Source organism: Vigna unguiculata, chromosome 9 (genome assembly GCF_004118075.2).
Source record: "Vigna unguiculata cultivar IT97K-499-35 chromosome 9, ASM411807v1, whole genome shotgun sequence".
NCBI lineage: Eukaryota > Viridiplantae > Streptophyta > Magnoliopsida > Fabales > Fabaceae > Vigna > Vigna unguiculata.
In genome coordinates, this window is record NC_040287.1 from 39,040,484 (window position 1) to 39,097,830 (window position 57,347).

Below are 57,347 nucleotides of genomic sequence, written 5' to 3' on the forward strand. Positions count from 1 at the left end.
TTTGGATTTGCGGAATTTAAAATTCGTTCTATTCACGCAAAAGTGAGTTGATTTGAGTGTATTTGGGTTTTTTTGTATTTAGGGATTCCTTAGAAGTGAAATTTGTAAATATGCGTTCGTTGATATTTTTTTGTCAAAAAGGGTCAAGTCGTCATGGGAGACAACGGTTTTAGTTTTAAGAAAAAAGTGAAGTCGACTTCACTTTTCAGATTTTTTTTATTTTTTATTTTTTTTCCAAAAAAAGTTCAATTTTAATTATTTTTTTTGTTTTTTCAAAATTTTCAGTTTTAATTATTTTTCTTCTTTTTCAAAATTTTCAGTTTTAATTAATTTTCTTCTTTTTCAAAATTTCAGTTTTAATTATTTTTTCTTTTTTTTTCAAAATTTTTAGTTTTCATTAATTACGAAAAAGAAAATAAAAAAAATATGAAAAGTGAAGTCGTCATGTGCAGGGACGACTTCACTTTTTTCTTAAAACTAAAACCGTTGTCTTCCATGACGACTTTGTTTTTTCTTAAAAAAAAAAAGAGAAACCGGTCAGGTGGAGGACGACTTCACCTATAATGTCGTCCTCCACCACAACGACTTGACCCTGTTTGACAAAAAAAAAATCAACGAATCCATATTTACAAATTTCACTTCTAACAGACCCATAAATACAAAAAAGTCGTGTATTTGGATAACTTTACGAAATTAACCTTTATTTTAAACATGCACGTGAACCAGTAAACCAGTTTATCAATGTATGTGTGAATTGAAGCACTGGTGTGGTGGTGTTCTATAATTGCATTTTGCATGAATGAATACACTAGTATTTGTATGTGGTGTGGGTTTATGAGTACAGGAAAACACATGGGCTCTGGTGGGAGAGGAAGATGGTAGACACCACCTCGTCTGAAATTTGACAAAGTCGGTCTCTAAATTTTGATCAAGTCGATTCTTATTAAAATTTGGTTGAATTCAACTAACCCGGTCCCCAACCAAAGTTTGGATGAAACTAATCAAGAGTTGAATCCATCTAAATTCGACAAAATTTGATCAAATCTCAGAATTTTACGAAATTCGATAAAGTCAATCCCAATCAAAATTTAACTGAAAATTGGTAAATAATATTATATTTATTATATGAAATGAATCAATATTGAAATAAGATTATATTATTGTTGCTCCAGGATTTCTAATATAAACTGATATTTATATTTAAAATTTAAGAGTTTAATAATATTTTCAAATTTTAATATTTCAAAATTGAATTATTAAATACTATTTAATTATTTTAAGTTAAATTATATGTTTTTAAATTTAGTTTTATATAATAAAATAAATAGTTGAAATTAAATTTTATTTTACAAAACAAAATTAACTGTTTTAACAAAACAAAAAATTAAAATGTAAAAAATTTCGATTACTCCATTAAACAAATTATTTAAAAATTTAAAATAATTTAATTATAAAAAATTTAAATACTCCGCTTAATCAGAAGATAATTGAGTAACGGCGTGAATGCATTCCTCCTGGTTCCAGAATCATGGCTCATTAATGAGTTTTATTTACCGTTGTTATCCGTTACAAGGGCCCACATAGTAACAGAAGACTCAGTACAGTGGCCCCCACATGCTGTGCTCAACGGCTACTTTCTCTTCTCTTCATCGCTATAAATACAACACTCCTAATTCCCACTACTGCATACCACCACTTCCTACTTCTGAGAGTAAGAAAGGTAAAATCTTTCATAAACCCTCTTAAGTTCTCAAAAAAAGACCATGGCTGATTCTTCAAGAGCCGTCTCTGCTTCCCTTTTCTTCTTTTTCCTTCTCCTTGGATTCTCAGCAGCTAAGGAACTTTTAGTCGGAGGCAAGATTGATGCTTGGAAGATTCCATCTTCAGAAGCAGATTCTCTCAATCAATGGGCTGAAAAGTCTCGTTTCAGAGTTGGCGATTATCTGGGTAACTTCCCATAAACACAACCATTTGCTAAGTTAAAATTGATCTTTATTTGAAATTAGTGTCCTTAAGTTGAACAAAGATGTATCAATTGGCTGAAAAGTTTTTACCTTTTCTTGTCACTACTATCATTTTGCCTTCCATTGATGAGTAACTTTTGTATGCAGTGTGGAAATTTCAAAGTGGGAAGGACTCAGTGTTGGAAGTAACAAGGGAGGAATATGGTAATTGCAGCACCTCCAATCCCATCAAAGTGTACAGTGATGGGAATACTAAGGTGAAACTAGAGCGTCCTGGGCCATTCTATTTCATCAGTGGAGCAAAGGGGCACTGTGAGAAGGGGCAAAAGTTGATTGTGGTTGTGATGTCTCCAAAGCACACATTACGAGCGATTTCTCCGGCACCTTCTCCGGTGGAATTTGAGGCTCCGGCGGTTGCTCCAACTAGCAGTGCTGCAACGTTGGAAGTTGCTCTTGTAACCGTAACTCTCGGAGTGTTGGCTATGTATGTGTGAATGAATCACCCCATCACATTAGATTTTGGTGGTGACGTTCTTTTCCTTTCTGGCTTAATTCTTTTGTAGCCAATATATCATTCTTTTATGACATTCATATTTTTTTTTCTCTTCTATCTTCGCTGTCTCATCTCATGGGAGTCTATTAATCATTCTCATAGAAATTGTCTCAAGTGATATACTAATCCAAAATTATTAATGTTAATCTTAACTCACTTCTGATACTTTCAGAGCTACATAAAAAAAATATATCTATCTATCACATGAATTTATGAACCCATAAATAAGCAAGTGGAAATGCTCATAGAGTAATAAGTACTACTATTCTTACTATGAAATAAGTCCATCCAAAATTGAGACATGTACATTGTTTTAGATATCTGCAAATCCGCAATAGACAAATGCTGCATTTGTCAATACTGTTAACCAAAACTGGACATTAGAAACATTCAACATGTGGTGGGGATAGTGAACAATATCGAGATTCTGTCGCCAAGAAGACCGAAAACGCTATGGTGATATTCCTCTTACGGACACACAGCTCCTCCACCTTGTCCAAGCACACTGGACATAAAATTCCAAAAGAATAAAATCTCAGACAGAATATAAGGAATAAATAACAAGTAAATACGTTTTCAAAACAAGTAAACGTTTAGACTTGAAAGTTGCAGGCTTTCTTTCACTCAGATTCTCTCCAGTTCGAGAAAATCTATGAGAAAAGCGTATAAACTTCACACGACACAACCAACGCAATCAAGGAATTCAGCAGTGAGTAGCTTTGTTCCATGCATTTAAATTGACATCATCAATATTATACTAGAAGCACAAACCAACTTGTTCAAGCTTTTTCCCAAAGGCCATTCCACTTTCAGTACCATGATACAACGAAGACAGTAATTTTACAGTATTTCTAGGAAACCTATGACAAGTAGCATGTATGTTGTTCTCTAATTTCATTTTTGCCAATGAAACGTTTTTTGTTACTTATCAAAAGTAAAACAGCTGATCAAAAAAATTCTTGTATAGCAGATTCAGATTTTTTTTGCATTGGAGACCACACATATCATTGAATGGAGATTTAAATTACATATCGATCACAAATTATATTCAAACTTTGAGTCTAAATCCTAAACCAACTAGTCTAAAATTTTCATTAACTCACAAGACACTCTATTGTCTTCTGCACAATGAGCTCCAACAGGAGGGCTCAAGACAGAATACACGGGTGAGTTGCTTGAATGAAAAGCACTCAACACACCACATATTTATATTGATTCGAGTGACAATTACATTTAAGAGTAATAAAGAGAATTTAATATAATTACATCTGAAGAAACACTTATACTAGAGTTTAAGTGCCAATTATAGGACCCATTTCCAACGCTCGTCAAGCCAGATAAGCATATAGGTTGAATGCTACAAGCAGGGAACAAATATATTGAGTTTGTCAATATGTCCATGCACTGCCACCATCAACAGGAGGTTTGTCTCTGAAATTTTAGTATTTTGTCTCAGTGGTGTGAACAAGACCAGCGGATGGCGATGATGTCCCCAGGCCCTGATGATGTCCCCAGGCTATTAAATACTGACTCCGATGTGGACTCCAAAACATGGCTAATGTTTATATATAGGATACGGAGACCCTATTCATTTATAGTCAACATGACAAAAATCCCAATTGAGAAATAAGATTTACACAATTTATATTGTAGGAACAAATTTGCCAAGTCTTAACAGTTTCATATAATAATGATCCCACAATAGAGTACTAAGAAACGTATCTATTAATAGTTAAACACTAGTTAAGTCCCAGGATGCAAGCCTAACAAAAACAATTTCAAGCCTTGCAATATTTATAAACCAAATTGATATATATATATATATATATATATATATATATATATATTTTTTTTTTTTACTTTTTTATGATAGCATTGTCTAGGACATGCTTAGCCAATAACAGGTGTCAGCTTACCCTCTTTGCTCATACTCAAGGGGTGTCGAACACCTGTTGAAGGCATATCCAATAAGTGATGCTTAAAAAGTGTTGAAAATGTTGACACGTTGTTCGACAAACATGTTGGTACTTCCTAGATCAACCCGGATCAATCTAATGCAAAATTGAAAATGGTGATCTCTCATGGTGACAGATGAAGTCGGAGATGTGCCCAAAAGATATTTAATCCCATGTTTTGAGATGTTCAGTCCTTCTAAAAGAAAATGTGTAGAAATTTAAAATTTCACAAGGCTTTAAAACCACTCTAATAATGATGCTTAAAACTACCCTAATGATAGAATATAAAGTGTACTCTAGTAATACACAATTCTGAAACATCATAATGGTGTCAACAAAAGTGTCATAAGGACACAAACAAAACACCCTATTGGTGTTAACAAAGCCCTAGTGGCTGAAGTAAACTTTACTTTGAAAGTCCTGATTCAGAGTGAACCAGTATCAGAGGAGGGTGAAAAACACCTTCAACACAAAGAAGAAGACATTTTTTATATCTCCAAAAAAGAGATTGTTGATAGTCATCAACATTTCCAATAAAAAGAAAACAGCCATCATAGTTAACGACATTCTGAGTTGCCACCCTACCAATCAAGACACTACTCCTAGCAGGTGATAGTGTCAAATGTTGGATGACAAGAACGAACATAGTCCAATGAGTGTACCAAACAGGCTTCTATGCAAGAAACCACAGCCCACACTGATTCAACTTGGCGGCAGGCAACTTTGCTATTATCATTCACATTGTGAATTATGTTTCCCCCTAAGTTGATAAAAATATATAACTTGAACTATGTAAGAAAATCAGGTAACCTGGAGAAGAAAAATACGGATAGAGTATCATGTTTTATTGAAGAAGTTGAATTTCGAGCTCCTACTCAAGGTGGTGTGAAGGACTCTGAATGAATATCATAATTGATGACCTTAAATAAGAGTTGACATCCCTATGCAATTGTGCTACGATAACAAGTCAGCTATGATCATTGCTCATAATCCAGTTCAACTTGATTACATAAAAAATAATCTTGACAGAGACCTAGTGGTAAAAACTCATGTCCCTACAGGATTTTAGATAGTAGACATTTTCACTAAAGGACTTCCTCATGGTAGATTCCAGGATCTATTGTAGGCAAGCCCGGAATAATGGATAGTCATTTACAAACCTGAGCAGGAGTGCTTTGAATAGCAGATTATCAAGATAAAAAATATTCTCAATATATCCACAATAATTAGGAAAAAATATCTTCACAATTTCTCATTCATTTCAGCATATTTTTATTTTCTTTTTTTAAAGGTTCTTGTTATTACAAATAGAGATGATGAGAATGGAATTGGTGTGATTGATATTAATAAAATAATTCTTTATTTTCTTATATAATTCAAGTTATAGATATATTCACTACCCTCCTTGTAGTAAAAGACGTTGTAAAATATTTGTGGAAATATCACTACTCTTTGACATATAGTAAGTTTTATTACATTAACATGCAGTGTGATCTACAAGTTGTCATGCTCTTCCAATGTCGTTGTTGTCCACAAGTCCTAAGCTCCTACGGTATTATCTGAGTTGGTATGCTGCAATGAATTCCATTTCTAATAATAATGTTTGAACCGTAGAGGATATGTAAAATGAAATTACACATCTTTCACGTGCAATACTGTATAGCTACAGTTAAAACTCAATCACACAACACAATTAACAAGTTATCAAACAACTCTCTTAACTGCAATGATTTCAATATTGATACTACCAATTCTTTTTTTAAATAGGAAAGGCTAACAGATGACAATTTAAGAGTTACACTAAATTGATAATCAGTAGGTGTCGAAATAAGGTGACTATGAAAGACAAATATTCAATGAAAACTATTAAATAAAAGTAAACTATACAAGTAGTAAAAAGAATGTACTTAGTTTTTCCAATCATCAAAGTGCTACAATTTCCTAAAATCTGTATTGTTTGTTCAGAGTTCATTCCTATCTTGATAAGAGAAAATTCCGAAATTAATGGATCAAATTCTAACCTTTTACTATAACAAAAGACATATATCATGTCAGTTGGGACATTAACTTCACATTCAAAAAACAAAGTAAACAAGAACATTATGAGGAACTCTACCAAATTTCTGGAAAATCAGGATAAGGGCTGGTTGTTGTCATCATCCTCTGACATGTCAACTTGTAGCGGTCCCTTAATACCGCCACTGGTATCACCAAGAATCTCCCTGGCTGCTTTCTCCAAAAAATCCTTGGCAGCTGCTTTAACAGATTGTTTTTCAGAAGACTGATATTTCCTCTTTTGACCTGCCCGACCCGGAAGGTTTGTCTTTGTTCTCTCCCCTCTACTTATGTTCCTCATATTTTGCCTCTGCTCTGCACAAAATAAACCACTTCTCTTTACATACACGAAATTAATTTGGAAGAGACACAATAGACAACCCTTGAAAGGAATAAAATAAAACAAAACTTGGAACCAATTCTTAGGTGCGTTCCGCATTATTTTCAGCTCAGACTTGGAATTTCACATCGAATCTACTATGAACATTAATGCAAATCCTTTTTTCGAAAGGCAAGATGAAACTCTAATTTTGGTCACAAATCAACATCAAAAGCACATCAAGAACAGCACCTTAAGTTTTTGTCCATAAAACAATTTATCACTCACCAGAAGTTAGGTCAGGTAGAGAGTGTTCTATGAAGCGTGTAGCCGCCTGGTAATTCAAGGTAGTGGAAGGTCGCAGTGGAGCTTCACAAACAAAACCAAAAGTCACTCCAACGCAAACAATTCACGCTTGAAATTCCAAATACCCATCATGTTTAATTTTCAACAAGGCCATTCAACAGATGCATAAAACTAAACACATTTTTGAGAAAAGAAACAAAAATGTACCTTTACTCAAATCAATCATACGTTCCAGTTTGTCCTCGTACAAGCTCATCCTGTCCTGGGAAGACGAGAAACAAACACTCGTTAGCAATTGTCAAGGTTAAAGAAAGACAGAATTGTCAGAAACTCACGAGCTCTGATTTGATGGGATGATCATCTGGGTGGACACCACTACACCTCAAATTCACTGGAGAGAATGAAAACAGAAGAAAGATAAAATCAAACTCGAAATAGCAACATTCATGATGTAAAAAGATGTGTTTTTTGGATTACATTCGAGAAGGGTAGAGGTGATTTTAGCGAGGATGAAGAGGGCGTGAGCGCGTTGAAGAGGGGGCATTTGAGAAAGGATTTGAGGGTCGGAGAGCGACAAAAAGTCGTTAAAATGCGTTCGGAGTAGTTGAAGGTTGGAGAGAGTGGTGTTGGCGGCATCCATAACCGGCTCAGGAACTGCACCGCTCTCACTTGCTTTCACCATTTTGAAATTCAGAGGTTGGAGCACAGAGAGAAGATGGTAGCTACCACCACTATCACACAAGCACACACAGAACACGGGTACGAGGTAGGGTTTGGTTCTTGTTTTATGCCACAAAATAGAACAAAACAGAGAGTCAATGTTGTTGGGTTGGCTGCACCTGGCAGCTGCTACTTAGTCTATGTTTGGTTTTAAAATATGAAAATTAAATATAAAATAAGATAAAATAAATGTGGTTTCAAATAAAATATGGAAAATAAGAGTCATAATCTTCAAATTGTATATTATGATATGATGATATGATATATGATATATTTATTTATAATATAAAAATAATTTATACTCAACTTACAAGGTTTTATTGTCAATATATAATGTAAGTATTTTTTATTTTTAAAATTTATTAATTTAATATAAGAAAAATAAAAGACGCTGAGATTCCTAGAATATTATATATATATATATATATATATTAACTTCATGTCTGTTAAATACACTTTTAACACCGAATAAAGATTTAAAAGTTAAAAAAAAAATTGTTGAAAAATTAAAGAAGAAATATTTTCCCTTACACATGAAAACTAATTTTTAAAAAATAAAACAAATGCATATAAAGTATGAGTTGACAAAAAACACTCGATCATATAAAATATGTATGACAGAAATAAACCATCACTCTCAATCATAAAACTCAAAAAATGAATAATTTTTATCCTAAAAAACAAAAAATACTTTCTGTGTGTAAAACCTATAATATTTTTTTATGTAACAATACTTTATTAAAGTTAGATAAGCTTAATTAAATATGATTTTTTTTTTCACCAAGACGATCTAAACTTTAAAGTCAATACTGTGAAATAAAACACTTTTATTGATTAAAAGTAAATAAATTGCTATATCAACTATAAGTTCAAAAGTGCCAAAAAAAATCAATAACATTTTTAGAAGAATGTTTTAATATATATATATATATATATATATATATATATATATATATATATATATATAATGATGAAAACTAATACGTGTGTAACGTATTCACTTTTTATGATGAAAATAGTAATAACGTTATTATTATTATAATATAAATAATTTTACAATTAATATAAATAATTATTTTAAATAAAAACTGTTTAAATTTATAAATAAAGGAAATAAAAAATAAATTTCAGAAAAGTTTCTTAAAAAATAAAATTAATAAAACAATTATTTTAACTTAAAAATAATTATTTAAATAATAAAATTAAAAAACTAATGTGAATACCAAAATAAACAATTTCCTTTTGTATAATAGTATATATACATATACATATGATATACATAAAACAAAATGTATAAATTAAACGCACAAGTTAAATATATTTAAATAAACTGTTTTCACTTTTAAATGAATAGGTGCTGATTAGAATTTATCTTTTTTGTTGGTAGCAGTTGTCTATTAAAGATGTAGATATTTCATCACTGATAAGGTTGAATTTGTATCCTCAGCCATCACCTCGCAATCATAAGGGTAAGCCTTACCCAGTTAACCGCAATGTTACAATTTCATTACACATGCTGATATTTTGGTGGCAAAAAATATCTAAAACCCAAACTTGATGTTTAGCCAAGTTTCTGTCTCTCATCAAACAATACTCTCCTCCATTGTGCTCAGTTTGCATACCCAAATTACGGTGACAGGTTCATACACTTTCTATTTGCCGTCATCTACTCTTCAGAGTGCTTGTTCTGAATTTTAGTTTCTCCTTTCGCTTGTCACTGTTGGACTTTTGTGTTTCTATGGCTGTTATAGTGCCCCGTTCTTCTACTTCTTGTTGTGCTTTGGGTGACACCAATGTTTATGCTTTGAGCAATAATGGATTCTTTGGAGGAACCCCATTTGTCAAAATGAAATCTTTACCAAATGGGTCTTTGGTAAATTGGAAGAAACATGGAAAAAGACAATTGGGTATTCGTGTCTTAGAGATAAGATGTGCCCCTGAAGTGGTGGTTGCAGTAAATGGCAAGAGCAAAAGTAGAGTGTCTTCTGAAGAAGTTATTGGCGTTTTGAAGTCAATTCTGGATCCCAATTCTGCTCTTTCGTATTTTAAGATGGTTTCTCAGTTGCCTAATCTTGTGCATACACCTGAAACATGTAATTACATGCTTGAGTTCCTGAGGGTTCACGGGAGAGTTGAAGATATGGTTTTTGTTTTTGATTTTATGCAAGAGCAAGTGATTAACAGGAATCCGAATACATATCTGACTATCTTTAAGGCTCTTTCGATTAAAGGTGGGATTCGACAAGCACCATTTGCACTTGGAAAGATGAGGCAAGCTGGGTTTGTCTTGAATGCTTATTCATATAATGGACTGATTCATTTCCTGCTCCAACCTGGTGGCTTTTGTAAAGAGGCTTTGATGGTTTACAAAAGAATGATCTCGGAAGGTATGAAACCTAGTATGAAGACTTACTCGGCGTTAATGGTAGCATTGGGGAAGAGGAGGGAGACCGGAACCATTATGGATTTATTGGAAGAGATGAAAACATTAGGTTTGAGGCCAAATATCTACACATATACCATATGTATTAGAGTGCTTGGGAGGGCAGGGAGAATCGATGATGCGTATGGGATTTTAAAGACAATGGAGGATGAAGGATGCGGACCTGATGTTGTCACTTATACGGTTCTAATTGATGCGCTTTGTGCTGCAGGGAAACTTGATAAGGCCATGGAATTATACTCAAAGATGAGAGCTAGCGGTCACAAACCGGATCAGGTGACTTACATTACTTTGATGGGCAAGTTCAGCAATTATGGCAACTTGGAAATGGTGAAAAGATTCTGGAATGAGATGGAGGCTGATGGTTATGCTCCTGATGTGGTTTCCTACACTATAATTGTTGAGGCTTTATGTAAATCAGGAAAAGTTGATCAGGCATTTGATATATTAGATGTGATGAAAGAGAAAGGAATTTTTCCAAATCTTCATACTTACAACACGTTGATCTCTGGACTTTTGGCCCTGAAAAGATTAGATGAGGCATTAGAGCTTTTCAGCAATCTGGAATCTTGGGGTGTTGAACCAACTGCTTATTCGTACGTTCTTTTTATTGACTACTATGGAAAGTTGGGCGATCCTGAAAAAGCTCTTGACACCTTTCAAGAAATGAAAAAGAGAGGTATTTTGCCTAGTATAGCCGCATGTAATGCATCCTTATATAGTCTTGCTGAAACAGGTAGGATCAGAGAAGCAAAATATATATTCAATGATCTTCACAATTGTGGGCTTTTACCTGATTCAGTAACCTATAACATGATGATGAAGTGCTACAGCAAAGCAGGGCAAATAGACAAATCCACAAAACTTTTGACTGAGATGTTAAGCGAAGGTTGTGAACCAGATATAATTGTAGTTAATTCTTTAATTGACACACTTTACAAGGCTGACCGAGTTGATGAGGCATGGAAAATGTTTGGGAGACTGAAGGATTTTAAGCTAGCTCCTACAGTTGTGACATACAACATTTTACTTACTGGTTTAGGGAAAGAGGGAAAAATCCGGAAAGCCCTTGATTTGTTTGGGAGTATGAATGAGTCTGGATGTCCTCCAAACACAGTGACTTTTAACGCACTCCTTGATTGTCTCTGCAAGAATGATTCAGTTGATTTGGCTTTGAAAATGTTCTGTAGAATGACAATCATGAACTGTAGTCCTGATGTTCTGACTTATAACACTATTATCTATGGCTTGCTCAAAGAAGGCAGGGCTGATTATGCATTCTGGTTTTACCATCAAATGAAGAAATTTCTCTCCCCTGATCGTGTAACTTTGTACACCCTCCTTCCTGGTGTTGTAAAGTATGGAAGTATTGAGGATGCAATCAAGATTGTCATGGAATTTGTACATCAACCAGGTTCACAGACAAGTAGTCAATTCTGGGGAGAATTAATGGAATGTATTTTAATTGAAGCAGAAATAGAAGTGGCCATTTCATTTGCTGAAGGATTGGTGTGCCATTCTATCTGCCTAGATGATAATTTGATAATACCTTTGATCAGAGTCTTGTGCAAGCAGAACAAGGCTCTCCATGCTCAAAATTTGTTTGACAAATTCACCAAAACTTTTGGAGTTCACCCTTCCTCGGAATCATATAACTGCTTGATAGATGGGCTTCTTGGAAGTAACATCACCGAACTAGCTTTCAAACTTTTTATTGAGATGAAGAATGCAGGTTGTTGCCCGAATATTTTCACCTACAACTTGCTGCTTGATGCTCATGGTAAATCAAAGAGGATCGATGAACTTTTTGAACTGTACAATGATATGCTCTGTAGGGGATGCAAGCCCAATACTATAACACATAATATCGTCATCTCAGCCCTTGTGAAATGTAAAAACTTAAATAAGGCATTAGATTTATACTATGATCTCGTAAGTGGTGATTTCTCTCCCACTCCTTGTACATATGGCCCTCTTATAGACGGCCTTTTAAAGGCTGGAAGATTAGACGAAGCAATGAATGTTTTTGAGGAGATGACAGATTATCATTGCAAGCCTAACTGTGCTATTTATAATATTCTCATCAACGGATTTGGGAAAGCAGGTAACGTTGACATTGCTTGTGATTTGTTCAAAAGGATGGTTAAGGAAGGGATACGGCCAGATTTGAAGTCTTATACAATTCTTGTAGAATGTCTGTGCATGAATGGCAGAGTTGATGATGCTGTGCACTACTTTGAGGAACTAAAGTTGACTGGCCTTGATCCTGATACTGTTTCTTACAATCTTATGATCAATGGCCTTGGAAAATCACAGAGGTTTGAGGAAGCTCTTTCTCTTTTCAGTGAAATGAAGAATAGGGGAGTCACTCCTGATCTTTATACTTACAATTCATTGATTCTCCATTTTGGAAATGCTGGAATGGTGGACAGAGCCGGGAAGATGTTTGAGGAACTGCAGCTTATGGGTCTTGAACCTAATGTCTTCACTTACAATGCTCTCATTCGTGGGCATACTATGTCAGGGAACAAAGATCGAGCCTTTTCTGTCCTCAAGAAGATGATGGTTGTGGGGTGTAGCCCCAATGCAGGAACATTTGCTCAATTGCCTAATAAATCTTGATATTATGAGTTATCTCATGGGAACTTTTCGTATGTTCCTGAGTCAAAAGGGTGGCATGAAGGTATTAATGTTTTACTAAGAATTATTTCATGGAAACAATATGATTGATTTTACCTGATAGTTTATGTGGAGTTTGATTGCCACGCAATATTACTGTAAATGTTTACAAATTAACTGATCAGAAATCATCAATGATATGACTTTTAAGATGGTTATTCTAAAAGTATATATTACATTGTATAGCGGTTGGGATTTAATAACAATCTTTATATTTTTCAGTGCATATATTATCTTGTTTTATTTGAGTTTTAATGAGTATGCATTGTCAATGTAAAGTTTTTTTTGCTGTGTCATATCGTCGATCAATTAGAAATCATTCTAGATATAACTTTTTATGGTTTACAATGTTATAAATAAACTTATTACGTTGTCTGTGTATGTATTATTCATTCATTTTATTAACTTTTTATCATGGTTTTTGTAGGAACACTTTGTCTTGGAAATTGCCCTGGATATTAGGATTGCATGCTTCAATTTTTCAGTTAATGATTGGTATGCAAAAAAAGTGTATCATGCTGGAAATTTCTGCAGATTAACGCTGAGAAATACTTATGTAAAAAAAGTCTCCTGGTACTTGCAATAACTTTTGAGGATCAATTCCAAACATTAGACAGTGAGTATCTTTCTACCCACAAATATATTTCAAATTCCTTACATACAATATGGTTGAGATTACTTAAAGCTCTACAATTTCTTTTCGTGATTGCAGGCATGTATATTACAGATGAGGCTTTGGGTGCTGATGATAGAGGGGTGGGAATGGAGTAAGGGTGAGGATGTATGTAGTAAGGGAATTATGATGTGATCGGATCACAAGATGTAAACCGATGATGAAATGTATAAAAACATAAGGATACCTTGCACCAAGATTTGTATAAAAAAAATGCGAGAGCCTACTGAGCCCGATATTGCCAAATAAAGGGTCCTTAAGTTTACAACTTCACGCTATTACTTAATAAACAATCATACATAAGTATTTGTCTATGTTTATTGACTTTTATAATAATAATTACTGGTCAAAAATTAAAAGTTGGACGGTAAAAAAAATGTAAAAATAAAAATAACCAATCTAATCTAAATCACAAAAGTGAGATTGTTTAAATAATAAAAGTACTATTTTCCTCCCTCCAGATGCTGATAAGTTCTGTCAATATTCAAATAATAAAATTACTTCACAGGGAGATTGGATATGGCAAATATTACATTCACTATTTGTAAGGTGCAGTGGTCTGTAACCTACCTTACTCCCAATAGCATTTTTCAATATTCTATGTATTCAATGGATCCACCATAAAAGGCACCACCTCTTACAGATCTGTTCCTAAACAAAATGCCAAAAATAAACCGTATTGCATAATCACCAATAGTATCAAAAGGTCTGTTTTACGATATTTCCAAGTCAAAAACCTCACTCATTCTAGATTATGCTTTCTTTAGCATAAAGGCTTTTTACCGAGCTAGCAGCTTTCTTGCAAGTAGTCGATTACATTACAACTACAACTACTGACATTAGGGAGACGCAAATTGAAGGTGCAAAACCAACTTTTCAGAGTTTAAAGTAGACACGAGAGAGAAGAAACAGAAGTAAAACTGATACTCTTGGGCTAATCAGAATATATGTTGTGTATAACGTGAGATGAAGGGAAAATGACCATTCGGATGCATTCTAATCATTTGGTGCACACTACATATATTTAATATATGTATATATCGTATATATGTATGTATATATGATACAATATTTGAACTGTTGCTGAGGAATTTTACTAACTTTCACTTCTCTCTAGTTGTGTTTCAGGTTCAGCTTGTCCGGTTGAAGAGGATTGCTCTTCTGTTGATGCACTGGACTGAGCAGGTCGTTTGAACTGCACCAAGATCATGGTCATATTGTCACATCCCTCGCCAACGGCAGTTGATGGTGCCAAACACCGGTCAAGTACTGTTTCACACACGGCAGAAAGTTTGGTTTGCTGCCACATAAAATAATCACTTATATAAGCATTATCCAGACCATAAAATTCAGGAAAAAAACATTTACAGAATTGATCAGAAATGGCGCCGTGCTAGAGGTCTAGTAAAAGAAAATGGCTATGGTTAAAAAATGCATTGATATTATATATGCTTTAAAAAATGCATTAAAAAATGCGACAAAGAACAGTGTGACTCTGTCCACCACAAAAAATATTATATATTACTAAGAGGCCTCCATTAATAATTCTCTTCAACAATTACAAGCACAAATGGAGAAGTTCTTATCCGTCAAAGCACTCAGTACTGCATTAAAATCAATATACAGTCGCTCTTAATTGAGTTAATACTTTACCATCAAATTAAAAAAGAAGAACTCACCGTGCACAATTGGGCATGAATAAAATCTACAAGTTGTTGACTTGACATGCAATCCCTGGAAATAAGGAGAAACAAAATATTTTCAAAATGACAGCTGAAGGGGACTCTGTAAGCAAATTACTGGTTTCAGAATCACACTCGGTGCCAACAATGCTTTTGTAGATGGCATTGGCATGCTAAGACATCAATTTACATCTATCTGAAAAGGGGTAAATGAAGGAATTTGTTGGATAAGGAAACGGATAATTTGCCAGTTCTGTGATTTCTGAAACTAGAGGTGTTTACATCAGTGTGTAATTTTGAAATGAGATTGATATAATTTACTCGTTTATAGGTATGAATCAAGAAACTCATTCCACCCACACAAGACACAAATAAGAGTCACTCCTGTGCCTAGAATGAAAATTCATTGGTGCTTATCACATTTTAATAATGTAAATGACAACTAAACACATCATAACATTCCAAATCAAATGGAGATGTGGAAGCCACGAGAATACCATATTCCATCACAAGCTAACACCACAAATTCATCTTCGTCACAAAGCTCAACCTATAAAAATTTTCAAATTAACAATGTTAGTAATAACAGCATACATAAAGATTAATACTTTAGACTACTAATAAGCCCTGCCCATGCATTTTATCATGGATCCTTCCGTTATATAGAAAAATAGAAACGGTGGCACATTATCACGGAGGCAAGCTAGCTGAAATGTATTACAGTAATAAACTTACAGTGTTTATGTCTGGATTGGCAGTTAAAATTTGTTTCTCAGCAGGAAGAAATTTATTCTGTTTAAATTCCATGTCACCTGCAGTTAATTGAAACTTATTAAAGGATGAAAACTTTATAACCCATTTCCATTCCACCCCTCAAAATCCCAAAAGGAATCTGTATCTTCACGAAGAAATTATCATCATGAGTACACATACAAATTTGAAATCTCCAGTTATATGATTTTTGACCAATTTCCTTTTCGTGTAAAGAACCAACATAAAACATACAAAACACAACAAGTAGAAAGTTGTTAGGGTGTTTTATTCATCAAGTACACAATTCGTGGATCTTCATGAGCTAAAGATGCAGGAGGGCAGCCAGGCTATCCACTCAAGTTATAAATGAAAAAAAGAGGAAATGGAAAAGAAGCATAATTATTCATTTTAAAAAGTTCACTGGCGCATAGATACATTACCAATAGCTCTTGCAAGATTTAAACTTCCATTAACTCGTCCAGCGTGAATAAAACCACCAGCTTTTAAGATTCTGTCCCTCTCAATCTCAAGATCAGGTTTGTGGTCTCTAGACAAATTGTATGCCTGTAGAAAAAAAAAAAGGCCATAGTACAATATCATAAGTAATTTATCTACAAGATCTGTGTATAGTTTACAAAAAACAAAAGGACAAACCATATTATATGCCATCAAAAAAGTCCCCCTAATAACTTTGAGCAGCCAAATTAAGACGCAAACATTCCCAAATGTAGTGTTTATACAAATGAAACAAAATTTTATGTTTATATGTATCCCTAGCATGTATCTGTCTGTGGATAATATGCATAATTAGTGTTCCATGAATTTCTGCTGGGTAAGTTACCTGACCCTTCCGAGATATCACACATCGCGAATCACCAGCATTTGCAACAACAAGCTGGTTGTTTCTAATAACTGCAACACAGGCAGTGCTTCCCGAAGTTGGTCCAGCAAAATCAGAATGAGGCCCCTGATTGCAATTAGTAAATTCAAATTTGAGAGATACATAAGAGATCTTATTTCCACCATAAGCCACACCATGCCCCAAATTACCAAGTGTGCCCAATGAAGAAGTGATACTGACGAGTATTACTTAGCATATCCATCTTCAAATGTCACACATACTTACCTCCTCAAAAGCCCAATCATCAACTCGGCAATTACCATCACTGCTTCTTGGAGACCAAATCAAACCTTCTATCATCCCACTAAACTTGTTTATCTTATCCCCCAATATTGATAATTCCCTCCATCCCCTTTGACCACGCATCATCTCATCCATTCTGCATAATATTGAAAACACCAATTCATAACATTTTACTTTTGTACTTTCCTCTTAGGACACAGGGAGAGATGTATATGTAATCAATAGTTATTACACTTTATTTCTTTTCAATTAGACAAGGAGAGAGAAGCAATGCAATATCGTACTCCATGTCTGCTCAATAATATCTAAGCTTAACAGGACACAGTAACGAAATGAATATGCAAACCATAATCATCGACTAATAAGTGAGCTACAATTTGTCATTTAAAAAGGTTAAATATAATTTCTTCACACTATTCCAATCATTCAAGTGCATAAAATAAAACAAACTTACGTAACTTTGAGAGGGACCATTGTGAATGAAATTTCTTAGTGTATCAAAGAAAGGGAAAAAAAAGATAGAAAATAAGAACTACAAAATTGAGATTTTAGCTGATGAACCAAATTGAAAATCTTTAGTAGAACATAAATTCAACTTCTTGCAAAAATGAAACATTGAAACCAGTTTTGTCATTTAATTGATGAATTCAGGCACTGCCCTGTAGAAGTGGACATCTTTTTAATCTAACCTTAAAAAGGATTTCTGAAGGGAGGTTCCAATATCTCCAGTTAAGTATGCTTTACTTTTGAGCACCTCTTGGTGGAGAAACTTCGCACAAAACTTTGCAACCACCTTACCTGAAATTTTGGATTCATGAGCACCCATAACACAATTGATTTCAAACTAGAAATAATTTATGAAGTATTTTCCTCTAGATTCGTTGGGGATTATTAAAATTTAGTACAAGTCAAATATATGGCACACAATAGTAAAAACCCAATTTGTAGAGGAAGATAAGCACAAATGGACCTTGATCTTTTCTACCATAAAAAACAATTTGAAAGGGGCAATCAGAATCTGTTGGAAAATCAATTCATTAAATAGAGCATAAGCATAAACACAATTTAGAATCACAGCAGAAAATACAGTTGACCAAGAGATGGAAACCGTGTGAGGTTCAATCTTGAGAAGCTAGAATCAAGGAACACAAGTTACAATGGTGTAAATGCACTAGGGTCTTCATGCATGCCGCAAACTATAATCCATGCCTATGTCACAAAAGATGAGAATTTTTTTTAAATTTAATTCATGCCTCAAAAGTTGAAATCAACTACAACTAGAAGCAACTTTATGACTTCTTTAGATTATATAAATAAACTTTTAAAGAATATTCAGAGAATATTTTCTATTAGAGTACATAGGGCTTCCAAATTCCATTTTTTCTTTTCCTCTTTACTTTCTTTTATCTTTTAGAAGATATTACACGTTTCTCTTCCTTGCCTTCCTAGACACTTAAAGGAGGTAGGATTAGGAATGTGAGATGCTCTCTAAAAGAGAGATGGAACGGAAAAGGTAAAATACCACCCCAACGTGGTAAGAAAACATCTGTAAATTACTCATAAAGTAGTAAAAGCGACATTCTGCCATAAAAGTAACAATTTTTCAAACCTCACCTCCATGACCATCGTAGACACCAAAAAATGAAGTTGAACCATCCAGATTAGTATATGCAGCATGCTAACAAATGAAAAGAGAACAAAAAATCAACAACATATTAACAAACAATGTGAGTGAAAAATAATAAAATGAATTAAAAGATAAAATTTCAAATGCAGAATCGATGTCATCACATTTACTTCCTGAAATCACATTTCACTGGACAAAAATCATTGCTGCTCTATAAACTACAACGCACGCATTACATGAGATCAACGGGTTATTTTACAAATGTACTATTTTGCCACACACTATTGAAAAAAATGCTAGAAGAATGAGCTCAAAGAAATTTTGGGACGTCCACAGCCGTACTTGGAATTTGCTACCAAATATTTATCTGTTTCCACCATAATTAAAGAGAGGAGAAACTCTAAAAAGAATAATTAACATTATCCACCTGTGAACTGCATGCTTCAAATTATAAAACAAAAAGATAAACCTATTAACCACAAAGAATGAAATCTTGGGGGTGAAAGTCCATCCTTCTCCAACAAAACATTTGCCCAAAGCTCAAGTGTAACTTGTTAATCCATAAATATTCTTTCTCCAAGCAACTCATTATTTTATTTTCTTTTTATTTAGACCTCATTAATAATTTTTGTTAAGATGATATTTTTTTATTTGTGAGTTGTTTGTACAAGCAACTCAAAAATTTTAAACTTTCAATGTCATGTTAACACCCCCAGTGGTAAAGTTTGCTTGAGGCAACTCTAAATATTTTAAAGCATCTCCCATTGAAGAAAGATGCTCCAACGAAAGTACATTGCTAGCACTCTTTTTAATGAAAATATGTCATTCCACATGTCACACTAGTTTTTAACAAATCGAGGCATTAATGGAAAATGGGGGAAATGGTACTGCAGCAAACATTACTGTCTAAAGCAACTACACAGTAAACAGGATCAAACTAAGGAGTAGTAAAACAAAGTTCAAATACTGACAGATATCAAGTAGCATAATACCCAGTAAACTCAGGATACTTCTTACTAGACATTGTCATTTACCACATCGGTGGTTTATAGTTATTACTTTGTAATTCTGGATTTATATGCAGAAGTCATTTGATTTATTAAACTAGCAACTTTTAAAATGATTACTCACAGCATCTTCCATTGTTGCGCGCCACCCTTGCATGGATGATAAACCATATCTAAGATGCTCGTTTTCACCATCTTCGGAAAACTTTTCAATTTTGGGAGTGCTGAGATATATTCCCATTGTGAACTGAATTAGAAAAAAAAAAAAAAAACACACATTAACTTTAATTTCTTAAAGAAGGGAAATAGAATAAGACTTAAAGAAAAATAAATAATAGATTGGAAAAATAAGAGTGTAATTGATAATATTATTATGACTGCAAATACTGCATATAAATAAATAGTAATACAAGAAGCAAACAAATAAATTAACCTATTTTTAAGAAACAAAGCAAACATAATGCACAGACTTCATACCAGATGGATATTCCATGTAATAACCACATAAAAAATAACAGCAACTGCTTTGCAAGAGTACAAAAATAGAAATATCACTGTTTTGGAGAAGACATTAGTTCACTTGCATCCAATATTTTGAAACCCAGACCGGTTAGAAGTTTGGGTTCCAATAAATGTAGTCAATGGCACTAAAAGACACCCTGAGGCACTAAAAGAGATCAGCCCCACTAGGGATGTGTCTGTGGATAACATTAAATAATATATGAAGGATCAGCCATCTAATTACCCAACCGTGATGCAAAACAGGGTAATAATACTAAAGAATCAAGAAGCTAAATAAGTAGTCGCTAGACTTTGGGACTCCTGGCAGTTTGCGCAATAGGGCACTATAACTCCTCAAGGGTGCTTTCTGCCTTTAACTACCTCAGTATACAGAAATAGGTATTGTATTGTAAGGGATAACAAACCAGAGACCAAGCTTGTTCACGGTCTCGTTGGCTAAACTTTAACAAGCTTCTGGATGGTATGTTCTACTTTTTAATATATTGCTTTCGCCACAGTGCCACAGGTAATACAAAAAAGTAACATATTTGTAGAAATTAAGAAAAAATGATTAAGATAAATGCAAGGAGGAACTTCGGCAATGCTGCATTCCAAGAATGGTTTAGACAGAAGATAAGAAAATGTTTTTCAAGTCTGAAATAAGAAAGGAGACTACAGCCACCAAAGAGCCATTCAAGCTAATACTTTTGTCTTCATATCAGTATTTGAAATTGCTCCAATTCCTAGGGAATGAATGTCTAGAAGTAGTCAGATTCAAGATTAATGGCTTATCGTTGTTCCAAGAAGTTACATTTCTGATCACTGCTCTTAAATTTAATTGAATGTGAAGATGCTGCTGAGTGCTTCTCCATTCAAGCATTTTCAAGAAAAATACATTATTCAACTGTATGAAAGAACTAACTGTTTGCAATAAAAAAAGAAAAAACAAATATAAAAAATGACAATTGTCAAGAAAATTCGATAAATAGAAGCATGAATTCAAAGAAATTGGACGACGAACAGAAGTCCTAGTTTAGTGGAGGATGAGTAATAACTTTAAAGAAGATAACTACCGTATTTAAATCTGGATTCAGCAAAGGAACTCCTGAACCGATCCACGAGTTTCAAGAATCTGGAAAAGAATCATAAAAAGAAGAAGAAGAAGTTAAGATGGAAAACAAGAAAAATACGAGTGCAGATGGAGTTGCGGTTGGAAATGATAAGTTAACAGTTTGGGGCAAAAGAGAAAAGAGCAGAATGAATAATCAATGGAAAGAATCGCAGCAAATCAGAATCTTCGCTTTCAACAGAGAAACAAAAAGAAGAGATCAAGAAGAACAGGTACCTGAATGTGAAGTGAATTGAGAGGAAATGATCGATGAGAAAATAGGAATTGTGAAGAGAGTGTGAAGAATTTAAAGTGACTGTTCAAAGACCAACGCCGTTTTCATTCTTTCTCTCTCTTGGATTCTCTTTGTTCTTATCCCTTCTTTTCTCTTCCTGTTTCAACTATCATACACAAAATGCAAAATAATTAATTAAATAAATAAATTTTGAAACAATAATAAAAAAGAAATTGATATGCTTAAATCTTTTGGTGATTACAAATCAGAGCGTTGAAGCAAATCCATGGCCCGGATTTGACTCCAGCCTTTTGATTCGATCTGATTCGTTGGTCGAATATGACGTCATTCTTTATCTCATAATGACTTTGTAAGAACAAATATACATGTACCTTTACTTAACCTTATCTCATTTTTTTTTCTTATATGATAATTGTATGACGAATAAATAATGTTTTAATATGACTAATCTTTTAGTGTGGGTTATATAATATGACTTATTCATCATGGAAAATAACTATTATCATTTTACAGATCTTGAAAAGCACATAAAGTGGGTATTTTTTCTGCTTATTATTTTTATATTTTATAAGAAAAATATATTTAATTTATGCAATTGTTATTCGTTGCTAAATATAAAAAATATTCTAATTTTTGTAGAGATAGAAACAAAAGAAAGTAAATTCTAAGGAAATAAAGACAATAGTTTTACTAGGGGACAAATTAATTAAATGTAGTAATGTGTGAAATTTGAGGCTGTTTAATAAAATTATTAAAAAATGTATTCCAAATTTAATAAAGTAATAAATATTCGAATATTTTAAAATTCTGTATCCATTTCTTACTTGTGACGTGAGAAAACTCTGAATAGTTGTATGATATTGGAATGTATTTATTTTATTGTGAAATATTAAGAAAACTAATGAAAGAAATATTATATGAGATACTGTAAGAAGACAGTTTCTTTATAAGTTAAGTGTTATAAGGAATTTAATTTTTAAATATTAAGTTTAATAATTGTCGTTTTATGCTAAAAATGTTTTATATTAATTGGTATCATAAAAAATCGTTATATTTATAACATATTAACATTATATATATATATATATATATATATATATATATATATATATATATATATATATATATATATATATATATATATATTATAAGATACAATATCGGATCGATTAATGAGTTATTGACCTTTTTTATTTTACGGTTTTGTCAAAATAGTTATTGAAAATAACTTTTTAATAAAAAATTGAAATTTTCGTGTGTGTGTGTGTGGGTCATGTTATTTTAAAGAGAAAGTGTATCTTTAAAACATTATTTTATTATATGTTAATATGGAAAAATGAATTAAAGCAAACAGAATAAAAATATTAATGATTTATTGACCTTTGATAAAAATTATTTAACTTAAAACTGTTAGAAAAATATATTTAAAGAAATTAATAAATCTTAAAATAAAATCAAATTTTTAAACATTTATTTAAGAATAATAAAGTTGGAGATTAATTAAAATTAATTTAAAATTCATGTGTCTGTCTATGTTAAGATAAAATTTGAGATCAAATAGGACAAGATTAAAATTCGAGATAATTATTTATAAAAATTATAAAATTTAAGGAGTTAAATTAATTTAATTGACCAATTACTTTTTCAGTTACTTTATTTAAAACTTACTTAGTTTCAAATATAATGTAATAATGTTATGCATTCCTAAAATCTAAAAGAGTAGTTTATTAAAGGAAAAACATTACTATCCGGTCGTGTGAGCTTTTTCGTTTTTATTTTATATCTTTGCAATTTTGAATTCATTTAACCCAATTTTAACATTATTTTACTTTAACTTTTGCTTTGGTTCTTCATATTTGAGCTTAGTATAATTTTCAGTCAAACTTAAATCTTGCTGTTTTTTTACATAAAAGAAAACAACAAAACTTTCTGACCTTTTTAATTTTGTTTCAAAAATATCTTTTTATTCTTCTATGTTAAATACAGAATTTATATTCTTACCTTTCTTTCATATATTTAGAGGAGTTTCTTCTTCGAGATTCTAAATATAGAATTTAAATAAAAACACGATAAAATAAACCAAATATATATATATATATATATATATATATATATTATTTTTTAAAGTTTAGAAATCAAAATAGTATGAAAACATTAATTTTGTTTCAGCAAAAATAATATTAGTGTAAGGACATCGAAGATCATTAAAAGTAAATGCAATATTTTGATAAATGTTTGAATATTTTAATATTATTAAAATGTCAAGATAATATTATTTAGATTGTTTAGATTTTTCTATGATCAGTGATGGTTGAATAATTGAGTGATTTGTTTACATGAGACTCCAGATAATATTGTGTATTATAAGTAGTAATTTGAGTATGCAATTTAGTTGAACTTGATTGATTTGTACAAAACAAAATATACTTATTCTAGTATAAGAAGGAGATAAAAATATTATAGGAAGTCGGTATGAAGAGGATGATATATTTTCTAAATTTGTTGAGTGAGATCTCGTGTTTTTAGAGCTCAAATAGTTAAGATCATTTTACCTGGTGGTCGAGTCTTTTTAATAAGATTCAAATTGTTTGAGTTGTTGTGTGAGTAAATCATTTATTGAGCAAAATGCATTTTTATCAAAAAACTTGATAACTCATTGTGGTTTGGTCATTGGAGGGTCAAATATTGTTGAGTGGATCAATTTGGTGAGGGCTCTAGTACCTGATTGTTGGGTGAGACAATCTTTTTGTTAAGCAAAATTAATTTTATCAAAACCAAATAACTCACAAGAGATTGATTGTTAAGTAGTCAGGTTTCCTTGAACAAACTTTAGTTATAAAAGCCTACAAGGTTGTCATGTTTAGTGAGCTTATGAGCTCACGAAATGATAATAAATATTCTGAGTGAGCATAATTAATGTCTTGAATTTCTAAAATACTTAAAGTTGTGGTAAATGATAAAAGTGTATGTATGAATATACTTGATGATATATGATGAAATTTCATTTAGATGAGAAGCACTTGTATAATGTTATGTGATGTTTTAAATCCATATGAAAATGTATCGTTTGTTGAGATGTGATTTGAACATGGTTGTTTTTAATAAAAAAATACTATATTGAGAGAATGTGTAATGTATTGAATTTGAGATTTCTAAAAATATTGGACTCAAATAAGAAATATTGGGTGACGAGAGTCGATAAAGGTTTTTATCACATAGTTTGCGATATGAAAAAAAATTGTATACGATAGATCATCGTAAATTTATCCTATTACACTGAGAATAAACAGTAAAATGTGATTTTATATGTTTAATGTTACGTGCATATGTATAGTTTTAGATTTCCCGAAAAACGAAATAATTATACTGTTACGAATACGATGTGATAAATTAGTATATATATATATATATATATATATATATATATATATATATATATATATATATATATATATATATATATATATATATATAACACTATAATGAATGATTAGCAATATAAATATTAGATAAAATGTTACAATGGGAGCGAAAAAACATGTTTTTCTTACATCAAAGTCCTATAACATCTATAAAAGAAGATTAACTTTTTTGAGTATTTTTGGTGACGAGCCTAATTTATTAATTTTCAAAATCTAGAAAATAAAAAAATGTGATTAAACTAACTAAAAATGAAATGTGATTAAATACAAATAACTGAGTACATTAATCCACTCCAATTTATAATTATATAATTTTAACTGGTTTTGAACATACAGTTGTTATTTTTTCTTTACGGTTTGAATTAATCTAACGATATATATTATCCATATATCCTTATGAATTGGATCAAAATTTTAGTATTCACTGAATAAATAACAAACTTTCTTAATTTTAAAATGTAAGATTAAAAATATTAAAAATACAATTAAGTAACAAAGTTTAATAACTATAAATTAATCCGTACCATGACTTTATCGGGAATCTTCATCTTTTCCATTAACATTTTTGATTGTATGGGCAAGTTGAGGCAAATGAAAGACAATAATAAATAAATAAACAATTTACCTTAACAAACGTGCAGAAGCCCTTTTTTTCTGGCTCAAAAGGAAACAAAACACAGTTGAATTAATAATAAATAAATTATTTAAAAGTGATGAATCATTGATTTACTTCTATAAATAGTAATGCGAGGATTTTGAAGATAAAGAATTGTGTGAAAAGGTATAAGATCTACCTGGTAATTTGAAGCAGGATATTCTTTTCTTATAGTAATAATATAATAATAAAAAAGGTTAAAAATATTCACAACTTGCAACTCACATTTGTGTGTGACACGTGTCAGTGAGACTGGTCCGAAAAATCAAACAATTATTTATACATTGAATCAAATATGAGGTACGGAAGAAATAAATTTAATTAATTGGGAGAATCTTATGAAAATCTCTGAGTTAATGCTCAAATCTGGGTGTGTTGGTTGCTCAACATGTTCTCCTTTCTCTTAAGTCCACGTCATCGTATAAAATACGTATCACATAATATTTGGCGTATCGTATAGTATGATTTTTTTTTATCTGACATACATACAACTACGTGTACAACATTTTATTCTATAAATATTTTATTTTTTTTGTCAATTTTCTCAGACTGTGTTGCAGCATTCTTTGATTTCTCTCGTGGTTTCATTAATTATCTTTTTTCAATAATACAGAGAAGTGAAAGAGTGGAATGTGCCACTTCTTGATGCTACTCGAGATTTTCTTTGGCATATCTGGTTCGAGATATAACCAAAGAGGAAGCATACATTATACTGGAAAATACATGATTTTTTTTTTTTTTACTTGCAGAGTTTTATAACACAGTGAGATGTTTAAAATAGAATTATAATGTATATGAAAACCAGTTTTTATTATAAATATGAAAATAACACGAAAAAAATATAAACATTTATAGTTTTATTTTTTTAAACTATTTAACGTATCTAGCTATTATTTTTTTTCTTTTTTATATTTACATATTTTAATCTTTTAGTCATATATCAATATGAAGAAGGAAGGGTGCAGGTTGTAAAATTCCTACTATCTTGAGATTAAATGCTTATTATAGATGAGATCTTAACTAATGTTAAAAGAGAAATAGTTATGCGTAAGAACCATAAAACTAAAGAAAAGAACCAAATGTAAGGTATGTACAGTTGAGTAATGTGGTTTTTACTGTCGAAGCTTTCTAAGCAACCACTTCTTTCTCAAGGAGATATCCAAAGCTAAAAAGATCTTTGCTTTCGTCTCATCTTCCAACAAATCAGAAGCATCCATTACTAACTCTTCATCTATGTCTGGCATAGCCTGAAGAACACTCAAAGCATCTTCAAATGGTGAATTGGTGTTCTCTCTCTTATTCATCAGTGCCTTCACAGCACTAGCCATCTCAGACAAAGCTTCTTTCATTCGCAGCTTCGTTTTGGGAAGTGTTGAGTCTCTAGACATCATCGTACCAGGTCTTTTCCTCACATGGTGTGTCATTGGTTTTTCTCTGTCTTGGTTCGATATTTCGTTGTTACTAGTCACATCTAAATTTCCATTTGTTTCAACGGCAACAATGTCAATTTCATTGCTGCCACTCACCACCAAATTCCCATATGATTCCTCAGCATCATTTTCCCTTCCCCTGCCCAGATCTTGCTCTGATATGTCAACATTGATGATATTAACCAAATTTTCAGATGTTTCATCCATACGCATGTCAATGGTAAAATCATCTTCTTCCATCAAGTGAAGCTGCCCCAGATCACTCACTTTGACATCTGATATTTCCATTACTTTGTTTCCGAAAATCTTGCATAAATCATGGAAATTATACAAACACTTGTTTTTATATGAGATGGCATCTGGGTGATCCTGCAAACATCATTCAGCAACAAGTTATGGTCATGGTTATTTTGAATACCTTTATGGTTTATGCACACTATGTACATATATATACTCAAAAATTAATGACATTCATAATGAACAAGAAAAAGTCATCGGTGTGTTCAATCAAACATTCAAGTAAATATCCACAAAAATCAAATATAAGTTCACCAAACAGGAATCACCAATTATCAATCATGATCTTCTAAATTGAAGACTTCTTTATAAATTTTCCACCAAAGATAGATTTCATTTTTTAAAATTGAAAACTTAAAAGTAGTCCCCAAAAAGACCCAATGTTTTTGTTCACGGGGTTATTTTGGAACTAACACATAGAGCTGCTATTTAAAACGCTAGATGATACCAAACAAAGAATGCTGTCAAAGGGGAGGACCAAACCTTAATATATGCATCCCATACATCATCCTTAGCAATTATTGTTTGTAGGGTTTCATTCCATGCAAACTCACTGTGACTGAGAATGTTGCAGATGTCATCATGTTTCTTCATCAAGCATAAATATTGTTCCATTAGAACCTTCTTATCAGATTGTAGTCCCCATCTAGTGTTGAATGTTTGGGCCACATGCATCCAAGCTTCCTCATTGAATAGATTTTCAATCCGATTTCCATTATTTACTTGCTCAACCATAAAGTCAACAAAACAGCGTTCCATTGATTCTGTCCACTCTATTGTAGAACCAGCATCATAAACATTTGAAAAAAGGCCATTCTTCTGTTCACCTTTAAATGAGAAATATCGATAAGAATATGAAACACCATTTAAATTTATATGGAAAACACTTGATTCCCAAAAAAAGGCAATGCATTTTACCCTATTGAACATTTCACAAGTATAGTGATGACAATGTGATATATGAGAGATATTTAATGTCAACCATTGCCCAACTTCCTATCAAAGAGTAATAGAGTGTTTTGTGGTAGATGTGTTACAATAGGATACAACAAGACATGGGATTCTCTTTTATATTTGGAGCATCTGAAGAAAAGAAAATAAAAGAACATGATTTTCCTTTCCATCTTCACAGGAAAAAACAAATACAACTACCTAAGTTTAACTGGTTAAATCAATTTGGTGTAGACTTTTGAACATCCCATTGGCCAGGAACAAAAGAAAAGAGCGAAGGAAGGAATGCATGGTTGCCACTTGCCCTTGAGCTATGTGATATTGAATTCGTGCAAAATTTTGGTCGGATATAAGAGGTTTGCTTTAGAATTTGCTTCAAACTAAAAAAAATATTCAGTAGAAAAAGAAAATTTTAAACCACTGGAAGCACAAACTAACAGGTAGTGGGGATGTAAAGGGTAATAATAAATACATTCATGCCACACTCAACAATCTACCAGCCCGTGTTGTCCAAGATAATGCCTTACTGTAGCAAGTAATGTGAAAAAAAAACCTGCTATCAATGTCGGTAATTCTCTAGTGAGATGTGCATTATGTGCTAAATGGAGATATCTTGTATCAGATCCTTTCGCTCCAAATATTATACACAATTTCCCATAGTCGAGCAAGGTTTTAACTCTAAGTGATCGAGCTTCAGGGTGTGCCTGCATAAGTTTTATGTTAACTTGTTAGTAGAAAAATAAGTCGCAAGACACCTGATCAGAGTGGAAAAATAGGTCAGTCACCTTAGTATAAGAATCCCAAACATGATCCTCTGCATCAATCATTTCTCTTGTATCATCCCATGAAAACCCATCATGCTGAAGAAGATGGTCTACATCATTGAACTGTTTCCTCAAATGTTTGTAACGATTCTTCAGAACATCTTTGTCATATTGAGAATTGAATTGTTCATTGAAAGATGTAATCATGTCATTCCAAGCCTGGGAAATGAATGTCTGCCCAACTCTATTTCCATGTTTGACTTGGTCCAATAACAAGTTAATGAGACATCGGTCCATTGGGGGTGTCCAATATGTTCTAGTTCGGTCGGTGCCACTTGGGTTGCGACTTCCTTTTGCTTCACCTTCAGGGACACGATCACAGAGGTAACTACTAAGCTCCCCAGAGATCTTAAGCCCTACAATATGAATTATAGCACATTCAATAAAAGACAAAAGAAGCAAAAGGATCCCTAATACAATCTACCCATGCTAGATGTGTAGCTTGATCAAACATTCTCGCATCTCAATTAGATTCATAAATATAAGTTTCTGAGAAGATAAAAATATAAAACATCTATAGACCAAACATGTCTTTGGTATTTCCATGTAGTTAATACATCTAAAGTGACAAATTGACAATGCTACAATTGCAACAGGGGGCCTGAAATTCCCTTTCGGAGTTGAAATTTAAAAACCCACAAGTTCCAAACAAATTCATTTCTTCAATATTTTTATGTTCAGTTGCACCTCCGTACTTGAATAATGTATTGGACAATTCTTCATTAGTTTTTGCATGACCGATATGGAGCACATTGTTAATTTTGTTTTAGAAAATGCAAGACAATAACGTAATAAATTGAACAGGATGATGAAAGCTTTTCATTGATACACACCGGCCTTTGTTTCTTCTGATATGACATCTTCGTGATTTTTCTCCGGTTGCAAATTATTGATCTCATTTTCAGACACGTTTCTGAATATTAATTCTAAATCACGATAGTTTGGCAAAGTTTTCGATCTATATATTCGTGCATGAGGATGTGCCTACAAGAGTTTTAAGTAAATCAGTGCCAAGAATCACGTATATCATATACTCACTCTTCTTGACCACATACCTTGACATAAGCATCCCAGAAATGATCATCAGCCAAAAGCATTTGTTGTTGTTCATTCCACAAAAAGCCTTGTTTTATAAAATCGGTTATATCACGGTAGTACTTCAATAGTTTCTTGAACCGGTTCTTTAAAACCCTTCTACCATGTTGACATCCAAACTTAGCATTGAAAATGGCTAGCATATCTGTCCAAGCTTTTTTATTGAATCCATTGTCCACTTGATTGCCCCTACCCAACTGATCAACCATAAGCTCTATAAAAAACTGGTCCATAGAAGCAGTCCAATCCGTCCTGGTACGCTCAGAACTTGGTACAGTAACGGTTCCTGTTCCATCAACTACAAGCACAGAATACATAATTGTCATCAGCTCCCATTACTACAGAACAATTAACTGATTTCCTTGCACATGTTGCACTTATCACCGGAAAAAAAAATGTAGTTAACAAAAGAAAATAGTACAAGTAGTGAGAGCTTAAGGGTTTTTTATGGTATCAACCAACAAAAAAAATTCTTTTGTTTGTTTAAGTTTCGTTACTTTTGCAATAACTACTTTAAAAATTATACATAACATGATTTTTTATCTGTTGACATTACGTTGACTTTACTCAATCTCTGTTCTATGCATAGGGTGGAAGCAATACTCACCCAAATGCAGTTCTTGCAATTTATCATCCGGGCATACATCATGGCTAGATAAACTATATCTTCCATCAGCAAGAGCGTTCCCATATATAACACACAAATCATCGAAGTTCAACACTGGTTTTGTTCTGTAGCATCGAGTATCAGGGTGAGATTTCAAATAAACATCCCAAACAGAATCATCAGCAGCCACGACCATTTGCCGGGCAGCATCCCATGAAAAACCGAATTGAGAAAGAAGACTCTTGACATCATTGAACTGCTTCCACAAATTGGTATACCGAGCTTTCAAGACATCTTTGTCGAACTGTGAACCAAAGTTGGCATTGAACGAGGTGAGCATGTCTGTCCAAGCTTGTTTGTTGAACGTGTGGCCAACCCTGTTCCCTCTCTGCAAATGCTCCAACATGAGATCAATGAAGTAGCGTTCCATCAATGGAGTCCAATGCATCCTTGATCGTTCGGTTCCATTGCTTACACAACTTTGGCTTTGGCCACTCATTGTTTGTTGCTTACCAAACACCAAAGTTGTGTGTATTTTTCGGCAACAACAGTGCCCTCGTACATAACATGCATTTGGAAGCAACAAAATCACGACTTTCGAGTTTGAACACAAAAGGGGTGGAAAAAGTTTGGGGCTTGTACGCTGAGTCAAGTGAGAGGGGGTGGAGTCCAAGTTTGTGCAATATTGAAATCTTAACCCTAATCCAGAATAAGGGATGCAACCCCGCGCAGCATTCGCCGAATGTTTGGCTATAGCTGCATTTATAGATATGGGCTTGAGCTTGGGCCTGGACATCGAACTGAATTCACCACAAGCCCTTTTCTTCCTGTACTCCCGTAACTTTTAATTTTAGTTCCATCATTTTAAAATAACCATTCCACCGTCCTAAAAATAATATTTGTATCATCTAATATGAAAATAGTTTAGAATAAACTTTGCAGAATATGATTTATGAAATAGAATTTTGAAAACAAAATTTTTAAACTAAAATTAAAAATGATTTGTGAAATATCATTTTCAAAACAAATGAATTATACTTTTGGAAAGAGTATAAAATTTTTAGGGTAAGTTTTCTAGAACGTATATGAAAAAAAAAATTAAAATTAAAATTCTAGAAGTATTTTTCTAAAAATATATATAATAACATTCAAAATAAATTTTGTAGAACAAACTTTTTCTTTTACGATATTTTTTATTTTCTTATTTTTCTTATTGTCAAATAATGTAATGAAGAATGAAATATAACAATTATAGTTCAATAATAACAATGACAACAAAACTAGTAAAGATGATACTTTAATTTTCTTTTTCTGTTAATACAGGATAAGTTAATAATAACTGGATGTTCAAAATTTATTAAAGTATATATTCCGAACTAATACATATTTATTTTTTTATTAAAAATACTCATTCATATATATAAAAATTGTACTTAAAATTCCATCATCCATGAAGTCAATAATACGTCATAGTACTTTTCATATATAAAAGAAGTATTATCTGTTATATAAATAGTTAATAATCCTAAATTTTACATTCCATTTGTAGAGTTAACAAGAGTTAGACTCTACAAATGGAAGAACGTAGACCAAGAAAAAAGAATAATGAATAGTAGTCGAATCTCTAATTATTTGTTTATTTATTTTATATCTTCCTTAGTTATTTTATATCACTGATCTTTATAGTTACTTATATTTTTCTTTTTTTTCTGATTCAGTTTTTGCATTATCTATATTAATATAAATTAAATACTGGATTTGATAACTGATGTATATAATTTTTGTATAATTTTATCTTGACTTATATAATTTTGCTCACTATTCACTTTTATAAAATATACTTTTAATTATAATTTTGATTTACATTTAAATTTAAAAACCGTAAATATATTTAACTCTTATATTTATTTAGAATGAAAAGATTTCAACACATTGATTAAGTATTTTTTTCATGTTTGATATAAAGAAATAAAGAAAAAAGTGAATTGATTATGGTAGTTGGAAAGGGTGAAAGAGGAAAAAAAATGCTCCAACGAAAAGGAGAGACTCACCAACAAAAATTTTCACGTGGGAAATAGCATAAATAAACAATTTAAGAACGCTAAATTTGATACTTTCTGGTAGATTAAATCGGTTAAAAAAATTGCTTTATTTTTTTGGTTTTGTGACATTTTACATACCAAAATCGGCTTTTTATTACAATTTAGAAAAACTGGCTTCTAATAGGTTTTTTACTGGCTTCTTAAATGATTACATTTATATGTATCATATGACAAATTTTTAAAAACATCACATTTTCATCATATACATTATTAAATAACACTCATTATTTATTGTTATTATAAAAAAAATTAAATCTAAAAAACCCGGGTTGGAAAATTAGTTTTATTACAATTTAGAAAAACTGGCTGTTTATTTATTTTTTTCATTTCCTAGAGCAGTTAAAAATCACGAAAAATAGATTTTTAAAATAATTTAGAATTAAAAAAACGTTTGAAAAATACAAATTAAAGTTAATCTTTTTAAGTTAAAATAAAAATTATTATAAAAATTTAATAAACATAAAAAAATATTCCAAAGTAAAGTCATATTAAAATAAATAATCAAATTTAAACTAATTAATTTAATTTATTATTTTAATCACTTTTTTATAATATAAATAAAATAGTGATATTTTAATTTATTTTTTAATTGACCTTTTATCTATCACTTCAATCAATTTTTAATAATTTATTTTAATTTTTTTAAAAATATAATAATCTAAAAATAATTAAAATTAAATATAAAAAGATAGATCAAAATATCGTCTAAACTATAAAATATAAAATATATATCAAGGAAACATTTAGGAAAAATTTGTAATAATGGAAGTCATTATAAAAACTCGTGTCAAAGTAATTTTTTTCTTTCTAAATCTTTTGCATGAAAGAAAAAACTATGGGGAAATATTCCTGTCTTGTTAACTGTGTGTTACAATTTTCAATACATTGAAATATTCAACTTCCTCTTATCTTTACTTTCTCGATATCAGTAAATATGCCGATGAAAACAAACCATACTCCTAGTAGGTTCACATTTCTCCATTTTATTCTTATTCTTATGTGCTTCACGATTATGTCAGCCATGAACACTTACACTGCAGAAATTCTTACACATTATAGCAACTCATGTTCATCACTGACCCTGGTGATATGAACAGTATGAGTTAATTTCTCATATAGCAGAGCAAATTCCTTAATTTCTTTCTCTCTTATTCTGACCAAATTGAAGAGCATGCGCTCCACCCAAATTCCAAAATGGGAGCACAAAATAGTCTTTCGTGGATTTTGTTTTTCCTCTGTCAAAACCATATCTTTCTAATTGTTCTGAAACAATTAGGAGATTCTCGCAAGCGGGTTATTTGCTTTTTTTTTTTCAAATCAATCAAAAGTTGTAAGAAAAATACTCAAATCTCGCAAATATAATACTAAACCCTAAAAATCAAACCACCTTCACAGTAACTACGATAAATCTAATGAAACAATTGATAGTTGAATACAAAAAAGAAAACAGCAGACAATGAAAAATTCGATTTATTTCTCTCTGTTTTATTTCGTCTCTTTCACCCCTTTGTACATACATGACACTGGTGATAGATATGAGATTTCAAGAAGATGTGTAGTACTGGAGGAAACACAAGGCAAACCCATATTCGGAAAGCAACAGAAGGAGAAACTGAATCCCTAATCCAGAGCATGGACAGAGAAATTTTATTGCTATTACTAATATTATTACTACTACCAGGGTGATGGATAGGGTTGAACTAGAGAAACAGAGAAACAAAGAGATGGTGATGGAAAGGGAAGAAGAAGAAGAAGAAGAGGAGAAAATCAATTGATAACGCGACCAACGACGGGGTACTTAGCTTGAAACTTGTTCTCCCAATCGTTGAGAACTCCGATCTCCTTTTCGGAGAGGCCGTCGAGGGAGGGGGAGATGTCTTCGTCGTTCTTGCTCATCTTGGCGAGGGCTCTGCTGGCGTCCTTGCCGGCGAACATGGCGTAGGCACCGCCGGGACCGTAGAAGGATTTTCCGGTGGTGACATCGTAGACGCGGCCCTTCACGGCGACGTAAATGGGCTTGGAGGGGTCGGTGCCGTTGTAGTGGCTGAGCTGGTTGGGTGTGAGGTCCATTGGGCTTGGCAGCGTTGATGTTGATGAGATGAGATGCGATTGAAATGAGAGGGTTCAGAATATGAAGAAATCAGTGCTTCACCTTTCATTCTTCCCAACAACTTGTCCTTATTCCACATACCCCACCTATCACCTACTACTCTCCTTCTCTCCATTATTCTTATCATTATAGTTTTTTATTTTCATACATTATAAATATATTAAAATTAAAAAAATATATATTTTAAATTTATTAAAATTAATTTCTTTTTTTTTTCAATTAAAAAACACATAGAAATTATATCAGAGTTCTTTATTGAAGGTTAAAATATTGAACATGGGGTTTGCCTTATGAGAAGATGTGAGCTGTGCCATGCATATATGCCATAAATATTTAATGAAATTGAATGCTGTCATTATTATTATTTTTAATTTTTTTTAAGATGAAGCTATATATTGATTCAGGGATTAATTATATGATGGTTTGTAATCAATCTTTATTTTTGTTTACTTCCAATTAATGTTGAATTTACGTCAATTATCCATAAAATATAAAATGTTGAATTATACCTATATTAATTGTTTTATAGATTTATTGAAAGTTAAAATATTGAACAATTGGGCCGAAGATTCAATAACGTGTGGTCCTTTGGGCTACCCTTCAATTTGGGCTAAAGAAGAGTTCGTCAAGAGTTTTCTTATGGCGGGCGTATGAGACATTTCCAGTGTCCTTTTCCCATGTTTATTATGGACTGTGTTTTCTTTGTTATAACAATAACAACAACAATCTTTCGTTCATCTTCTTCCATTCTTTTTCCTCCTTATTATTGCAGACAAGAGTTTTTAACATGAGTAGGTGCGTCTATTGTAGCACCGCTTCTGCAGTGATTCACAAGAGTTTGTCGAAATCGCCAATTCAAATTCCAATTCCTAAGAATGCTGTAACGGTCAACAGAACTTCTCGCATGCGCATCCACGTTTCTATGGTGGACTCCTCCTCTTCTGATTTCGCCAAGCGCATCGAACGAGCCTGGTTAATTTCCAAGGTTCAATCTCTTTCTCTTTGTCCCCTCGTTTTAATTTCGTTTTAGGTTTTTTCGTTTTCATAAACTGCCTTCTCTTTTCAAAATTTTTAATTTAACTTTATTTAACGTGTTCGAATTCTTTTAATTGCATAGTAGAATTCAAAGGCTGTGTTTATATATTACGTAGTTGGATAATCAAGTCTTATGACTATGCTTGATCAAATACCCTTCCAAGGTTCACTTCTTAATGTGTTTTTGGGGACTTTTGACTAACCATGGTTATTATCTGGGTTGTAAGCGAGATTAATTTTGATGCGCGCAGCGTATAAATATTTGCCCTATCTTAATTTAAGTTTAGTTTACATATGCTTGTTCCAATTAAATTCAATGCTAAATGAAACATTTTTGTCAAAGGGCACCATGAATCTGTGATTAAGTTTTAACGCTTGGATTATTAAGCTGTTCCTGCATAGTCAATGCAATCAGTATCACTGGGCGAGATATTTTGTAGGAAAAGATTATTTTTTTCATATCACACCAAGTTTAAAATTTATAAAATTTGTTTTGATGTTTGATGTTTCTGAGCTGGTCCTTGATATGTATATTTGTGATGCTTACAGCAACCGAGGCCAATCGTGTGTTCATCTTGCGACTCAAAAGGGCATATCGAATGTAAATGGTGTGCGGGTACTGGATTTTTTATTCTTGGTGATAACATGCTTTGCGAAGTCCCATCTAGAAACACTAGCTGTGTCATATGCACTGGAAAGGTACCTGTATCATACTCACTTCAACTGTAAAATCTTAGCCTAACGGTTTACTCGGGATTTAAATTTGTCCTTAATTTGTTATTGTTCAGGGATCAATGTGCTGTTCTGATTGTCAAGGAACAGGCTTTCGTGCAAAGTGGTTGGGAGAACCTCCTACTTCCTAGTACCAAAACTTCCACTCGAATGGTGGTGGAGCATGGCTTCTAAGTCCTGAAAATTGTAGTTATATTATACCTCGTCTTACTTGAGTCTGACAGATGCAGCATTGCTGAAAGGCATTGTCTGGTTATTCATTTTTTAAGATTGAATTGTTACTAAAAACAATCAATTTGTACCATCTTTGTATGTTTATTAACTTGTATAAATGTTGTTGTTTTACCAAATGAAATGAACGCTTATGCTCCCTGAGAGAACGCATTATATGAAGTCATGGTCGGTCTGAATTTGAGAAAATATTCATAATGTCTCCACCGATAATATAACGAGGCTTTTCTGCCAGAGAATGATCAGATCTCTGCCTTAAATTATTAACAGGTAGAACTTTTTTCTCCTTTTCCCTTTCTGGTTTGAACCACAGAGATAAACTTCTATTGATTTTGAAAGTTTATAAGATCTTGTACAAAAACAGTTTTGTATTAAAATCTTAGAAATATAAAATTACTTTAGCTCAAATCTAATTTTGTAAAATAGAAAATACTGAAAACTATACAAATGTTGTGCCAAACCCAATCAATCTGTAACTCATTTAGTCATTAGAGAAACTACATGTATTCATTTGAACAACGATTTTTCCAACTTTTCACTCACAATCTCCTATGTGTCCTAACAAAGTTTGTGGTGTTCATCGCAATGGCTCTTGAGCAAGCATAGACTCCAATAGAGCACAGGGAAGCAGATGCCAAGAGAATGGCCTTCCACTGTTTCCCAGATACAAGAATTGCCAAAGCGATTAATGTAACTGCCACAGCTGAAAGGGCATTTTTCCAAGCTTGGAAAGCTTTCACTGCGGTTCTACATTCTTTGCAATGTATGACATGCCTAAAATATCTGTTGGCTAAATTTGGAGCATGAATTGATCCAATGCCCCCTTTGGCAGGTGAGGAAGCTGATTGTCCTGCAACGAGTCCAGCAGGTGCATGTTCAACCACAGCAGGTTGTTTGGGCAAAGAGATAGTGCTGTGACCAAAATGATATGGCATCCCATGCCCCACTTTGTCCATCCACTTCCTGTATTCAGCAACCCATGTGTCTGATGACTTCAGATTCAGATAAAGGTGCTTTGTTGGAACCTTCTCTTTCAAGAGAATTTCATTCTGAGATGATAAGAATCCCATGTCTTGGTCAAAAACCGTGGATGCATTTTGATGGAAGTACCATTTAGGAAACAGTTTTACTAGCAGAGATGATGATCTTGTTGATCCAAACCTCACTATAAGCATGGATTTCCCTTGCCCAGTTGGTCTACAGAGGAACAGGCCAGTGAAGTAGTTTGTTACACCACTCTTATCAGCAAATTCCCTGTTATTTTGTAGAACACACGGAGCCTCAAACCTCAAGAAGTTAGGCTTGGACCCATCTTTCTCAGCACCCCACCAACCTGCAAACCCTCTATCAGTTCGTTCAGTCACCTCAAAACTCAGTGGCCGAGCATTCTCCCTTTTTGCGGTCCAATCCGTTCTGTCATGTGAGATAGGGACATGAGCAGGATCCATCAGGTTCTCCAGGAGAATAGAGTGATCGTAAGGGAGTTCATGAATTGTTGAAATGTCTGTGAATCCCGGCCTTGCAAAGTTCTCAAACCAAGGTAGTTTACTATCATTTGGAGGTGTTTTGAGGGACAACCACACCCAAATTACACCTTGAGAGTCCCTCACTTCATATGTTTTAACACAAGCTGTCCTAGGGATTTTGGCATCAGCTGGAAGCTATTGAAAACAGACAAAAAAGAATGATCACTTATCAGCATAATGGGACTTTGATTTAGCCGAGGATAATAGCAGGTGCATTACCAACCTGTGGTATCTTCACACATTTGCCCTCCCCTTCAAATTGCCATCCATGGTATAGACACTCAAGCCTTCCATCAACCAACTGTCCCTCTGACAGTTTGGCTAACCTGAATTGTACGAAGACACAAGGTCCATCATTTGACAAACACAAACATCAGCAATCAGTGAAACTACAGAATTTTCAGTAATTGGGAGCACGATTAAAGTCAAAGTAATCGCAAATTCCAGGTGAGATCAAAGAAAGCAGATAGGATGAAAACCACCAAATTCAACCCTCAACTACAATCATAATAAGCAGTGAGTAACCTGTGGGGGCAGCGATCTTCGTAACAGTGTAACTGGCCATTGCCATCCTTGAACAACACGAGTTGTTTATCAAACACTGTGAGCCCCAAGGGTGCATCTTCGGGAACATTCTTAGTGAGATACAAAGGGTACCATTCCTCCGTCCAGTTATACTCCACCTTTACCTCCTCCTCGCTGGTTGGAACCTCAAGAACTGCGCCATCTGCTTCGCTGTCAGCTAAAGGTGCAGCTTTGATGTCCGCAGTGGCGCCACACGTGACGTGCTTGGATCTTAGCGATGGTTTGAAGGAAGGGGAGTAGAGAGTCCAACGTAGTCCCTTGTTTGGCGGCGCGGAAACGCGCAAAGGGAGGAAAGTTCGAGTGGGAGACACGAAGGGATTCACCAACGCCATTTTAGGTAGCAGAAGTGAAGAGTGAAGAAGAAGAAGAAGTAGCAAAAACAAAAAGGAGGAAGAAAAAGAGAGACTTGCACGTTTCGTGTGTTGTTCCTGGCCACATAATACAACACCAAAGACTCATACCCTCTGCCTTATTATGCCCGTCATGTAACAGTTAAGATATAAAAGTAAAAAAAAAAAAAAAAAAAAAAAACATGTGGGTTTTCACTACTTGAATTGAATGATTGTTTTCCTCTTAACTATTTATACATGTAAATATGTTTATTTATTTTACTCATGTGGAAAAACCTTAAATATATAAAAAATACTCATACTGTGAACAATTTCTCAGAAGTTTGCCATGAAATTATAACATTTGTAGCAAGTTTTTACAAGAAAAAAGTTACTTAAGTGAGCAATATCAGTTGAATTTCTTTTTCTGAAAAAAAAAAAAAACAAAAACGCGGAGTATGTTCTTTCTTAGTTAATTTAATATGGTTACTTCTGGAATGACAGTTGTGTGTTATCGTCGTATTTCAATTTTCAAAAAATTGACCGATAATGGAAAATGGAAGGAGACTATTTAAATTTATCCGCTAAGAAATAACGGAAACGAGAAATTAGGGTTTTTGTCAGGGTTTTCGATCAGATCAGTGAAGCGAGCAAGGATGAAGATTGCGGTGGAAGGGTGCATGCATGGCGACCTGGACAACGTTTACAGAACCCTTCAGCACTTGGAGAAATCCCAGAACACGAAAATCGACCTTCTCCTTTGCTGCGGTGATTTCCAAGCGGTTAGGAACGAGCAGGACTTGAAGAGCTTGAACGTCCCGCCCAAGTATCGCTCCATGAATTCCTTCTGGAAGTACTATTCCGGCGCCGAGGTTGCCCCTTACCCCACCATCTTCATCGGGGGGAACCACGAAGCGTCCAATTATCTCTGGGAACTGTTAGTTCACCTCAGCTTCAAACTCTAATAACTGTTCTGTTGCAATGCGATTTAGGGTTTCGACAGTTGTGACTTAAAAACATTGATTTTCCTGCCAAAATTACGGTCACGGACTGTTCTTCTAAAATCTTGACTGTTGCTGTGTGATTTAGGGTTTTGATAAGCTTTTGGTATGTGTTTGTTTTAGGTACTATGGAGGATGGGTTGCTCCTAATATCTACTTCTTGGGTGCTGCTGGGGTGGTGAGGTTTGGGAATGTCCGAATTGGTGGTCTCTCTGGGATTTATAATGGTCGACACTATAAATTAGGTTGTTTATCTGTTTGTGAATTGTGGGTTTTTAAAGGGTTGAATCTGAATTGGGTTTGTTTGCCGATTACTGAATGATGTTAGGTGTTTGTTTGAGCAGGACGATTTGAGAGGCCTCCCTATGATCAGAGTACCATTAGGTCTGTGTATCATGTTCGTGAGTATGATGTTCGTAAACTAATGGAACTTAAGGAGCCCATTGATATTTTTCTTTCGCATGATTGGCCACTGAGAATCACTGATTATGGGGATTGGGAGGAGCTTGTTCGGCGCAAGCACTATTTTAGGCAAGAGGTGGGGCTTGTTGAAAATTTTTAACTTAATGAAACTGCCAGAGTTTAGTAATAATTATTCTTTGTGTTGCGAATGCTGGATTTTGATTTGCTTGTATTTTTTTGTCAAGGATTCCGCAACATTGAGAAAGCTAAGAACTAAGCTAGGATGATAGTCTCATCTCTGTTTTATAAAAAAATGAGAAACATAAAGTTATTTTAGAGGGAATGTGAAACCATCATATTGCATTATCATTGGCCTTTATGCCCTGTTCGGATGAAACTTCTTAACAAGTAACTGTAGGAGAGAAAAAAATGGCTTTTAAGTTAAAATTAGCTTATGCAAGAAGTTCAAATAACCTTTATGTTAAATTAGAGAGCAGTTCTAAATTAGCTTATACACAACCCGCCAGCTAATTTTGAACTTTTTCCATATTTCATTTTTTCATCTTATTTGCTTTTTTTTTCCCTAAACGTATTTATTGAGAATCTGCTCCAGATTGGACTATGGTCTTTGATTACTTGTATAGTGTTTCATTAAATTTCTATAACAAGGCAGTATCTTATTTGTGTACCTAATAAGGCTTATATTTGTCAGATAGAGGAAAAAAGATTAGGGAGTAAAGCAGCTGCTGAACTTCTAGAAAAACTGAAACCAAATTATTGGTTTTCGGCTCACTTACACTGCAAGTTTGCTGCTCTGGTTCAACATGGTGAAGGAGGTCCACTGACAAAATTCCTTGCACTGGACAAATGTATTGCGGGGCGTGATTTCTTACAGGTATAGGCATGCAATGATAATTTTCAGGGTTAATCTTCTGTGATAGCCATTTAAGTTAGGCATTACAATCATGGCATGTTCTGTGTCTTTAGATTGTGGAAATTGAATCGGATGCAGGACCCTATGAGATTCAGTATGATGAAGAATGGTTAGCGATAACACGGAAGTTCAACCCTATCTTCCCTTTAACCACCAAAGGTGCAGACTTCAGGTGTGCTTGTGCATGTGAAAACACCATAATTGACAATTAGGATTTTAGTTCTACAATTGTTTTGCTTTTTTTCTCTCCCCCTTCAAATAATAATAATAACAATGCCATATGTACTTGCTGACAGAGGTTTAAATCTCGAGATGGAAGATTGTCTTGAATGGGTTAGAAGCAGGCTGCGTGAGAAGGGGTGCAAACCATTTGAATTTGTTAGAACAGCTCCTTCCTATGACCCTTCACGGTCCAATTTTGATGGTGCTTTGACTGGTATTTCTTTTGTTTTCAATTACTAAGCTCATCTTGTTTTCTGGATAAAGATATTCTAATCATGATCAGTTAAGTGATTGGGCTAACTTGTAGCTGTATAATCTTATTCATGCATACTTCGGGAGTTCCCATGCATGAACATCTTATATGCATGTTATGATTAGGCAGTGTCGACTATTGTGTCTTCCCATTCTTGTGCTTATGTTAGTATAAAGTTTGATTTTTTCATTTTGTGGTGCGGTAATACAGTAAAATAGGCTCTAAGTCAAACTAAAAATATTCCTTTAAATTGAATGTGAAATTGTGAATCTCTATTCTGAATTAGTCACAATTAAGAGTTACTTGTGAGTTACTCTTCTCTCTTGACCTCTCATGTATTTTCTTCTCTTTTTTTTTTCAGCGAATCTCCGAAACCCTCAGACAGAATCTTTTTTGCAGCTTCTGGAACTTCCATATCTTCTTGATAAAAATCCTGACGCAAAGGACTTTTCACCTTATCCTCCTCTTTCAGTTAAAAGTGGTAAAGTTTAGCCTTTTTAATGGTCATAGATTAGAATCGGTCCATTTTTTTTTTCAAAAAATGATAGAAGCGAAATCTGGAGAATATCTTGGAGACATACAATATTTCGTTTTGAACTAACAACTTACAACATTTCGTATGCATTTCTAGGCATTAGTGATGATAATGAAGACATTCCCATTGATGATGTGGATGATGATGATGTAGAACTCCCAAAAGTTGATAATGTTGAAAGTTGAGATCGAGACTTCACATTTGTGAATCGTCGTTTGAAATTAACATACTGAATTGGTAATTATCTGCAACTAGCATTTTCTGCCTAGTACTTACAGACGATATTGACTCTTTGATGGGGACACTCACTAGATTGTGGATTTTCTTTCCCACTAATGAGTAGTTAAGTTTCATGTATATCATTAACTCACCATTTTTTGTTATAACAATAAAAGCTCTCAAGCTCTCTCCATTTTTCTTACAATTACTGTTTACTGCATTTTCTGAATCAGCTGCTATAGTGCGAATTGGTTCTGTCAAGGGATTTGCTGCTATTAATTGCATTAGTTCTGTACTGCGCTTCCCTTTTCTTCATCTTCAAAGATCAGAAGCCATGCTTGTGTTTTGGCTTTAAAAGGTCATATACAGTGAAGGATAGAAAGACATTCAATGATATTGTTGATATTGTGAGAATATTCTGAGTTGAGTGGGTGGAGTCCCGTATGGAATGTATGTAGATAAAAGCTGTACTTTTAAAGTTAAGTAAAATTTCAAATAAAAATATACTAGAGAGAAAAAATAGTCTATCTCCCCGAAAAAGTAATAATATTTTTATTATTATCAATGATTTTGTTTTTATAATCAATAATAATATTAAAGATTAAATATATTGTAAAATTGAAATTTGTCATTCTTTCATATGTTGATATAGTTTTATTCTTAAATTTTAAAAATAAATAGATATAATCATTTTTTATGGGATTATAGTATTAATTCTCTTATCTTATTTCTCTCCTCATTGACTTTATTATTCTAAATAAATCACATGATATTAGAGATGGCAAATAAACCCGTGTCCGTGGGTATCACCCGAACCCGTCTCCGTTTTGACGGGGAATCCCCGCTTTGACTGGGTATGGGTATGGGTATGGGTAATACCCGAAATTTTCAACTGGGGATGGGGATATATATATACCCGCCCAAATACCCGTCCCCGCTTAAATTACTAAACTATTTATAATTTATTAAATAATCTAAAAAATATATATAAATAAATAATATATTTACACATAAAATATAATATAATATAATATAATATAATATAGTATATATACATATAAATAAAATATACTTTTATATATATATATATATATATATATATATATATATATATATATTTACACATATACATGTAATATAATATAATATAATATACATATAATATATATACATAATAATATAATATAATATATATAATATATACGTATAAAACAAATTAATCATTTAACTAGTGAGATCTTTTATAAACAAATTTATAACATTACAAATTTATAAAAATTTAAAAGAAATATATATATATATATATATATATATATATATATATAAAAGCATAAAATATCTACGCATATACATATAATATATATACATAATAATATAATATATATAAATAATTATATATATATATATATATATATAAACATAAGATATCCACACATATAATATATATATACATAGTAATATAATATATAATATAATATAATATAATATATATATATATATATATATAACATATTTCTCATTCTCTTTATTTTTTGTTATATAACATATTGGCAATTGCTTCAGTTTTAGATCCAAGGTACAAGATGGACATGTTAGAATATTATTTTTATAAATTGTATGGTAATGATTTTGATCTGAAACTTAGTAGGATTCGTCAAATGTGCTATGATTTGGTTTTGGAATATCAATCAAAAAAGAATGAAACTTCTTCTTATAGAGCTACATCATTGGAGTTGGGAAAGGATGTTGATAATGATGCGAATGAATTTTTAGAGTTTATGGCAAAAAAGAAAAAATATAGAACTACAGTTATGAAAACAGAGTTGGATTATTACTTGGAAGAAGATAATTTGCCGGTTACACAAGAATTTGATATCCTATCATGGTGGAAAACAAATGGGTTAAAGTTTCCAACCCTTCAAGCAATTGCAAGGGATGTTTTAGCTATTCCAATAACAACTGTAGCTTCTGAATCTGCTTTTAGTACTGGTGGTCAGATATTAACTTCTCACCGTAGTCGACTTCATCATATTACTATAGAGGCTTTGATGTGTACAAGAAGTTGGATATGGAACTCAAACCATCTAGGTAAGTTACTCAAATTTATTAATATTTTTTGTTAGTATTTTTTGTGAATTCTCATCTGATATTCTACATTTGGTGTTTGTAGGTGTTAAAAAATTAAAAGGAAAAGATGTTCTCATGAGTGAAAATGAATCTGATGAAGAAGGTACATTGTATTCTAGTAATTAAAATTTTCAATTTCAATTATTATATCATATATAATTTTTCATTTTTTTTCTATGTGTAAGTGGATCGAATGCAAATGAAACCACTGATCATTTGTAAAATTAATAAATATTTTGGTTATTATAAAATTTTAGTAATGTGTAATTTTTTAGCTTTTATATAATTATTTGAATTTTATTTAGTTGTTATTTGATACTTTAATTTGAGATTTATACTATTATAATATTTTTCTTAATATTTGACATCATGAAAATCAAAAAGAGTATGTTATTTTAATATTGAATATTTTGATAGTATCATGATTCCGTTGGTGTGATTTTTAATTTTTTTTTATAAAAAATATTTAATTGATATATGGAACAATAAAAAAATGGGTATGGGTATGGGTATAAGAAAATACCCGTTACCCGGTGGGGATGGGGATGAGTCAAAAATTGTATACCCGTTGGGTTTGGGGATGGGGATGGGGATGAATTTTTATTATGGGGATGGGGATGGGATCATGATACTCGTACCCGCCCCGCCCCGTTGCCATCCCTACATGATATTAACACAACAAACATATTCACTTATACCCTAAACTTAAATTATGACAAAGTTAACTTCTCTCATCTTAGTTTTTTTTTTTTTAATTTTAGAAAAAATGTGGGCAGTCTCAATTGATTCAACTAGCTATAAAACATTTTTCATAAATTCATATCTACAAAAATTCCCTTTTCCTCAAAAACTGCACACATGCATGTGTTTCTATTGATATTATTTGTTATTAATATTAATTTTCCATTGTTTTTTCTAATTTTTATAAAACTGCAATTTTAAATATAATTGGTAAGGTAAATTCTAGAATATAAGCGTTATCAATTTGTCATATTCAACACTTTTAATTGTAAGTAATTTTACATTACCTCAATCCATAAATAAGTTAACTAATCGTTAAAAAATGTGAAAGTAGTCTATAATATTTAGTTTTATGATGTTAAAAAAAATCTTTTTAAAATAAATTGTTGAACCTGTACGAATAGTGTTTTCGTATTTCAATTACTAAAACTAAGAATTTGTATTCCCCACCAAATTCACACAAAAGACACACAGTATATAGAGTTTATTTTATATGGATAATTTTAATCTATGGTGCAAACAATTGTAATATATCTTTCCCAGTTAATCAAATTTAACTATACATTCTTTTCAGAATATAAATTTTAAAAATTAACAAATAATATTTTAATTTCTAACAATGCGTAAGCAGTTTTACAATTAAACCTATATAAATAATGTTTTCAATATATAAATTATTTAAAAAAGATAAGACATCGCCACACTAGTTTACATGCAGATAATACACATCTTAAGAAAAACTTTTACTGTAACTGCGTTAACCTAAAGTTTATATAATCCGTTACATTAACTTGAAGATTATCATGCACTTAGAAAAAAAAGACGTACTTACACTAATTACATTGATAAAATGATTTTCTTCAACTAAAAACATCAGTGTTCAATCACATACACAAGGCCTTCAAAGTTTATATCAGGTAATGGAAAAAAATACAAAATTAGTGCAATTTTGACTTCGAAATTACCAAACTAGTGTAATTTTGAAGTTGTATTATTTTGATACTATTTCATTTAGTATGACTTCAGTGTAGTGTGATATAAATTAAAATTGTGTCAGTTTGATAGAAACATGTATTATAATGTAAACTAAAATTGTAAAAAGAAATTTATTGTAGTACCTGCTTCACATGATTTCAAAATTACACCAAAATAGTTCTTTCTTGAGCATTTTCACTGGTTGTACTAAAACAATGCTTGATGAGAGAAATCATACAGTAATCAGAAACAGGAAAATGCATAACCAAATCCTCTATCTACCTACTGACTTCAACCAACCACATAAATGTAGTTTTAAATATGCACAATTTCCTAGTTATGTTACCTCTGCTATTGTACCATTATCAAGTGGAAGACTCTGCAAATTCAATGCATTGCCCCAGAAGTACTAAAAATTGGTTCTATGGAGACAAGAACAAGAACTCTTTCCGTAACAATCTCTTCTCTTTTTATGTTTTCTTTCGTTTGCTTTGTTAAGGGTAGCCTCTCTTTCAACTTCTATGCAGCTTCATGCCCTTCAGCTGAGTTAATCATAAGAGACACAGTTAGCTCATTTTCTTCTACTGATCCTTCGATTCCTGGAAAGCTCCTTCGCATGGTTTTCCATGATTGCTTTGTGGAGGTCAGTGTTCAAATGCTTCATGAAAAGTGCTTTTCTTTTGATTCTAAGCTCAGATGTTGCATGCATTCACAGTTGTAGCTTACAGTGAGTTTTCTTGATGTGATAATGGTCACTTTATACGCAGGGTTGTGATGCCTCTTTGATGCTGCAAGGGAACAACACAGAACAAAGTGATCCAGGAAATAGATCTGTTGGAGGATTTTCAGTGATAGATTCAGCAAAAACGGTCCTAGAGAAATTCTGCCCTGGAACTGTTTCTTGTGCGGACATAATAGCTATAGCTGCTAGAGATGCTGTTGCAATAGTAAGTTCTTCCACATTACATCAATGATATTCTTCAATGGTAGATTTTTTTACGTATCTGGAACAAATTTGCCCAAATATTACAAAAATATTATTTATTATAAAGTAAGTCGTCAAGATGTACAAGAGTTATAGCATAACCATTTCAACTTCAGATGTATAGAAGTCGTTGGAACTTATGACGATTTTAGTTTGTACAGAAGAAGCCATTAATATTTTGTACTCAAGAAGTGAACAGATAACTTCTGTACAAACTGAAGTCGCCAACGATCGTGACGACTTCTGTATATTTGAAATGAAATTGTCATGATTTTGGTGAAAAAGCCTCAATGGTATATTGACATGACATGACATGTGTTTTAAACAGGCTGGTGGACCTAGAATTATGATTCCTACAGGTAGGAGAGATGGGATGGTTTCACTTGCTTCAAATGTCAGACCCAACATTGTGGACACCAGTTTTTCAATGGATGAGATGCTTCAACTCTTTGCCACTAAAGGATTATCTTTACTTGATCTTGTAGTCCTTTCAGGTGCATCTTCTATGTCCAAAAATGATTTCACTCACACTGTTTGCTTTCAAATCATGCTCTACATACTTATGCAGTGATATTTAAGCTTTTCAGGAGCTCATACCATAGGCACAGCACATTGCAGCTCATTCAGGGATCGTTTTGAAGAAGATTCAATGGGAAAGCTGAGGCTCAGTGACAAAACCCTTGACAGTGACTATGCTGAAGTGCTGATGGAACAATGTCCAGCTGGTGTTCAACCTTCTGCAAAGGTGAACAATGATCCTCAAACATCTTTGCTCTTTGACAACATCTACTACCAGAATCTTCTGGCTCACAAGGGCCTGTTCCAATCAGATTCTGTTCTCATAAGCAATGATAGCACAAGGATGTTTGTGGAAGATTTTGCAAATGATCAAGACCTTTTCTTTCAGAATTGGGGTCAGTCCTTCTTGAAGCTCACCAGTGTTGGAGTCAAATCTGGTGATGTTGGTGAAATTAGATTATCTTGTGCATCAACTAATGCGTAAGAAAAAAAAATTGTGCAGCAAGCAATAAGATTCTCTGAGCATTATGGAAGATACCATTTATCTTGTGCTTACTTCTTTCTCCTTTATTTGTTGTCCTCTCATGTATTTTTTCAGAAACAGTTTAGTTTGACTAATATATTTACATGTTCTGATACTGAAGGTAGAGATATAGAACATGATTTTGAAGAGGTTTTCAGACATATTTAGTCCCGATTGAACTTTAATTTGTAACATTATGATCTCTAATTGGAGAAAAAGTGCCAACAGTTGTCTCAGTAGCTGGGATAAATTATTGATGAATGGATGCATTAGGTCAAAAAGTACCAATACATATACATACACTTAAACTAAATTACTATCGCTTTTACATAATAATATTCTTAATTTTAATAATTTATGAGATTTTTTTTTTAGGTTTCTCTTAACAATAGATGTGTGTAGGTTAAGTATACATCATGGATGTTCTCAAATATTATTTATTTGGTTTTTAATTACCATTTTCAAAATAAATAGGCCAGAATAGTCTAGAGGGTTGACTGAGTTTTCTTTGTTTCTTTGTTTATCTGTTGTTTAATTTTATTTGGCTGCTCCTTTTTTTTTTCTTCTTTTAGACTTGGAATTCAAAGAAACACAAGTGAAAAAAAATCAAATTGGGCTTTTTTGTACAAATAAGCGTAGTAGTGTTTGAAAATTGAATCATTTTATCTGGATTTTTTACACACAAAATCATGTAGCACACAGCTTATTTCAATAGAAGAAATAAAGAGAGAAAAATAGACAATTATTTTATAACCAGAAAAACATTTAATACTTTTTACAGATAACAAATTAAAAAATTATTTGAGAAAAATAAATTCTACTATTTATCAGATTAAAAACGCATTTAACCTAAATATGAATTCAGCCTCAAACTATTTTGTTTTTCTTCTAGAAGTGGTAAATAAATTGTTCAAGTAATCCTCACATCAAGGTGTTCTAATAAAATCTCAAGAAGTAATTTAAAAGATTTTTCAATATTTAATCATGACTTTAATTTATGTTTTTGGTAAAATATTTTATTTCTAAATTTATTTTACAATTGCATGTGGCATTATATAGAAAGATTTGATCGTGTCCCTGAAATTATGTGGAATGAATAATATGATTAGAAACCTAACTTCTAAGCATGTTGAGTAAAATATTTGTTGATTTGATTAATAATTTGCGTGCTTTATCACTTGGTAGTTGCCATTATTTACGAATGCAGATTTTTTTTCTTATTGAGCTTTTTATATTGTTAATTCATTGACTTTTCAAAATATATATTGATATTGATATATTAAGATAGTTTTTAATATATTTTAAAATATTAAAACTAATATTATTTTATTAAGAGTTTGTTTGTCTTATTGGCTTAGTAAATGTTACTATTGTTTTTGTTTTTCAAACCATATGAGGAAAATATGACTTTTTGGTACATGAGGGATATTTTATGTGGTTGAAAAGAAGTACTTAATAGTAAGTTTGGATGAAGTTTATTTAAAGGTCAATTTTTTTTATATAGAAAATTTAAAATTACATTATTCTAAATTTTACTTACAGACCAAGGGTTTGAAATTTTTTCACATTTGTAAAATTTCTCTCCTTTTTCATGTGTTTTCTTCAGTGAGACCGGTCAAAGTATGGCAAGTTTTGATTAGAAGTCTTCAATTGGATATTAATTTTTATCTAATACCAACATTTTCTTTTTCAAGTTAAAGTCGGTTATAATTTTTTTAGTTGTGATTAATAATTTTTTTCTGTCAAGACTTGTTAATAACATGTTAGTTAAAGTTTTTTTTTTCAACGTCAATAAAAAATAGAATATTTTTATTCAAATAAAAAGTAAAAGTTAATAAATCTAAATTATTTTAGAAAAAAAAATTAAGAATTAAACCATTAAAATAAAACCAAATGAATTTAATGTATTTGAATTTCTTCAAAATTTTAAATTCTCAGCTAGCTCAATTCCAAGGTAAAGGTTGAAAGTGTAAGGGAAAATATTTTTTTAATAATTAAATTTTAACAACTTTTTTTAAGAAAAAGTGTTATTTTTTAAGTAGTTTCTTAATTTTTTTATTAAGAAAAAATTGTGAAAGTAAAAATATAATTGTGTTTCTTTTATGCATGGTAAAGAGGAATTAAAACAGAAGAATCTTTTTAGTGTCAGCGATTGGAACATGTGCTGGCAAAGCAACGGAGAGTACCTTGCTGTAAAGGTTGATCGTTATGCCAAAAGCAAGAAAAACTTTGAACTTTCTGTGTTGAAAGAGATATATCCATACAAGTGTTGGAGATAGAGAACGAAAATGACCACAACATTGCCTTTTGCATTTTATGGCCACGCACCATCTTCAGTCCTTACACTAATCTCCACGAAAAATGTAAGACAATGTTGTTAAAACTTGAGTTTTTCGTAGAGATTAGCCAGTGTCGTTGAGATTTAAGATTTGCTCGGTCGTAAAAATGGAGAAAGAGAGGAATGGCTTCTGAGTTCAACAAAGACTAACATAAGAAAAAAGACACTGAATACTAACCTTTTCCTTTCTTTGTTTGGAATATGAATTATGCATTTTTTAGTTACTTTTAATGATTTTATGAATCAAGAAATGATAGGTACAGAAAGAACCTTTACAGTTTGCTAGTTCTGGTAATAGCTAGCTATTTTGGAATTTTCTGTTCATTTCCATGTGATGAACTAAAGTTGATTCTGATTGAGGTTGTGTAAATCCAAGAATGAAACATATTCTTCTCCTTTGGGTTCTAGTGGCAGTTCTTGTGGCTGATGAAGAGGAGTATAAGGATTAGTGAAGTATTATAATTACTTCATGGTACACATGTGGTAATAATTATTTGTTTTTTCATTTATTTTTTCTTAAAGTAAGAAGAATGTATTTGGGAGAAACAGAGTTACATGCTCTACTTTTCCCCTACCCTAAGAAGGGGAACTGTAATTGAATAGCTCATAGCTCTCTGCATTAGACTTTCAGAAAAATCGGCGTCCACATATTGGGATTCTTCTTCAACTATCGCTTTTCCTCTTCATCAGGTAACAATTAACAACTTGCTTTCAATCTCATTCCTTTCATATTCAAAAATACCAATTGTCCTCGTCATTAAAACAATGAATTGAAAATAGAATCAGGTTCTGTAAGCCTAAGCATGAGCTACGTACGATACCAGGAATAACTCTAACCACAAGTTCATTTCAACATATGTATGGGTAAAAGAAAAACTTTTCTCCAAGAAAATAACTTAAACTAGTGATGTCTTTTATTTTTTATATTTTATAATATTCTACGACGTTATTCTACGACGTTTTCAAACAAGCAAATTGCAAAGGCATCGCCAGTTTCTCAGTAGAGTTTGGCACAATGAACGAGAAGAAAATAGAACATTTTTTTACACTAAAAAACAACAGACCGTGGGACAAAAGGTCATTATTGATCTTAATCATACACACCTAGTCATAGTTATTAAATTATTAAATTGAAAACATACAAAATGAATGACACGCATAAGATAATCCCGATTAAAGCTATGACCAAAACGTCTTTAACTCATTTTTTATAGTTTCTGTTCTGTGACGAAACTAAGCATCCACCTCTTCCTTCATTCCAGCTTAAAACCACCACAACTCTTCAAAGCTAGCTAGCTATATTCACTTTTCTGAACAGTAATATTTTTGGTAATGTTTATTTTAAAGCTACGACAATATTCTGAACAAAAAGACAGCACAGTCCTTTAAAATAGTAAACATCATCATCATCGCTGTCCCATAATCCCAGCACCTATCAATGTTATCGTCCAATAGAATAGAAGTATCTTATAACACGACGCAAAAGGTACGTTTAGTGTGCTGTTTGATTCTCAAAATCAACACCCTGGTTGATCAATGATTTGTGAGAATCATGAATCATAATAAAACCAAAACAGGGTAAGCCAAAGCACCCATTGTATCTGTGTAACTGTGTTGGTCGGTACTTTCACAACGGTCTTCGATCAAACTTTGATATCAGCACAAAAAATAAAACAGTTGCTTATGTTTGGTACCTGATAAGATTAAAGATTAAAAAATATAGTGTTGATATAAAAAAAAAAAAAGGGTTTCCTAGTGCTACGTTATAAGGAACTTTTCCACAGCATGTGAGGTTCCATTCCACTACATTTCCTCCCTAGGCAGCTGCCACCCACCTCAGTAGCCGCCCACCAAACAAAAGATTCACCGACCAAACCTGTCCTCTCCCAATCCATAGAAAAACGCTACAAACAACCCAACAATCACAATTTCATGGATGCTAAAAATGCAACCTTTTTCGTCATTCCAAAGCCCCACTACTTCCAATTTTACAAATAAAATCGCAAAACAAAAGTAATAGCAGAAATTCCAATGGACCGAAATTCAGTGAATTATTTATTACCCACCGAAAAAAGAGCCTAAGAATACACCGATAACGAGGACCAAGCAGAAGGTGAAACGAAATTAAATCATCTAAATAAACATTTAATATAAAAAAATACACTGTTAATATTTTATTTATTTTTTAATCTAAAATTTTTACTCATCGTTACCACTGAGGTGGTTGACCTTGTTGCCGCGCGGAGCATTGGGCGCATCGACAACTGTGGCGGCGGACATCTCCATCTGGCAAACCCTAATCGCTCCTATGAGCCTCTCCGGGAGCTCCTCCTCCGCCAGCGCCTCCACGACGAATCCCATGTCGATGGTGACGCTGGTGACGTAGCCCAACGCGAGGCGAAGGATAGCGTTGGCGATGGCACTGCTTCCAATGTCCACGTCAATCTCGAAGTAGTTCGGTCCCCTGTGATAGTTACACGTTAGCGCCTTCCCCAACAAGCACGCGCTGTAATTCCCCACCGTTTTTTTCACGATCCACGGTCCCTTCACGATGCGGTTCACCAGCTTGAACCGCTGGTTCCGGAACGCGTCGTCGCCCTCGATGAACCGCCCAAGGAGTGAACCGGAGGGAACCGGTTCGTCAGTGAAAAAGTAAAATACCGCGCTGTGGTGCTCTTTCCCCGGGACCTGCAGGTTGACGGCGAAGATGAAGCTCTTCCGGGCTTTGCCTTCGGCCTGGGCCTGACGGAGGGCCTGACTCACGCGGTTGTCGGGCCGCGCGAGGACGTTGTCGAGCTTCGATTGGGATTTGAGCCAGTCCATACCTGCCGGTGCCAGTAGGTAGTCGCCGGCGGGGGATTTTTGGCGTTTGGTGAAGAAATTGCGAGAGCGGAGAAGGAAGAGGTCGCCGGGAGGGGAGGCCCAGCCGTTGGTGCCGGAGTCAAGGTCGACGGGGCGGAGGGATCCCCCGTGGACGGCGTCGGAGGTCCAGTGAGCGGAGGAGGCGGTGCGGGACATGGCGGCGATAGCGGCTAGGTTTGGATGCACGCGCTCATGCCATTGAGATTGGTTTGATTTTGCGATGTGATTTTTGGGTTTGCGATTTTTGTCTTTACTCGGTGAACAGAAGAGAAGAGAAGACGACGCAAGTACTGGTTTGCTCCCTTTATTGGTGTTTGGTGTTTAGTGTATCAATCAAAAGGATTGAGGTTAAAGAGAATAGAATACCCAGAACACCCTTGCGTTTCGTCGAATCTACGAGTAACGCCACACGGAGCAAACGCGATTTTTCTCTTTCCTTTTTTTTTCTCTCTCACTCACCCCTTGAGTCTTCTACACACGTATTCTGTCATCACTCCACGCTTAATTTATAGTTCTGGTTTGGACTTCACACACCAATTCTAATTAAATATATCATTTTTGGAGATGTCATTTAACGATCCAACAATGACTAGACATGTAAATAAGACGGTAGGAAGAGAGATGTCAACATGTCAACATGATGGGTAACCGTTAGATAAATATTTATCCCACATCCATATATATATATATATATATGGTATTCGGTATCCATTATGCGGGTACTTATATATTTTTTTAATATTTACGGATATTCACGGGTACCCATGAATATTTAAAAAAAATAAAAATAAATATTTAACAACATGTTTTAATTGCAAATTCAAATAAAATATAATATATAATATTCATAAATTTTAAATAAAGTCTAAATAACTCATTTAATAGTGTTGAATGATAATTTATAAAAAAATTATTTTTTTTAAAACTAATTGATAAAAAATAACTCATTCAAAATTAATATATTAATATTTTAATTATGTTATTTAAATTAATATTTTTTTTGTGACATAAATGTCATAAATTAATATGGAAAATGTCAAACTTGTAATAGGTGAATAAATTTAATTATGATAAAAAGTTACAGAACAGCTAGATGGTTGTGAGAAGTCAACCTTATAATTAATTACTCAAGGTTAATATATAATGTGTGAATACATTAAAACTCATTCATTCTACAAATCAATTCACATGCATAATCACATTTACCAATTTTGAACTTCGGACAGATATACTCCATTGAGGAGATATTAAAAGATATAATCATATATAAATATGACAAAATATTTAATTATACCCAAATGTCTTGAATATATCTAAGAAAACTCAATGCACAATTAATAATTGACATAATCACTTATTTTTAAGTGATAATGAAAGAGAAAGTTAAATGAGAGACATCTAATAGAGTATCTGATATCCAGAATGTGATTTTTTTTTACCAAGGAAATTTTGAATTTTTTGGTTGGTAAATATACTGTGTAAGTAAATGTGTTGAATCACAAATATTTTTCAAATGAATTTATTATATATATATATATATATATATATATATAACTAAAAGTGTTTTCAATTTATACGAACACATGAATTGCTTCATCCCTGTAACAAGTTAATCTCATTCATAATTTTTTTTTCATTTTCTGGATAGAGAACTTTATGATCTATGTTTGAGTGTACTTGTTTATGGTGAGCCTTTGGAGTATTGAAGCTCGATGACGAATGTTTTTGGACAGAAAACTCTATTAATTGGTGTTTAATACTTGCTTTTTAATTGTCGAGGTTAAAAAAGAACATTTCTATAATGATATAAACTGGGTTTGCTTGAGGATCTTTGGAGTTTCAAAGTTAGAGGACACATGTTTTTGGACAAAAAACTTTATTGATTGGTGTTTGATACTAAATTCGTGAGTATCAAAAAACGAATGTTGAGAATTCTACGAGTCAAGTCGTTGTTCTAATTTGTTACAAAAAATTATATATAATTTTAAAGATAATGATATTTTAACTCACTTTTTTTTATCCACTTTTAACCTACCACTCTCATCACTTTTAAATCATTACATTACATTATTACAAAAAATTAAAATAGATAATCTAAGGGTAATGAGAGTGATGAGTTAAAAGTGGATCCAGAAAAGTGGATTAAAATATCATTTTCCAATTTTAAACATCATAGTTGTAAACATTAAAAATTATTTATGCTTTTAACTTTATTTGTAAATTCCGTTAATTTTGGTAAGCTACTCCAGATTTGTTAAGTTAAATGGAGTCATTCGCGTGAAGTTGTTTTGGATGGTTTGTCACAAATTATAGAAATCGTTTTTATAAGTATAAACAAATATAAATTCGTTTGCGGAAATAAAATTGTTTGACAACTCAATTCATTGTATATTTTTTTAACTTTTTTTATACATTACTTCCATTTTTGATTACACGTTACGTTATAAGCTATTGAATAACTAAATGTATATTTTTTTCTATTATTTTGCAATATAAGTGATAAGCTATTGAATAATTTTATATATATATATCCCATAAGGACAAGAATAATTCGGCCCAACATTTTTTATATTCATTTTTAGTGTATAAAATGCACTTCTAAATAAGAGAAGAATAAGAAAAAGAAAATATTTTATTACAAAAGTGATAATTGTTTTCTCTAAGTTATACGTTTTCTATTCTGACTTATGACATTAAAATAAATTTAAACTTGTTAACAATCAATTATTTCCTACTTCTAGTCTTTGTAAGAAGACAAATATGTTTTCAGCTTATGTACTTTCAATGAATCGTGTCAAATATTTGTATTTTTTTATTGAAAAAAGAAATGATTTAGTCTTTTTTAACTTAAAAATTGAGTTAAAAAAAAAAGAAAGATCAAATTCACATGGTTCTAATGCTCTGAAAATTAAATTAGTTGATATAAAACTATAAAAGTCCATGTTTGACCAGAAAAAGTAAAAAAAGTATTTTTGTCTTCTAAAAAACAAACACTTCTATTTTTATGTTTTTTTTTGGTTAGGATTTTTAGGTAG

General features: G+C 32.5%; 10 protein-coding genes across 14 annotated transcripts; 4 read left to right on the forward strand and 6 right to left on the reverse strand.

Annotated features, from left to right (window-relative positions):
- The first annotated feature begins 1,668 nt into the window (after positions 1-1,668).
- LOC114164249 (early nodulin-like protein 1) lies at positions 1,669-2,574 on the forward strand. The gene is made up of 2 exons (XM_028048845.1): positions 1,669-1,947; positions 2,112-2,574. The coding sequence occupies exons 1-2, from the start codon at positions 1,764-1,766 to the stop codon at positions 2,456-2,458; spliced, it is 531 nt and encodes a 176-aa protein (XP_027904646.1). The 5' UTR covers positions 1,669-1,763; the 3' UTR covers positions 2,459-2,574.
- A 168-nt stretch (positions 2,575-2,742) lies between these two features.
- On the reverse strand, positions 2,743-7,987 carry LOC114164248 (nuclear nucleic acid-binding protein C1D). Of its 4 annotated transcripts, none has more exons than XM_028048840.1 (6): positions 7,630-7,985; positions 7,488-7,543; positions 7,360-7,414; positions 7,135-7,215; positions 6,589-6,842; positions 2,743-3,022 (listed from the first exon to the last, which is right to left on the reverse strand). In XM_028048840.1, exons 1-5 carry the CDS (start codon positions 7,832-7,834, stop codon positions 6,604-6,606), a joined length of 636 nt encoding a protein of 211 aa, XP_027904641.1. In that variant the 5' UTR covers positions 7,835-7,985; the 3' UTR covers positions 2,743-3,022; positions 6,589-6,603. The 4 variants fall into 4 exon arrangements, with proteins under 4 accessions (XP_027904641.1, XP_027904644.1, XP_027904643.1 ...); XM_028048843.1 differs by lacking the exon at positions 2,743-3,022 and adding an exon at positions 3,495-4,016 and having other exon boundaries at positions 7,630-7,987; XM_028048842.1 differs by lacking the exon at positions 2,743-3,022 and adding an exon at positions 3,495-4,101 and having other exon boundaries at positions 7,630-7,987.
- Positions 7,988-9,291: 1,304 nt separating this feature from the next.
- LOC114164263 (pentatricopeptide repeat-containing protein At4g31850, chloroplastic) lies at positions 9,292-13,935 on the forward strand. The gene is made up of 3 exons (XM_028048866.1): positions 9,292-12,998; positions 13,422-13,610; positions 13,707-13,935. Exon 1 carries the CDS (start codon positions 9,611-9,613, stop codon positions 12,935-12,937), a length of 3,327 nt encoding a protein of 1,108 aa, XP_027904667.1. The 5' UTR covers positions 9,292-9,610; the 3' UTR covers positions 12,938-12,998; positions 13,422-13,610; positions 13,707-13,935.
- A 653-nt stretch (positions 13,936-14,588) lies between these two features.
- LOC114164264 (probable protein phosphatase 2C 60) lies at positions 14,589-21,890 on the reverse strand. 2 transcript variants are annotated; one of them, XM_028048867.1, is made up of 12 exons: positions 21,727-21,890; positions 21,455-21,513; positions 20,005-20,127; positions 18,861-18,924; positions 17,936-18,044; positions 17,229-17,382; positions 16,944-17,069; positions 16,543-16,666; positions 16,085-16,161; positions 15,847-15,899; positions 15,347-15,401; positions 14,764-14,967 (listed from the first exon to the last, which is right to left on the reverse strand). In XM_028048867.1, the coding sequence occupies exons 3-12, from the start codon at positions 20,119-20,121 to the stop codon at positions 14,764-14,766; spliced, it is 1,083 nt and encodes a 360-aa protein (XP_027904668.1). In that variant the 5' UTR covers positions 20,122-20,127; positions 21,455-21,513; positions 21,727-21,890. The 2 variants fall into 2 exon arrangements, with proteins under 2 accessions (XP_027904669.1, XP_027904668.1); XM_028048868.1 differs by lacking the exons at positions 21,455-21,513; positions 21,727-21,890 and having other exon boundaries at positions 14,589-14,967; positions 20,005-20,121.
- A 4,917-nt stretch (positions 21,891-26,807) lies between these two features.
- Positions 26,808-31,766, reverse strand: LOC114196091. Its single transcript, XM_028086614.1, has 7 exons — positions 31,027-31,766; positions 30,380-30,717; positions 30,158-30,308; positions 29,286-29,680; positions 29,054-29,204; positions 28,033-28,376; positions 26,808-27,621 (listed from the first exon to the last, which is right to left on the reverse strand). Exons 1-7 carry the CDS (start codon positions 31,523-31,525, stop codon positions 26,935-26,937), a joined length of 2,565 nt encoding a protein of 854 aa, XP_027942415.1. The 5' UTR covers positions 31,526-31,766; the 3' UTR covers positions 26,808-26,934.
- Positions 31,767-34,564: 2,798 nt separating this feature from the next.
- LOC114196292 (probable steroid-binding protein 3) lies at positions 34,565-35,314 on the reverse strand. Its single transcript, XM_028086890.1, has one exon. It carries the CDS (start codon positions 35,196-35,198, stop codon positions 34,896-34,898), a length of 303 nt encoding a protein of 100 aa, XP_027942691.1. The 5' UTR covers positions 35,199-35,314; the 3' UTR covers positions 34,565-34,895.
- Positions 35,315-35,896: 582 nt separating this feature from the next.
- LOC114196088 (chaperone protein DnaJ) lies at positions 35,897-37,425 on the forward strand. The gene is made up of 3 exons (XM_028086611.1): positions 35,897-36,223; positions 36,823-36,972; positions 37,062-37,425. The coding sequence occupies exons 1-3, from the start codon at positions 36,026-36,028 to the stop codon at positions 37,134-37,136; spliced, it is 423 nt and encodes a 140-aa protein (XP_027942412.1). The 5' UTR covers positions 35,897-36,025; the 3' UTR covers positions 37,137-37,425.
- A 261-nt stretch (positions 37,426-37,686) lies between these two features.
- On the reverse strand, positions 37,687-39,827 carry LOC114196087 (protein TIC 55, chloroplastic). Its single transcript, XM_028086609.1, has 3 exons — positions 39,288-39,827; positions 38,986-39,088; positions 37,687-38,897 (listed from the first exon to the last, which is right to left on the reverse strand). The coding sequence occupies exons 1-3, from the start codon at positions 39,677-39,679 to the stop codon at positions 37,776-37,778; spliced, it is 1,617 nt and encodes a 538-aa protein (XP_027942410.1). The 5' UTR covers positions 39,680-39,827; the 3' UTR covers positions 37,687-37,775.
- Positions 39,828-40,080: 253 nt separating this feature from the next.
- LOC114163716 (lariat debranching enzyme) lies at positions 40,081-49,259 on the forward strand. The gene is made up of 13 exons (XM_028048010.1): positions 40,081-40,613; positions 40,801-40,922; positions 41,022-41,215; positions 41,792-41,974; positions 42,067-42,185; positions 42,310-42,449; positions 42,850-42,969; positions 43,120-43,206; positions 43,476-43,534; positions 47,423-47,728; positions 47,853-48,032; positions 48,399-48,564; positions 48,658-49,259. Exons 1-13 carry the CDS (start codon positions 40,333-40,335, stop codon positions 49,071-49,073), a joined length of 2,373 nt encoding a protein of 790 aa, XP_027903811.1. The 5' UTR covers positions 40,081-40,332; the 3' UTR covers positions 49,074-49,259.
- A 4,119-nt stretch (positions 49,260-53,378) lies between these two features.
- Positions 53,379-54,789, reverse strand: LOC114164781 (protein ENHANCED DISEASE RESISTANCE 2-like). Its single transcript, XM_028049543.1, has one exon. It carries the CDS (start codon positions 54,466-54,468, stop codon positions 53,650-53,652), a length of 819 nt encoding a protein of 272 aa, XP_027905344.1. The 5' UTR covers positions 54,469-54,789; the 3' UTR covers positions 53,379-53,649.
- Positions 54,790-57,347: the final 2,558 nt, after the last annotated feature.

What these genes read in the sequence shown, in the direction of transcription:
- LOC114164264 (XM_028048868.1), bottom strand. Translation starts at nt 20,121, where the DNA reads ATGGGAATATATCTCAGCACTCCCAAAATTGAAAAGTTTTCCGAAGAT. An exon ending in GCGCAACAATGGAAGATGCT is followed by an intron (nt 18,925 to 20,004) that starts GTGAGTAATCAT and finishes TTCATTTGTTAG; the next exon opens with CATGCTGCATATACTAATCT. An exon ending in CTTCAGAAATCCTTTTTAAG is followed by an intron (nt 17,383 to 17,935) that starts GTTAGATTAAAA and finishes AATATTATGCAG; the next exon opens with AATGGATGAGATGATGCGTG.
- LOC114164249 (XM_028048845.1), top strand. Translation starts at nt 1,764, where the DNA reads ATGGCTGATTCTTCAAGAGCCGTCTCTGCTTCCCTTTTCTTCTTTTTC. An exon ending in CAGAGTTGGCGATTATCTGG is followed by an intron (nt 1,948 to 2,111) that starts GTAACTTCCCAT and finishes TTTTGTATGCAG; the next exon opens with TGTGGAAATTTCAAAGTGGG.
- LOC114164248 (XM_028048840.1), bottom strand. Translation starts at nt 7,834, where the DNA reads ATGGTGAAAGCAAGTGAGAGCGGTGCAGTTCCTGAGCCGGTTATGGAT. An exon ending in CACCTCTACCCTTCTCGAAT is followed by an intron (nt 7,544 to 7,629) that starts GTAATCCAAAAA and finishes CATTCTCTCCAG; the next exon opens with TGAATTTGAGGTGTAGTGGT. An exon ending in TCTACCTGACCTAACTTCTG is followed by an intron (nt 6,843 to 7,134) that starts GTGAGTGATAAA and finishes TATTTTGTGCAG; the next exon opens with AGCAGAGGCAAAATATGAGG.
- LOC114196087 (XM_028086609.1), bottom strand. Translation starts at nt 39,679, where the DNA reads ATGGCGTTGGTGAATCCCTTCGTGTCTCCCACTCGAACTTTCCTCCCT. An exon ending in GAAGATCGCTGCCCCCACAG is followed by an intron (nt 39,089 to 39,287) that starts GTTACTCACTGC and finishes CGTACAATTCAG; the next exon opens with GTTAGCCAAACTGTCAGAGG. An exon ending in AATGTGTGAAGATACCACAG is followed by an intron (nt 38,898 to 38,985) that starts GTTGGTAATGCA and finishes TGTTTTCAATAG; the next exon opens with CTTCCAGCTGATGCCAAAAT.
- LOC114196091 (XM_028086614.1), bottom strand. Translation starts at nt 31,525, where the DNA reads ATGAGTGGCCAAAGCCAAAGTTGTGTAAGCAATGGAACCGAACGATCA. An exon ending in ATTGCAAGAACTGCATTTGG is followed by an intron (nt 30,718 to 31,026) that starts GTGAGTATTGCT and finishes CTGTGCTTGTAG; the next exon opens with TTGATGGAACAGGAACCGTT. An exon ending in TCTGGGATGCTTATGTCAAG is followed by an intron (nt 30,309 to 30,379) that starts GTATGTGGTCAA and finishes AAACTCTTGTAG; the next exon opens with GCACATCCTCATGCACGAAT.
- LOC114196292 (XM_028086890.1), bottom strand. Translation starts at nt 35,198, where the DNA reads ATGGACCTCACACCCAACCAGCTCAGCCACTACAACGGCACCGACCCC.
- LOC114164263 (XM_028048866.1), top strand. Translation starts at nt 9,611, where the DNA reads ATGGCTGTTATAGTGCCCCGTTCTTCTACTTCTTGTTGTGCTTTGGGT.
- LOC114163716 (XM_028048010.1), top strand. Translation starts at nt 40,333, where the DNA reads ATGAAGATTGCGGTGGAAGGGTGCATGCATGGCGACCTGGACAACGTT. An exon ending in CGGGGCGTGATTTCTTACAG is followed by an intron (nt 41,975 to 42,066) that starts GTATAGGCATGC and finishes CTGTGTCTTTAG; the next exon opens with ATTGTGGAAATTGAATCGGA. An exon ending in TGATCTTGTAGTCCTTTCAG is followed by an intron (nt 48,565 to 48,657) that starts GTGCATCTTCTA and finishes TAAGCTTTTCAG; the next exon opens with GAGCTCATACCATAGGCACA.
- LOC114196088 (XM_028086611.1), top strand. Translation starts at nt 36,026, where the DNA reads ATGAGTAGGTGCGTCTATTGTAGCACCGCTTCTGCAGTGATTCACAAG. An exon ending in GAGCCTGGTTAATTTCCAAG is followed by an intron (nt 36,224 to 36,822) that starts GTTCAATCTCTT and finishes TGATGCTTACAG; the next exon opens with CAACCGAGGCCAATCGTGTG. An exon ending in GTGTCATATGCACTGGAAAG is followed by an intron (nt 36,973 to 37,061) that starts GTACCTGTATCA and finishes GTTATTGTTCAG; the next exon opens with GGATCAATGTGCTGTTCTGA.
- LOC114164781 (XM_028049543.1), bottom strand. Translation starts at nt 54,468, where the DNA reads ATGTCCCGCACCGCCTCCTCCGCTCACTGGACCTCCGACGCCGTCCAC.